A 72,089-nucleotide genomic window follows, 5' to 3' on the forward strand; every position below is an offset into this window, starting at 1 on the left:
CCTCAGCTTGCACAGAAGTGCTAATAAACACATGGTCTTGCCGACACCTTTAGGTCCAGTTATGCAGGTACGACCTCCCACCATAGAATCAAGCACTGACATATAACTCTGTGTCTTAAAAAAAGCACGTGGAACAAGATTCTTAACGGCTATGCTGAAATAATAATCGTTGACTAAATGGGACAAATCCAGAATTTCAATATCCTCTTCATTATCACCATCTCTTCTGTAATAGACACACAACACACAATTGTAAACAAATGCAGTGGTAAAGTCTGTGCCTGTAAATTTATTAACTTCAAGTGGAGTGTTTGTGGTAGCATGGATAATGGAATACAAAACACATTGATGTGCATCAATTAGAATACAATAAACCTCTGTATTGTCACTCTCTTACTTTGATTTCTTGGACGGTCTATGATCAGGAGAACCAGTATGTTCATCAACACACTTCCTTAACGACTAAAAAATGACGCCATATTTCACACAATTAGTATCTACTTCCTTAGTACTTTAGTGTACCTTTGTTGTGGACATCACCGAAACAGTTGTACACGAACACGACATTGACCAGGTGACACCGAACACGAACACGACATTGACCAGGTGACACGGAACACCCCAACGACCAACAGGTGACACATCACGTGATGACATAACTCATCAGGGCGTTGACAACGGATACGCTTGGAATTTAAATCAAAGCGACAATGGCCTCTAAGAAGAAGCTCGAAGAGGTGAGTTTTTTTCCCACTTGTTGCCATGTGTGCTTTTCCGATATGTTGGATTTTCCGACATGTTGTATTTTTCCCACATGTTGGAAATTTTCATGTGTTATGTTTTTTTTTGTTTTTTAGCTGACCAAGATAGTTAGGGTGAGTGATATCTCTAGGGTGACTGTTCAGTAAAATCCACTTTTTTTTCATTTAGGAACTTCAACAACGAATTCAAAACCTAGAGTAAGCGTCATTTAGAGATCAATGTATCATGTTGTCATCATATTCATTGGTTGTTGCAGAGAGCAGCAGAAGGAGAACACTTCTATCATCGCTGTGAGTTAGGCCCAATGTGGTTAGAATTCAGTTGTTGCTCAGACCCAATCGACCCAGTTTTGCACAAGAAAACAATCATGCTTTGCTGTTTCTTCAAAACTATACGTGTTTGTTACAGACTGGTTACTGCTATATTTTTACTTATTTGGGTGTGGTCGGAGAGGCGCTTATAAACGACAGCTATTCTGAGCAACAACTTTTCAAATTAGTATGGGCTCACTGTACTACATATCCTTGATGACAATATCGCTAGACACTAACTGCTCCAAAGTCTGAGCCTCCTAAGAAGGTAAATAAATTTATTTACTCTAGTTACCTAATATTAGCTCTTTCCCAAGACTGATTTGAAACACCTAAGGAGCCTTTATGATGCTCACAAAAACCGGCCAGCACTAACAGTGCAGTGCCCTAATTGTTTTATACAGGAGTGAAAAGAACAGCTGCAGGTAAATATTGCGATCATTCATGGATGCTTTATATCCATAAACAATTGCAATGCATGTCTGTAATTATATACTAACTGATTGGGCTTTTCCCCCTATAATAGATGCAGATCTCTCGTCAAGTTCATCAAGTAAGAATACAAGTGTACATTCCAACGCATTGGAGTATAACTAGTCATTTCTTAAACTGAGCTTTACTTCATTTCCAACTACATAAACTTTATTTATTGTGCTTTTTATTTGTTTCCGACCTGTTGGAATTATTGCAAACAATTCTTAACATTGTTAAGCATTAGAAAGGAGCTTTTAGGACTGTTTCCAACATGTTGGAGTATAACTATTCATTGTTAAAGTGATAAAGTACTGAGTAAACTTCATTTATTGAGCTTTACTTCATTTCCGACATGTTGGATGTTATTTAAAATTCTCTTTACTTCATTTCCGACATGTTGGATGTTCTTTAAAATTTTTTTACACTTATCCAACATGTTGGAGTTTAACTAATACTCACTAAGGAACGTATGACTTAGCATTACTTACAAAATACTCTATCACTTAACTATTGTGTTGAGTTGTTCAAAGAACTGTTTCCAACATGTTGGAGTATAACTGGTCATTGATGCTTATTTATTGTGCCGACCTGTTGCATAAACTGCAAAATCCTGTGTGAATGTATAGATGCATCATTGTACTATTGTACCATTGCTAACACTTGATCGAATATTATAGGTTCCAGAGGAGAAGGAAAAGGTAACACAGGAGAAGGAAAAAAAGGTATTGCAATCTTTATGCATTCTATTGTTAAGTAATCTTTGTGTGGAACGTTGATTGTAGAAATTTATGACTTGCTTTATTTAAATTCCGACCTGTTGGATAAACTGCAAAATCCTACATCATTGTACTATTGTATTGAATATTATAGATTCTGTACTTGCTTTAGAGAAAAAACAACGAAAAGCAGTATATGCAGATGACTTTAAGGAAGGCCAGCAAGGTATGGCAATCTTGTATTCTATTGCTGTGATTAGTTAATGATAGTGATCTTCAATTGGGATGAAATTAGTGGCGTAGGGATCGTGTGCCACGGCACTACGTTACACAACGCCAACTCAGTCCAGAAGAAATCAGATTGGAAGTCTTAGATGTGGATCCCATCGAGAACACTCACCCTATATATAACACTACAATTGAAGTGGGATCATTCACAGCAATGCCATATAACAAATTACATCCTTACTATGTGCTGCAAACTTTGTCAGAAATGAAATAAACCATAATATATGTAGGATTATAGTTTACTCCAACATGTTGGAAGATAGCAGTAGAAATGAGCTTTTAGGACTACCTGTCGGAATTAGTGCAAACTATTCTTAAAGCATTTACATTATGTTCAGCATTAGAAAAGAGCTTTTAGCACTGTTTCCAACATGTTGGAGTATAACTAGTCATTGATGAAGAGATGAACAGCTAAATAAACTTTATTTATTGTGCTTTTTTATTTGTTTCCGACATGTTGGAATTGTTGCAAACTATTCTAAAAACTTCCAGATCAACGGTCGGAATACATAATCTTGCTAAAAGCTCCTTTCTAATGCTTAACATAATTGCAACAATTCCAACATGTCGGAAACAAATAAAAAGCCCAATAAATAAAGTTTACTTAGTTGTTCATCTCTTCATCAATGACTAGTTATACTCCAACATGTTGGAAACAATCTTAAAAGTTCCTTTCTAATGCTGAACATAATGTAATTTTAAGAATACTTTGCAAAAATTCCAACAGGTTGGAAACAAATAAATAGCACAATAAGAAACTTCATTTTCATCACCTTGATTCTTTTGGGCCCAGTTAGTTGATAAACATGATATCGGTAGCTTAATTTCAATACAATATTTGTGCTTCGGATGCACACAGTCCTGGCTTATGTCCTTAATAAGAACATAGAGTTCTTCATCTGGCACAATTCTTGTTTCGGCATTATTGTGCCCTTTCCGGTTGTTCCACATGGTAGGTTGAAATTAACTATAACTAACTATTAACTATTATCTTCATCAATGACTAGTTATACTCCAACACGTTGGAAACAATGTTAAAAGCTCCTTTCTAATGCTCAACATAATGTACATGTTTTAAGAATAGTTTGCAATAATTCCAACATGTCGGGAAAATATAAAAAGGAAAATAAATAAAGTTTACGTAGTTGTTCATCACTTCATCAATGACTAGTTGTACTCCAACATGTTGGAAATATTTCTTTTAGTGATAGAGTATTATGCAGTTTATCCAACAGGATGGAATAAATAATCTGGAAGTTTTTAGAATAGTTTGCATCTAATGCTCAACATAATGTAAATGTTTTAAGAATAGTTTGCAATAATTCCAACATGTCGGAAACAAATGAAAAAGTACAATAAATAAAGTTTATGTAGTTGTTCATCACTTCATCAATGACTAGTTGTACTCCAACATGTTACAGCAGTAGCTTTAGCATTTCCAGCTGGTCGGAAATAATTATCCCTTTTGCCTCTATTAACATGGAGCACGTGTTGCCAACGAGGTGTTTATAAATAGACATGGTAAAGTATATTAAGCTCCATATAAGGACACGTCCCCGAGTAAGCAGTTGCAGTTCACCGGCAGTGTTGTTCACTTGCGGTCGTGTTGTCGTGTCGTGTCGTGTACCTGTGGTCCTGTCCTGTCTGCAGTCATGAAATGTCGGAAACAGTCATTTCAACAGCACAATACAACAATTGGTCCAAAAATTCATAACAATTAAAAGTGTGAACATTTCTAAAGTAATTCTAACATATACATATTAACGGTAATACAAATATTTATATAAATCTGAGGATTCTGATAATACACCATAGCTTATACTATGTTTAGTTGCATCCGTCTTGGAAACAAATAAAAAACATAATATATAAAGTTAATTTAGTTGTTCATCTCTTCATCAATGACTAGTTATACTCCAACATGTTGGAAACAACCTTAAAATCTCCTTTCTAATGATTAACATAATGTTAATGTTTTAAGAATAGTTTGCAATAATTCCAACAGGTCGGAAACAAATAAAAAGTACAATAAATAAAGTTTATGTAGTTATGTATTCTATTGCTGTGATTAGTTACTTATAGTGAAGTTTGCGTGGGATCAGTGGTGTCATTTTCCATGGCACCACTTGCCATAATAATGAGATCGGCAATGATGAAGTCAGAATACAAGTGACGGCAGTGACACCAACAGATAACCTCCACCCCAAATATAAAGTGTGTATTGAGGAAGGCTCGTTTACTGCATTTCCAGTGAACAAAATATTCAGTCACTAGTGTCATTGTTTTTATATCAAGAGTTAAGACACAATTTTTTAAATTTGTTAAAACAAAGCCACTTGCAGTACAAGACGCTTCTAAATGTATTACTTTCAATCAAGCAACCCTAACTGTTGATGTATTATATCGTCTAAGGGCGTATCACCCTGTTATCGATGTTGTTGGCTTGTTTTCGCAAGACGGATGCAACTAAACATAGTATAAGCTATGGTGTATTATCAGAATCCTCAGATTTATATAAATATTTGTATTACCGTTAATATGTATATGTTAGAATTACTTTAGAAATGTTCACACTTTTAATTGTTATGAATTTTTGGACCAATTGTTGTATTGTGCTGTTGAAATGACTGTTTCCGACATTTCATGACTGCAGACAGGACAGGACCACAGGTACACGACACGACACGACACGACACGACAACACGACCGCAAGTGAACAACACCACCGGTGAACTGCAACTGCTTACTCGGGGACGTGTCCTTATATGGAGCTTAATATACTTTACCATGCGCAAAAGGGATAATTATTTCCGACCAGCTGGAAATGCTAAAGCTACTGCTGTAACATGTTGGAGTACAACTAGTCATTGATGAAGTGATGAACAACTACATAAACTTTATTTATTGTGTTTTTATGTTTCCGACATGTTGGAATTATTGCAAACTATTCTTAAAACATTTACATTATGTTGAGCATTAGAAAGGAGCTTTTAACATTGTTTCCAACGTGTTGGAGTATAACTAGTCATTGATGAAGATATGAACAACTAAATAAACTTTATTTATTGTGCTTTTTCATTTGTTTCCGACCTGTTGGAATTGTTGCAAACTATTCTTAAAACTTTCAGATTATGTTAAGCATTAGAAAGGAGCTTTTAGGACTTTTTCCAACATGTTGGAGAAAGACCTTCCAAAACAATTTCCAATCTACTAAATTGTACACAAGGGTTACAGAGCTAACAGACGTAACAGCTGTAACAATAGCAAGAAATGTAACAGCAGTAGCACTTTGGATAACAAAAAGTACATATCTGTAACAAAAAAAGTAAAAGGGAGGAAGGATTCCCTTCTTTGTAGAGTTGCAGAGTTGCAGAGAGAAGATTGATGATGCAGTTTATTTATTTATTTTTGCAGGGTGGAGGAGATTATGACGCAATGAGTTGCAGAGTTGAATTTGATGTGATGCAATGGCAAGAAGTTACTGATGCAATGAGATGCTGCAGATGGATGGACTCATCCCAGGGCAAGAAGTATATGCTGAGATGCTGCAGATGGACCAGGAGTCTTGTCCAATTAATTCTACAGGGTTATAAATCATATATAAAACCTTGTTGTGAAGTGAAATAATTGGTAGTGGTATTGTGACCACTCAACAAAGAATTAATATCATGGGTCGGAAACAAATAAAAAGGTAAAAACTTTCAGATTATGTTAAGGCATTAGAAAGGAGCTTTTAGGACTGTTTCCAACATGTTGGAGTATAACTAGTCATTGTTAAAGTGATAAAGCACTGAATAAAGCTTTACTTCATTTCCGACATGTTGGATGTTGTTTAAAATTCTTTTAAAATGCTAGGAGATTGAAATATTATGTTAAACAATAGAAAGAAACTTGCTTAGCTACACTTTCAACCCCCACCTAAGCCAAACTTTTTTCCAGTTTCTGGACCTTTTTGAAGCACGTTTTAAAAAATTTTTTGACACTGAACTGTTCAGCTATATAGGGCATTGTTTGCATCACATCTGAGGAAAGCATGGCATGTACACAAGTGGCTAATGTACAGCATGCAAGTTCAAGCATATTATGTCCCTGGTCGGCACTTCCGCTCACCAGATCATATTTTTTATGTTGTAGTGTAGGCTTAGATATATGCGCTGATGTATCCTGTGTTCTTATGTTTCCTTATGACCATGAACTTATATAACACTGCTGTGCAATTTAGACTGATCTTTACACACGCGCATGCACACACGTACAACACATCACTGACGTAACAATTTATTACATAAAATATTTAATATAGATAGTTCACTTTTTCCATTCATCCGTTTTTCTTGCAAACCTTTCTATGAAAAGATCTATCAATTTGGCAGCTCTAAGTCTATTGTAGATATCAGGCTCTATTTTTGTTATAGCATGGTTGGAGGCATTGAATTCTATTTCCAGTTTGTAGCCAGCCAAACCTCCATTTCCACAACATAACATGCCGTAACTTGTTAGAGTTTTGACATCTATTAAGTCCTTTCTACTGAAGGTCTTTTCACAACAGGATTTCGCAAACTTTTCGACAATGAGAATAATCATATTTGCCCATAGCTGATGTTTCTTCTCGTCAAGATAAACATGTTCGTTTTTTAACTCTAAACAAAGCTGAGCTAGTTTTTGGGTTCCCCTTGTTGTTGGGGAGACATTTTCAGCAACTATCAAATTTCCATCGGCTCCAATATCACCCACATCACTTTGAAAAATTAAAGACTCTGTCGCACCATTTTCAATAAAAATGTCCCCCCCACCAGAAAATGGACAGTAGTGATGAACTGATGCAACTATCTGAACATGGTATGAATTGCTTTGTAGTGAAAGCATCAAAGCATTGACTCTCAAAACTTCTGCTGAAGAAGAATACTTGTCACCCTCATGAAGATCCTTGCCTTGTGCCAGTGTGAAAAACGGATAACTAATTTTACCTTTCGATATTGGAATTGGATTTTCCAAATCCAAATCTTTGGACCGTTTCAGACGCAAAAAAAGTTTGGCGTTGGCATCTGAGCAACGGGTGCGTTTTTTAAACTCCCACATGTACACTTGAAAGCCATCATCTAATTCCACCAGCTGAACTATTTGTCCATTATGAGGAATATCACAATGCTCTGCAATTTTAGTTTTCAGTTTGGTAAAGTCGTAAAGTCCTGTAGGTGTAATGTTTAAAAATATCTTCTTCGCCCAACAGGTTTCAAAGATGAATAGTACCGAATTTGATTCCTAAAGTTAAAAAAAAAAGACCAACACTAGTGATAAAGTTTGCATGCCACAGGACTACAATTGAAGGGCCTAGTGGAATGAGCCATTTTGGATTTTATTTTTTTCAAAAATGAAATAGCTTATTTATGACATGTGAATAATGCTGTTATTAAGTGAACAACAGAAATCATAAATTCGAAGCAACCTCAAGCAAATTATTACACATCTGAAAATTTCTATTTAATGTCCACCATGAGGTTACCTAATTTTTCAAATGGGGCTTATCCCCTTTTGCCACTGAGCCCTTCAATTGGAAACTGCTTTAGCATTAGCAACGGTGAACGACATAACGGAACTTTCAACTTACTTCTGCATTGCAGACAGTCACTGTATGCACTTCTTCATCATCTTCAACATCGCTATCTTCAACATCGCTTGGCTCTGAATCTCCTTCCCTATAACATATCCCACTAGGGACCTGTGAGAAGCATTGCCACACCCTCTTACCTTTGTCTTTTGTTGGATTGACGACCGCTGCGCCTCAACAGGAGCCTCAACTGCCAAAAATAACACTTTATATTACGCAACCCTGTACACCATAATTCTGCACCTCGTTACTCATGACAAAACACGACCGCGGCAGTTGCTACACGCCTCGCCACAAATCACACTTCAATTGGGCATTAAAAAGAATCGCTATTAGTGTTTTCGAAGGGTTGCGTCACTTTCAATTTCCCGTTACTGTGGTAACATAATCCTCTATGAATGTATCAGAGGAGGTACGACACACTCACAAGAGCGCATACTAATGTACAGGGTAATTAAAAACCTACCTTAGAAGGGTTTATCTACAAATGAGGTATGAATCGAAAGCAGTGCGTGATCCAATGGTGTGATTGAACCCCGCGAACCCCACTGAGTGAAGCAGCTGGGAACACTAAACAGATGGTACCAAGAGAAGCACTATGTACTTTGGTCAAACAAATGTTTGATGAGGTGCTACAAGAGAGATAACAATGTGTTACACTGTAAAAATGAAGTTGGAAGGTAATACTCTATCACTTAACTATTGTGTTGAGTTGTTCAACAGTTTGGAGTATTTATATATTGTGTTTTTTATTTGTTTCCGACCTGTTGGAATTGTTGCAAACTATTCTAAAAACTTCCAGATTATGTTAAGCATTGGAAAGGAGCTATTAGGACTGTTTCCAACATGTTGGAGTATAACTAGTCATTGTTAAAGTGATAAAGCATGAATAAACTTCCATTTATTGATCTTTACCTCATTTCCGACATGTTGGATGTTGTTTAAAATTGTTTTAAAATGCTACGAGTATGTTAAGCAATAGAAAGAAACTTATCCAACATGTTGGAGTTTAACTAATACTTACTAAGGAACGTATGACTTAGCGTTACTTGTATTCCGACCTGTTGGATAAACGGCAAAATACTCTATCACTTAACTATTGTGTTGCGTTGTTCAAAGAACATGTTGGAGTGCAACTAGTCATTGATGAAGTGATGAACAACTACATAAACTTTATTTATTGTGCTTTTTATTTCTGATGGAATTATTGCAAACTATTCTTAAAACATTAACATTATGTTAATCATAAGAAAGGAGATTTTAAGATTGTTTCCAACATGTTGGAGTATAACTAGTCATTGATAAAGTGACTAGTTACTGTACAACACACGTCATTGATGGACTGTTTCCATCATGTTAGAATAGTTCGAATTGTTGCAAACTATTCTAAAGACATTCAGACCTTCATTTATTTGTGTTAAGCATTAGAAAGGATCTTTTAGGACTGTTTCCAACATGTTGGAGTATAACTAGTCATTGATGAAGTGATGAACAACTACATAAACTTTATTTATTGTGTTTTTATATGTTTCCGACATGTTGGAATTATTGCAAACTATTCTTAAAACATTTACATTATGTTCAGCATTAGAAAGAAGCTTTTAAGATTGTTTCCAACATGTTGGAGTATAACTAGTCATTGATGAAGTGATGAACAACTACTTTTTATTTGTTTCCGACCTGTTGGAATTATTGCAAACTATTCTTAAAACATTAACATTATGTTAATCATTAGAAAGGAGATTTTAAGATTGTTTCCAACATGTTGGAGTATAACTAATCATTGATGAAGAGATGAACAACTAAATAAACTTTATATATTATGTTTTTTATTTGTTTCCAACCTGTTGGAATTGTTGCAAACTATTTTAAAAACTTCCAGATTATGTATTCCGACCTGTTGGATAAACTGCAAAATACTCTATCACATAACTATTGTGTTGAGTTGTTCAAAGAACTGTTTCCAACATGTTGGAGTATAACTAGTCATTGATGAAGTGATGAACAACTACTTTTTATTTGTTTCCGACCTGTTGGAATTATTGCAAACTATTCTTAAAACATTAACATTATGTTAATCATTAGAAAGGAGATTTTAAGATTGTTTCCAACATGTTGGAGTATAACTAGTCATTGATAAAGTGACTAGTTACTGTACAACACACGTCATTGATGGACTGTTTCCATCATGTTAGAATAGTTCGAATTGTTGCAAACTATTCTAAAGACATTCAGACCTTCATTTATTTGTGTTAAGCATTAGAAAGGATCTTTTAGGACTGTTTCCAACATGTTGGAGTATAACTAGTCATTGATGAAGTGATGAACAACTACATAAACTTTATTTATTGTGTTTTTATATGTTTCCGACATGTTGGAATTATTGCAAACTATTCTTAAAACATTTACATTATGTTCAGCATTAGAAAGGAGCTTTTAAGATTGTTTCCAACATGTTGGAGTATAACTAGTCATTGATGAAGTGATGAACAACTAGGGCCGATATGCTGCCTTGATTAAGCTATAAAATGCAATTTTGACCAATGTGCTGAAATGTATGGTTTTCCAAAATAGGGTCACATATTTCTTCTGTGCTTTCACCAATTATTGGTGCTCCTTCTACCCATGCCTCCACATGACTGTGTTGCAATCCTCTCCCTTGGTATTCACAGTTTGCACCAAGAGCACAAACAGGACCCAAAGGCTGGCTGTCACTTAGAATGAAATCATAAATTGCCTCGTGTTTATTGTCAATAAATCTACTACTGGATGCCGGGTCAGTGGTAATCATTTAAGAGCACAAACAGGACCCAAAGGCTGGCTGTCACTTAGAATGAAATCATAAATTGCCTTGTGTTTATTGTCAATAAATCTACTACTGGATGCCGGGTCAGTGGTAATCATCTTTCTAACATGTGCAAATATTGTTGTTAGGTTTCCTTCCAGCTCTTCAGATAACATTTCTAGACAGCGGGCAGCTGTTAGCCTTTCACTTGGCCTAATCACCTTTAGCTTATGGTAAATACCATTTGCTATTTGTCGCAGTATTGTTTGGTTATTCAAGAAAAAGATGAGCTGTTGGTTAATCCTGAATCATGGATCACGTGATTGCAAAATGCACTTCACGTACTCTGCTGCGCTTAATGGCACCTCTCATTGACACCTCTGTCCACCAATTCCGTGTGGGTATAAATATGGAAAACACAACATATCCAAGTTTTTCATACGACTATCAAGAGGGGCTTCATTTACTTTTAGCATTTGGTATAGTGCCGTGACCTTCTTGTTTTCCCTTGGGGCATGCAATGGATTAATGGTATATTGCTCATAGTAAGATTGCTCCTTATGTTCAGCAATTTCTTCTACCATAGACTCTCCAGATGTTGAAAGTGGTTCTCCATAAGAACCTTCATCAATTCAGTTACCAATATCTAGATCTTTTGGAGCTCCAGGAAGCTGAATTAAAGCATACAGGGGATTGATTTCCTTAAGCTTTAGTAGGGCATTGTAGACCTTATTGATATCTACAAGGTCCTTCCATATGACATTAGATTTACTAGGTAAACTTTGGATTAAAATAAAAGTTCACCATGATTTGGAAGAGCTTGCTGTGGGTCAGGCAATCTGTTCAAAGTTGCTTCAATTGGTAATGGAAAGTGGAACGTAGTGCCAATAACCTTCTGAATTTTGTGGCTGGCAGGCAATTGCCTTTTCGCAACTGTACCCATTCTACTGACAGTTTGAAAACATTTTGCCCTTTGTATTAATATTTTTTCAAAAGCATTTAGTTCTGATATCTCTTGTGGAATGTCTCCAAACTGCAGACCATTGAGTATGCACCTTGGTGGTAATTTTCCTTGTCTAAAGTAGTTTAGGCAATATTTGCATATTAATCCTTCAGGCAGTCCATCGTTGTACTCTGGTCTACGCGTATTGTAATCCATCAAGGCCTGCCACTCACAACTGTTGGGAAAATTGCATAGACTACCTAAGTGTCAACATTCGCGTCGGTAGCACAACTTGTCACATGATATGCAAGGGTACTTTGCAACATCTAAACACCTTTCATAAAACTTCTCATAAGCTGCCTTATGTTGTTCATAGATTTGAGTTTCACTCAATGGCTGGTTGTCTGTCTCAATCGATTGCTCTTAGCAATGTCGGTAATCTCAGACAGTTTTTCCAGCTATCCATGTTGCAAGGCATGCTCAATTTCCGTGATTTTTCTACCATGTCTGCGCACTTCATACAACAATTTCACCACACATTGTATGTCTGGAAAATGAGGTGCTAGCACACCAAATACAACAGTGGAGAATCACAGGGAGGAGATTCTGTATAGCAACATAATGGATGACCTTGAAGTAGCTCCTCTTTTGTTAACTGATTGGTGTAATCGTCTATATGCTGGATGTACCTGCGAGCAGCATTAGGTGCACATTCAGTTATCTTACAATAGATCATCTGAAGTTTACCCTCGATTATTTCTGATTCTTCCACTTTGCACCATGGTGGGTCATAACAACATTCCTATGTTGAAACATCCCTGCCTGCAATGGTGTACTTGCTTGAATAGCCTGGAAATTCTTCATACTTTATGCTGCCATCATCATTAAATGCCTCTTGGTTGTAGATGGCCTGAGGGAAAAATGTCTCAGTGTTTGACGTATGCAAACTAACACCACACAGTGAAATTGAATCATTCTCAGCTTGCTTTATACGTGATGCATCTAAGTTATTACGTAATTTTTCAAACACTTCACAAAGTTATGTTTGAAATAACTAAGCTGCTGTAGACAAGACTTAACCAAAAACCCTGTTTTTATTGTATTCGCAGATCTGTTTCTTATGCCCATTATGTGTGTGGCCAGAAACAAGAGGCGAATGTCAGCTAAGAGATATCAGGGTGTGGCTTTTGTTTGAAATTTAATCCAGACTCTCACTGGATTGGTGCATTATACAAGGGTTTAAATTCACTCCAGTATGTCGATGGCAGAGATTTATTGAATATCAATCGAGACGATGCCACTGGGTTTAGACTTGATACATTAACAACTTGCAAGCAGTACAAAACCCCAGTTGTTCAAGGACAAGAAGTGTTAACCACGAGAACTGACTTTGTCAACAAATACCCGTCACTTCTCCAGACAACATCGTACAATTTTACAGGAATTACTACGACGTCTGAAGTTTGTGTTGGGCTAGTAAAGGCCTCAAAAATTCATGAGAAAAATCCTGCACAGCATGCTGCAGATCTTGAATTATTAGAATCAGTGGAAAGGCTTCATCCTGTGTTCTTTAATCATTTAAGTGGTCTTCCCAAATCTGTTGAGTGTATTCGTGTCGATGGTGCAAGTGATGAGGGACCAAGTCATGAAGAAGTACAATTCTATTGGGCAGCACATCACTTGTCAAAAGGAAAAATTGTAAAACTCGTTACTAGCAGAAGTAGTGGTTCTTCATATTTAAACTGTGTGGAACTCCAAAATGGCTGTTTGAGTCTTGGCCATGCAAATACATTTATCCCTTCTACACTTAAAGGATCATGTGTAAGTGTGGAAACAGGGATGGTGGACAATGATAAGCTTAAAGAAAACTTGGATGTTGCCATTGATGCATATATTTCCCGAGTTGATGGAACTCCATGTGGCGACACAACCATACACCTGTACAAAGGTGCTAAAGACAGTGAGCAGGTTAAAAGTAGAACTAATTTACTGACATTTTTGAAGGGTTCGAGCAAGGCTAAGGTTGGATTGAAGCAAAAAGAACCAGAACAATATGCTTACTTCCAGAAAGTGTGGGATTTGCGTTCTCGCCACATGGTATCTGAACTACCAATACAGTATGTTTATATGCTCACCTGTTGTTATCAACCAGAATGTTGTCACCCGCAATGTAAAAAAGGCAAACCTCTTTCTCCCCTCAGGTGGTATGATGGAGGCCCTGCAATTAATATGCTTCCTCTCCTTGTAGTCGATGAGCAGAGGCCATGGGAAAGTTACTGTGAACAGTGCAGTAATTGCACAGGCCACTGTTCTAACTGATGTAAGTAATAGAACTGCTATGACCTCTGTTGCTCTGCCACCATCAACAATTTTGAAGCAAGAGTTTAACAAAGCAAGAAAACCAGTTGATGAAGCTTTTGTAGAGAGAGCTGTTAAAAAAACACTTCTGTCTACTTGTGATACAAAAATGTGGCTTGACCATTTACAAGTTGTATGTGATAATCGTAAACGAGTAGCAAGGAAGGCTGCATTAACTCAAGCGCGAAATCTAGATGTTAATAACTCCAGAGAGGATGCAGAATGTCATTGTGGAGTGTGTGGAAAACTTTATACTGAAGAAACAGATACACCTGAGTTATGGATTGCGTGCAATGTGTGGTACTGTGCTGTATGTGAACATTTATCTGTTATCCCACAAGAAGTTTACATATGTTGTAAGTGTCGTTTGTAAATTTTATTATTATATTGTTCATTAAAGAAATATATGGTCAACTACTTGTCCTTTACTATGCTTGATTACACTTTAAACAGTCGCAGTGTTAATGTATTCAGTCAGTGGCATCTGGATCCTGCTGAGCCCTTTCAATCTTCCATCAAGTTCAGTGTTTATTCCTGTAATGTTTAAACATCAAAATTAATGAGCTAATTTTGATGGCAAGAGCCCATAAAAATAAATGTATGACCTTGATGGTGTAGTAGTATTAAACAAGGGGGTGGCACTCCTGTACTCTGATCTTTGCTGTCCTCAGTGAACTTGAAAAATAAGGCTTGACTCTTGACTTTTTACTAAAAAGGCACTTGACTCTTGACTAAATTTTTGTGACTCGGAAATTACAATGTACTTGTACTTTGATCAACGCCAAATTTCCAGCTTGACTGTTGACTGTCACTTTGACCGAGGACGAAGATCGGAGTACAGGACTATATAATTATTGGAGTGCCGTCCGCTTGTATCAAACAATAATTTAACGCAGACTACAGTGCAAGGACAAATCCAGCCTGGAGGGAAAAAAACGAGCATCAAAACACTATCTTTGGCCCAATATCAAAAGGTGGGAGAAGGTTGGGGATTTGACTAGCTGTGATGCCCGACATGTCAGGTATTTGAACTTTCCATATTTCAAATCCCCACCTCAGTCCCCACCTTGCCCGGGAGGGGGGGTTGGGGCGTAATATTGATAGGTGCATTATAAACAATGACTTCTTTTGTTCTTTTTATAATTCAAAACGCAAATGCTATTTACCCAAAACTATGGTTGTATTAGTTTCTTCTAAGGTTATTTGTACTTCTTTGGCAAGGGAATATTTATATGGCAGCCATTTTTAGTACTGGTTAGGTCTCCAAGACTGGGAACCTCCACCATCGGATGATGAGAATGATGACGACAACAACATTGGACAGTTTCCACCACCCAAAGGTAGCCTCACTGAAGCGGATGATCAGGAGACTGTGGAAGCTACTGATGATGATGTATGTCACACTTTCTTCCATTGTCAGCTATTCACTGTAACTGTATTTAGGTGCAAGAAGAATTCTCGACTGGAAGTGGTCGAGTGTCGGAGAGTGGTGCTGGGAGAATACTGGCATGTCAATGAACAGTTTGTCTTGTTGATAATGTATTCCTTTTAGGCTGAAGATGTTTCTACATTGACCAAAAGTACTGGAGGGAATGAGATCGCAGGCGTGAGTGGAGGGGGTAGTAGCAACAGCAGTTCTAGTGAAAGTGGCTCCCTAGGAATCTCTATTAACATTTCTAATTTAAGCAGAGTACCAAATAGGTTAGGTGTTTCTATTGATTTATCAAATTTAACTCGTCCCATTCCTCCACCTTCTACTACTGCTAGTGCCTCTATTCCTCTCAGGGGGGGGGGGGGGGGGGGTCCATTTGTTGAGCCTGTGGGTCCCACAACACCCCTGTCACCAACAGCTACAGCAATGGATTTTTTTGGGCAGAATTTTGATGACGATCTTTTTAGGCACATTGTAGATGAAACCAACTTGTATGCCTCTCAAATGGGTTCTAAATGGAGGTGGCCTCTAACTGTAGATGAATTAAAGGCCTTCTTAAAGGTATGGACTGTGATGGGAATAGTTAAGCTACCCCGGGTTCGTGATTATTGGTCCCAAGAACGTATTTATGGGGAACATTCAGTGATTACTGGTGCCTTTGCTGGCTTTAGAGATTATAGGGAATTTCAGCTCAAGGGGAAGAAGGGAAGGCCTAGGTATAGTGCAGAAGTAGTACCTGCTGTGTTTGATCGACAGCATTATCCTATGGAGTTTCCGAGCGAGGGGCAGTGTGTTGTGTGTAAATATCGGGTCCCACATCGTAAGAGAACTAAGTTTGGCTGTGGTTTGTGTGGCGACAAACGGATGTGCCCTGTTCCCTGTTTTGAGATCCACCATACCCAATAACTAATCCATATTGTTTATCTGCATAATTTGAGTCTTTCAGGTAGCTACTGTATGAAGTGAAGACAAAACATATTTTATTGTATGTACGCATGTTGTTTTTTTATTGCACGAGTGTGTGGATAACAGAAACAGATCTCCAAAAGCAAAGGGTTTTTTCCTCTTTGTACAGAGGTTCTCCCCTGGAGATGGAGGGGCACCATCTCCTAAATCTAGGCTGAATATTTTCTCTCTGTCTGCCCCAGCTCTGATTTTAGTATTATTATTATTATATGCATGCATATTGAAATTCAACTGCATTATTTTTTAAATTATTACTTGATCAAATGAATTTTGCTGAGTCTGTAAACGTCACGATGCATCAGTCTAGTAATTTGAAGTGTTACTTCCGAATATGGCATTGGTAAGGTGGATTTATGGCCGCCACGACTGAACAAGGCACACATCTTCTAACAAAGACAGCAATAGTGTTACAATACCCCTTGCACTATCATTTCATATTCTGGAGCAGCTATTGGAGACTGTTCATGCTGATTTTCAGCCATGGAAGAGTTGTACTTCGAAAGGTAGATGGCTGAAATCACGCCATTATACAGATTTGTCTTTTTATTTTATGTAAGCTTGTAAACAATTGTGGTAGCATTTTTATAGAAATCATAACTTGATCAAACAATTTTTTATGTGTCTGTAAACGTCATTGTACGTCAATGTATCATTCCAGAGTATTTCTTACAAATTTGGCAGCGCTGACTGTTTCCATGATGAAGTTGTGGTCATCGCGAACAAAAGATGCACGCGTATTCTAAAAAAAAATAGCGATGACGTTACAATTATTATTTAAACAACACCTCACCTTGTAGAGCAGTTAATGGGTATTCAGGCCGATTTTCAGTCACGGAGGATCCTTAGTTAAAAGTTACAGTGGTGAGTTCACGCCTGTGTAATATACAAAATTTTGGTAAAAATAATTCAGGTAACGGGGTATGCTTGCCACTTTAATGGCTTTTAGGTAAGAAAGGGTTAAGCTCAACACAATACACCACACACATGCACACACACAAGTACGTAATAAGTAAGTATATAAGTTAAGTTGATTAAGTAATCATGTAATTTATTAAGTAACATACATACACATTTCTAGACATCATGCACATATATACACGCACACACACACACACACTCGCACACGCAAACACACACACACATATGTATACACACAAATACACACCCCACATAACACACCCCACATAACACACACGCAGACAGACACCCACACACAAAGAAATGGACATACATACACACACCACTGTAAGTAATAACTGTGAGTTAAGTAAGTAGCCGGAGCGCACACGTTCAAGACTTCACAGTTAAACTCAATATCATAGTAAAGTACAGAATGAATTGGTACAAACATACAGGGTTATTTATACAAGTTACGAGGTAAAGTACAAAACTAACAAAGAACATTTATTAACTACAACACTTTAACAATACTGAGACAGATGGTTAACCTATGGGAGACTAAGTGAGTTAATACATGAATAGGTGAATAGATACAACAGCCAAAATAAACAAGTCAATGCAATTATAGTATGAAATCACTACATTCCTCCCCCTTTAAGTACAAAAATCTTTTTTTTTTTTTAAATTGTAAGGATAACTTAAATAGAATAAATGAGTCTGTTTGGTGGGCGTGAAACTCTGGTGGACCTTTGCAATGTTGCTGGTAGTAACGCATTGTTAGGTGTTGTTGAAATGGGAATAACATCATCTAGAGTGTCGTCACAGTCTGTAGGTTGAATGTCTACATCAACTGAATGTGGTCGGATGTGGTCAACATGACGGCGGATAATTCTGTTGTCGGATAACTTGACATTGTAAGTTCGTGGGCCTTGATGATGATGCCGGGTAGCCATTTGTCCCCTTGACCAAAGTTTCAAGCAAATACAGCTTCATCTGGAAGAGTATGTTGATCATACCTGTCTTTCTGAAACTGTTGCTTGTCTTGGACATGAGATGTTAAATCCAGAAGCAGTTGGTCTAAATGGGAACGTAGACATCTACCCATCAGTAATTGTGCTGGTGTTTGTCCAGTAGTGGTGTGTGGAGTAATTCTGTATTGGAATAGGAAACGAGAAAGTTTTGTTTCTAAGCATCCATCAGTGAGCTTCTTCAGTCCTTCTTTTAGTGTCTGCACTGCTCTTTCAGCTAACCCGTTTGAAGCTGGGTGGTAAGGTGCAGTTCTGATATGGTGTATTCCATTCTTCTGTAAAAAGTCTTCGAACTCACTGCTGATAAAAACACTACCATTGTCAGAGACAACTGTCCTTGGTAGGCCATGGGTGGCAAACATACTTCTTAGTTTCTGTGTGGTTATACCAGTAGTGGCAGAATTAACTATGCTCACCTCCATCCATTTGGAGTGTGCATCCACAACCACAAGGAACATCTTGCCTTGATATGGACCAGCATAATCAACGTGCAATCTGGACCAGGGCTGAACTGGCCATTCCCAACTCTGCATTGGTACTGCTGGGGGGTTCTTGTGTGTCTCTTGGCACTGTCTACAGTTCTTTACTTTGGCTTCCAGTTGCTCATCCATGCCAGGCCACCAAACATAGCTGCGAGCAAGGCTCTTCATTCTTGATATACCAGGGTGAGCAGTATGTAATTCGTCAATTACCTTCTGGCGTCCCTATGGTGGTATCACAACACGTGTTCCCCACAAGATACAGCCATCTTGCACACTCAACTCATCTGTTCGTCGTTGAAATGGTTTTAAGGCTTCGTCAGTGGAGAATTGCCGTCCTTGTAATAGCATCTTCCTTACTTTTGAAAGTAGGGGATCTCGGTTAGTCCATGACTTGATCTGAGTAAAGTTGGTAGGTGAGGCCTGAAGGGACTCTGTTAACAGAACAGTGTCTGCAGGTATAGGTGTCTCTTTTGGAAACTCGAGTAGGGGAAGTCTACTGAGAAGATCAGCACTGGCTTGGTATTTGCCTAGTTTGTAATTTATGTCTCATAGTCATAAGCACTTAAAGTGAGAGCCCATCGTTGAATTCTTGCAGAAGCCATTGGGGGTATGGCTCTTGATCTGCCAAACAAGTGCTGTAGGGGTTTGTGGTCAGAGAATATAGTAAATTTTCTTCCCAACAAGTAGTGGTGAAATCTCTTTATACCAAAGATAATTGCTAGGCCCTCCTTATCCAACTGAGAATACTGTTTTTCAGCAGGGGACAGTGTCCTAGAAGCAAAAGCGACTGGATGCTCTGACCCATCACCTAGCTTGTGAGACAAAACAGCACCCACACCATAAGGTGAGGCATCACAAGAAAGCACAAGTGGTTTATGTGCATCAAAATGTACAAGTACCTGAGACGAGGTTAACAGTTTCTTTGCTTCTTTGAAAGCAGTTTGTTGTGGCATTCCCCACTGCCAAGTTGTGTTCTTGTGTAGAAGACTGTAAAGTGGAGCTAAAACTGAAGACAAATTGGGTAAAAATTTGCTGTAATAGTTTAACATTCCCAGGACAGGACTTCAGCTGGGAAACATTCTGCGGGGCAGGAGCTTCAACAATAGCTCTGACTTTTTCCTTTGTAGGATGTAGACCAATCTGGGAGATTTGGTGTCCCAAGTATTCCACCTGAGGAAGTAAAAACGCACACTTATCCTTCCTTAAATGCATACCTGCTTGCTCCAGGCGAGTCAAAACTTCGTGTAAATTGTTCAAATGTTCTGTTCTCTCTCATGGCATAGGGTACTGATCGTGGTCTGTAGAATTTGGGTCTAGCCTGTGGATCAACATGAAGTTTAGCAGTGACCCCTCTCACCATTCCCAATGTTGAACTGAACACAGTCTTGTGCTTATCCAGAAGGTCTTGTAAGGTAATGGTTGGTTGCTGAGTGTGGTACAATTCTGCCCAGTTCAAGCGGATCTTACTCAACCAATCACGGCCCTAAAGACTAGGGCCATCTCCTGCAACTACTAGTAGCTGCAGGTTATGATTCTGCTCCTGAAAAGATACATCAACATTAGCAACACCCAGTACCTCAATGTTTTCCCCAGTGTAAGTTCTAAGTTTGTTGTTGGTGGACTGAAGGGGTGGGGCTGCTTGAGCTTCCCATAATTTGTCGAAAGTTCTCTTGCATATTAGAGTTAATGAGGCTCCTGTGTCTACTTCCATCAGTAGCTCGGCCCCATTAATCTGCACTGTAACAACATACGGTTTAGAAGGAGAGCTAGAAACATTAAATAAAGTGTATGCGGAAGCGTCAGTGTCATTCTCCACTGTCTCTGTAGCTACCACTGAATGGGTTTTCTGGGAATAAGCTCTTTTAGTTTTCTTCCTTTGGTGTGGAGGTCTGCCTGTGTCTCCCTTCTTGCTGCTGCAAACGCGTGCTAAGTGTCCTTTCTTTTTACACAAATGGCACTCAGTATCTCTGAACTGGCACTCTGTTGCAAGATGTGGTCCTCCGCATCGGTAGCACTCTACCACTCGTGTGCGTGACACATTACCTGTAGATTGGGGTGGGGCTTTGGAGTGAGTTTTTACTGGTGGTCGAACAGCATTCACTGCAGGGAGCTGAGTCTTTTGCAAGTCCTTTGCATTGCGATCTGCCGACTCCATGGCAATTGAAATCTCCACCACTTTGTCCATGGTCAAGTTGGGCTCTGCAAGTAATCGTCGTTGTATGCGGCCATTCTCTATGCCACACACCAATCTGTCATGTAGCATGTCATTTAAAGCACCTCCAAACTCACAATATCTGGTTAGCTGTCGCAGTTCTGCTATGAAATTTGCAACTGACTCGCCCTGTTGGCGATTACGGGAGTTGAACCGGAAGCGTTCCACTATCACAGAAGGTGTCGGATTATGGTGATCCTGTATCGGTTTGACTAGCTGAGTATATGATTTGTCTGCAGGATTCTCTGGAGCTGAAAAATTTTTGATGAGACGGTAAGTAGCTACTCCACAAGCACTTAGAAGTACAGCCTTCTGTTTGCCTTCTGCTACATCATTTGCTGTGAAGTACTGCTGTAGTCTCTCAACATAAGAGGTCCAGTCCTCTTGAGTAGAATTGAATTCCCCAATAGTTCCATGAATCCCTGCTACTGTAGCTGCCATAGCCAGTTAATCCTCGTCGCCACTGTAATAACTGTGAGTTAAGTAAGTAGCCGGAGCGCACACGTTCAAGACTTCACAGTTAAACTCAATATCATAGTAAAGTACAGAATGAATTAATACAAACATACAGGGTTATTTGTACAAGTTACGAGGTAAAGTACAAAGTACAAAACTAACAAAGAACATTTATTAACTACAACACTTTAACAATACTGAGACAGATGGTTAACCTATGGGAGACTAAGTGAGTTAATACATGAATAGGTGAATAGATACAACAGCTAAAATAAACAAGTCAATGCAATTATAGTATGAAATCACTACAACCACCCACACACATAGAAACTCACATACATATACACACACATGCACAGACACACACCACCCTCACACACTCACTACAAACACACACACACACCACATACGCAGACACACTCGCATACATCACACTACACACACAGACGTACACACACATACCCACAAGTAGTATGTAACAAGTAAGTATATAAGTAGTAATTAAGGTAGAAACACACCCTAGAAATAAAATTAGCGAAATATCCTTAAACCACGCAATCTATAGTGTTGAACTAGTAACTATTTGAATTTAATCACGGTCAGTACGATGACTGCTTCATCAACAGCGATCGATGAGGGATCACGTGACACCTTTCGTTATGGCGTGAACGATTTATGTCGGCATATGCAACTGAACCAACTGTGCCAAGGTGGTAGGCTTGGCCCTTACCTGCCATTAGCTTATCTTGTTGTATAAGTTTATTCCAGTAGCTTATACCTTTAATTAGGCGCGCCCCCAAAAGGTCTTTTGCTTACACTGTGAATTACATTACATTGTGGTATTCTTTTTTTATCTCTGTAGGAGCAGCAAGCCCACAATGAACAATGTATTCTATGTACTGTAAGTACCATAGAGTTTTCATTTCATATAATGACTTTCAACCAAAAACACAAGTATAGGGTATGTCAAAGTACAAGTAATAAACATGTCAAAGTACAAATAGCAAAACATCTCAAAGTACAAACAGCAAAACGACTCAAAATACAATTAGCAAAACACACGCAGCAAAACACCTCAAAGTGCTAGTAGTAAGACATGTCAAAAGGGGTATACACAACAGTATGTGTAAGTGTACGCAACTAGACATTGTTACAACATTATAAGAGAAACAAAATCTTTACCACGTACGTACACAGACACAAAAAAACCTGGTTAACTAGAGAACTTGAAAAACACAAACCAAGTGATATGTAAAATTAGAATCACTCACATACATATGTAACTGCTGAGCAGTAGTCAACGATTTGAAATGTTTCTGGGATTTAGTGGGCAACTTTGCTGATGTGTACCTCCTCTCAATGAAGGACATGTACACAAACCAACTTCACGCTCATCACACTCTGTATCTGTAGCAGTAGTAGTAGTTTCACAGACAGGCACCCTAGTTTTCTTATTCAGAGGACACTTGCGGTGACTGATATATTTGTGCTGTGTAGATCCACACTTACACATACTAAGCTTGCTGCTACTAGCCTTTCCCTTACTACGTGTTGCTGAGGTTTCATCATCGTCATCTTCAGTAGAATCATTATCATCAGAAGATCCATACGCGTGCTGGATAACTTGCCTCCGACTCCAAAGTTTTCGCTCTTCTTGTTCTTGGACTCTAGCCTTTTTCCATTCTTTTCTTTTTTCCTTGGCCAGGTCAGTCTGTTTCTTTGCAAGGTTCCTATAACGAACTTCATTTGCTTTCCTTAGTGCCTCAGCCATACCATCAAACTGGGGAAGTTTCAAGCGAGCAAACAGGTCTAAAAGCCAATGGTAAGAAAGCCCATGTTTTTTCGTCATGTATGTCATATTTGCTTGCAGCAATCCTAGGTTTGTACTGTCCATGTAATGAATACTTTGCAAGTACTTGTCCTTAGACCTAAACCTTGCCAATACATTATGCGAAGCCTCAGGGTAGTTGGAATGTCCACGTCCCAACTCAGTGTGAATAATCTGCGATGCCTGAGCAGCTCTGTTGCTACACTTTATTTCATATGCAAGGGAATGTAATGGATTCTTTGCGTTATAATATAATCTTCACCCCAACACAACACATTGTCATGTGCAATTAGTTAGAGCATGAAAGTCACACTGACCCCCAGTCCATGTGTGAACATCACATGCATGGTATTTGCCTACTATCAGCAAACGGGAGGCAAAGGCACTAGGGTCTGTCCCAGCTTGTATAAGACAGTAGAAAAAGTTGGTATGGGCTCCACGCAAGAAACTGTTAGTTAAAAAGCCACACTGTTTGGAATGCCGTTTAGGACAATGACACTTCACCGTAACCACATCAGGAAACTTATCTTTGTACACGTCTTGCAATGCAGGAGAAAAACTCTTTTGCTTAGCTAGCTCACCCAAACGCTTTGTATGAGCTCTGGCCAGATGTCCTCCACAGAGCATTACTTGGGAGTCAGGATAATGCTGCGTAAAAGATTTAGCAGCTGAGGAGTCTGCATCTTGCCATTGCACTTCAATGTGCATACCTTCATCTTTGGCTTTGCCAAAAAACAATACTTGCAGCATGGCCCTCTGCTCCCTTGGCTGTACCATGATATAATTCACCACCACTTTTTCCTTGCATGCTGAGATGAATAAAATATAGTAAGGAGTTGTTCATATAATTTCTCACAGTGAATGAGCAATTCTGGCTAAACCTCCCCCTTGTCAACCAAACACCGTCGGATGAAGTGATAGCTCGTTTCCAGCTACCCACAACTGTTGGATCTTGAGCCTTCATCTCTGCCTTGGATTCATTGCACATATCTACAAGCATAGCATCTACAACAGGTTGGAGGAGTTTAACAGTATCATAAAATGTGGCAGGATTTACTGCTGAGAGGCCTAGATACTGTTTTAAAATCTTGCTGTACTGCGCATGTGCACAACCACCTGCTACAAAAGCAACCTGTAAAGCCAAACTACATACTGAACGTTTAGAGAACTCAATGTCTACTGAGCTAGTCAAGTTTAGCATATGCTCTGAACACATAGTACATGAAAACTGTATCACTACACTTCCTCCCAACCCAACATGTTTCATACCAACTGGCACAAGCTTACCAGTGCAGTCAGGTGTATAGCACAAACTAGTACCATTTATACTATCAATAAATGACTGTAACTGGGTGGTTTGGTATACAAACAGACTGTTTCCGAGGTCTACAGTACTAAGCCACTGCCTTTTCATTGGTGTTGGACAGTACTCTGAACTACTAGCATCTGACAGTTGATCGGTACTACTTAGAGACAGATCATCACAAGACGATCCAAACTGTATTAAACTACCTCCACTTTGCTCTATAAAAGTACTAGTGCCCACTTGGTTATTACTTTGTGTGCCAAACAGACATTCATCTACAATACTCACTGAGCCAAGCACCCTGTCTGTTCCTGGTCCATCCTCAATCGTACCAAGTGTATCCTCCATTTGTCTTTGTCCATTCTCAAGTGTGTCCTCCATTAGTGCTTGCTCATTCTCACTGATTTCAACACTGTCATCAACTGTTCCAGGAGTATTCTCAACTGTTGTAGGAGCGTTCTCAACTGTACCAGGAGCATTCTCAACTGTACCAGTTTCAACTGTACCAGGAGCAGCAGTCTCAACTGTTCCAGGAACATCCTCAATTGTTCCAGGAACATCCACAACTGTTCCAGGAACATCCACAACTGTAGCAGAAGCATCCTCAACTGTTCCAGAAGTGTTCTCAGTTGCTCTAGTTGCACTGTTGGTTGTTTCTTCTACTGTAGTGCTAACCTCATCCTGAGTACCATCAGTATTAGAGCTAGTTGTACTCGGCAAAATGACAGAAACACCGTCAGGAGGGCTATCATCTAATAAATAACGATAAATAAATGGTTTCTCGAAAGCTAGTAACAAACTCACCACTGCCACGTGGCCGTGCACCATCTGATAAGCTACGTTTCTCCCACCGAGATCTTGCTAAATTACTATACTTTAGTGACTTCTTCCCCGGATTATGCTTACGATCTTTTCTGACCTTCTTACTGTCCATTATCAACTCAATTATCACTTGTGCTAACAAGCCAAGCACGCCATGTTTTCCGGAAAACATCACGACACACAATATCAATAACGGAAACTTTTTAGCCATGTGGCGAGCAGAAAAATAGCTGTTTGGTATTTTTTGGTGGAGCTAATGGTAGTATTTAGAAACTTCTCGCATTGATTTGGAAATTGATTTTGTTTCAAGGTGAATTTTTGAAAGGGAAAAAGCAGCATGGCGTGGGCAGTAGTTGCTAGCATTTGATTCGCAACCAGCTCTGACTAACTTTGTTTCTTACAGTTATCATTCATTAGACTATCTGTCATTGATACAAGCGGCTGCAAAAAAATCCTTTAGTGATGCAATGTTACAAGGTTGTTGCTCTCGTATTTGCCACATGCAGCCACACCCACCCATTATACCCACGCGTTTCTACTCTACATAACAATGGTAATCAGATCATTGCATATATTTCTAAAAAAATGCATTATGTTGTGCAAGGTGCTTTCCTACCTTAAGTAGGTAAATAAGTAATAAGTGATTGAGTAAGTAACTAACTAAGCAGTAAGTAATTAAGGAAGTAACACACATACGCATTTCTACACAATACACACACACACATGCATACACCACACCACACCACACATAATACACACACCACGCACACGAGTACATAACAAGCAGGTATATAATTAAAGTAAGTTAACAAGTAAGTAATTAAGTAAATACGCAAATAAATGATTAAGTAAACTAATTAAGTAATTTATTGATTAAGTAATCATGCAATTAATTAAGTAAATAAGTAACATACATACACATTTCTAGACATCATGCACACATGTACGGACACAGACACCCACCACCCACACACAAAGAAACACACATACATACACAACCACACACACATACACGCGCACACACACATATGCACACACACACACACACACACATACATCACACCACACACGCCTACATCACACCACACACACACAACCACGCACACGCACACACACACAACACCAGACCACACACACATGTATACATATGCACACATGCACAGACACACACAACTCACACACACCTTCTCAATTTTTAAAACAACTACAAAAGTTGCAACTATAAAAGTAACAACATAAACTACAACACAAAGAATAATTATTCTCAATATCTGATACCTTAGTGGCCTGCTTGAACTAATGCTCAATGCTGTATTACTGTACTACGATGTAAGGCAATTAAGGTCCAGTACTCAAGTTTGAATATCAATGTTCCTACAAGACAACAAATTTATTTGTAAGTGTAGATTATTCACATTATATTATAACTGAAGACATACCATTTGGCACTTTTACATGTAAATATGTGTTGCTTACAAACTACGAGTATTAAGTGTAGTCTGTAAACACTTTGCAATGATTTTAAATTGCATTAAGTTTATGCAAGAGGCATTACTTATTAAGTGAAACCACTTCCATTAAATACACACCCCTACAAAAATGCATTTTTTGTTATTTTCACTGTCATTGGCAAGTATGAGTGGCTTGGACTCAGGCTTTGGATTTAGCTACACTAATTACTTGCAACACACACAAGCACCTCACCTAGTTTAAAACATTTCTACATTTAACCAACACTCTTACCACAGGAAAAAATTTTTAAAAACCAAATTTGGTAAATAGTGATTTTCCAATGGAAGATAAAACCAATGTTGAACTTTGCCACAAATTCCAAGATTGGATACTTGTTTTTGGTGAAACCAATATAGTTTTTCCCGTATTCAGTCTTGGTTAGTAATCTTCCAATATTGACTATTGATCTATCAATGTTGGTATTATTGTATTAATTTTAAACAATGTTGTAAATTAAAATTCCCACATTGAAAGGGGATTTTACCAATCTTGGTAAACTTGAAACACAGGTTGGTAAAATGGTCGATAGTAAACTACGATGTTGGAATATTGATCTGCCAATGTTGGTATTGTTGTATTAGTTTTAAGCAATGTTGTAAATTAAAATTCCCAAATTGGAAGGGGATTTTACCAACCTTGGTAAACTTGAAACACAGATTGGAGAAATGGTCAACAGTAAACTACAATGTTGAAATATTGATTTGTCAATGTTGGTATTATTGTATTGGTTTTAAACAATGATGTAAATTAAAATTCCCACATTGGAAGGGGATTTTACCAACCTTGGTAAACTTGAAACACAGATTGGTAAAATGGTCGACAGTCAACTCAGAGATGCCAACCTCTGAACAATTTTAGGAGTGAGACCTTAAACACTACCAGCAGTGTGGACCAGATTCAAGTGCAGCTCCAGGATTTTTGGTAGTGAAGACCAAAAAAAAAAAAAAAAAAAGGTCGTCACATGTTCTCAGTCCAAAAATAAGCACAGGTCTGCCCAATTTTAAGCACAGGGCTAATTACGAAGCAGATCAGGCGTGAGAACTAAGCTGAAAGAGTGAGAAACAGAGGGTTAGGCGTGAGAGCGTGAGATTACTAGCCAAAGAGTGAGACTCATGCCTAATGCGTGAGAGTTGGCATGTCTGGTCAACTACAATGTTGGAATAGTGATCTGTCAATATTGGTATTATTGTATTGGCTTTAAACAATGTTGTAAATTAAAAATTCCCACATTGGAAGGGGATTTTACCAACCTTGGTAAACTTGAAACACAGATTGGTACAATGGTAAACAGTAAACTACAATGTTGGAATATTGATCTGTCAATGTTGGTATTGTATGGTAGGCCATTTGTTTCAAAATGATTATTTGATATGTTCAATGAAATATTTGATATGTTCAATGAATTATTTGATATGTTCAATGAATTATTTGATATGTTCAATGAATTATTTGATATGTTCAATGAGCTATGCCATCATTACGCATAGCTACGTATATAGCTTTGTTATTACTCAGCACTTCATTGCTACTCAGAGTTGGGGGTAACTAGCTATTAACAAGGTTACATAACTAGTTACTTTAAAAAAGTAACTAGTAATTTAACTATAGTTACTTGCTTTGTAAATAGTAACCTGTAACTGGTTACGACTTCCTGAAAAGTAACTAACTTACAGTACAATATTAGCTTGCAACAGTTACATTGTAATTATAGGTAATTATGCTTTAAAAGCAAGAGCTACACTTTCTGTGTACTGTTCTTCATGATTCAGCTTGAGTATACAGGCGTAACAGTTGAAACTGAGCTGAAATGGCTGCAGAATCATTATTTTTATAAAGTGTGCAATTATTATATAAGATTATAGTTCTCTTCTCCCTTGCTCTGGGCAAAATAATCATATCACAAAAGTTAACAAACAAGCGTAACTTATATATGAAAGTAACTAGTAACTAGATATTTAGTTACATTTTAAAAATAACTACAACTGTAACTAAGTTACATGGGATAAACATAACTAGTAACAAGTTTTCTGAAGTAACTACCCCAACTCTGTTGCTACTACAGTAGTACTAGTGGTTTTGGGTGCACAAATTATTTTTCAGAAGTCTTGATCAAAACCATTGCAACCCCTGTATCAGCTACTGACTAGTTTTCAGAAGAATTGGGAAGTATAGTTTTAAATAACAGCATGTGTGTACTTAGATGGCTTCTAATTCTCACTACTCTGAGGTGTAGACATTATAGGCACTTTCTACTTGTAGTCAACAAACATGCTTGTTTAACAGTTGTTATGCAAATTATTGATCGGTATTGATATCAGTTCTTGCATGAAGTGTACTGATAGTATGTTCACGTTGAGCTGAACCCTGAAAAACAGCTAAAAATTAAAAGTGGATTTTTTCTCAAAAGATTTAACATTTCAACCAACCAGATGATTATTGGTAACAGCAAAGGTGTTAACAACAGACACGTACAGTTTGGATCCATTACAAGTTCGGGAAAGGGCTATAATGGACACTGTACTTATATGGCTTCCCCATAGGAAATGTATTGTGAAATTTTTGATTGGCCGTAAATATTATGTAAAACATTTGAACAACAAGATTTTAAAATATTTTTAGCGGGTCAAGCAGTACTACAAATGAGCCAAATTTCAAGATCGTGTATAACTGCATCTGTGAGTTATTAAATGTTTTTGAGGATTCAGCTCAACGTGAACATACTATATATTGTATATGTGGGATAGAAACTGCCATAGTATCCAGTCATGCACCAATCCAATTTTCAGTACATCTTTAAAGATACAGCATAAAATCTTATTTAGTTGTATACAGTCAGTTCTACTGTACCCTGTTTACAACATCATTGTATTTGCACAGATGACTGAGATGCTGAGGAAGATCGGTCTGTTGCACCTTGCAGGGAATTTTGAGCAGGAGAAAGTGAGAATTTATGCATTATAAAACATTATGCTCCTGTACATTCCTATAGGTGACACCAATGCTTGTACCGAGTTTAACAGATAAACAACTAACAGACTTGGGTGTCACTGCAATTGGTGACAAAGCCATGTTAAGAGCAGCTGGTTTTTGTCATCCTCAATATATTGAATGTAAGTATTATAGCTATATAATAAATCAAAAAAATAACATTTTATTGCATGCATTCTACCTTATATAGGGCATTTCAGAAAACTACTAGATCATCTTACCATGTCACATGATGATGCCAGTCAAAATCTAGAGGATATCGAGGCTGCTATTGATGTGTTGGATTTTATCACTGATCAATGTCCAAGGGAATTCCAAATTAGTCATCTGAATCGCCTACGATCCCGTTTTCTATCACTGCATCAACAGCTGGCAATGCAGTCAGGTACCTGTACCTCTCTGGCTGTTGGATTAGTAGATTCTTCAGCAGAATCACATTCAACAGGAAGACCTAAGCTTTGTGTGAACTTGGAATTGGTTGAAGTGTTACATTCAGCTGGATTTAAGATACAGGAAATAGCCAGTTCATTGCTAATCAGTAGGGTGACCTTATGGAGGAGACTAAAAGAAGAAGATATAACACTGTCGAGATATTCAGGGATGTCTGACCATGAGCTAGATGACATTGTTAGAGAAATCAAAAGCAGGCATCCTTTCAGTGGCTTTGGTTTAATATATGGTACTATTAAGAGTAGAGGGGTTACTATCCAGCGATACCGACTACGTGACAGCATAAGAAGGGTTGATCCAATTAGAACAAGTGCTAGATTGAACCAGGCTGTTCAAAGGAGAAAATACAGTGTGCCAGGGCCTAATGCACTCTGGCACATTGACGGTAATCACAGCCTAATCCGCTGGCGATTTGTTATTCATGGAGGGGTTGATGGCTTTTCACGTATGATAACCTATCTACATTGTTCGACAAACAACAGAAGTCACACTGTCTATGAATTGTTTGTTCATGCTGTTGAATGCAATGGATGCCCATCTCGTGTCAGGTCAGACAAAGGTGTTGAAAATGGAGAAGTATATGTATACATGGTAACCACACGTGGAACTGGTAGGCATAGTCACATAGCTGGTTCATCAACTCATAACCAGAGGATAGAGAGGATGTGGAGAGATGTTTTCAGGTGTGTATTGTCTACATTTTATGCACTGTTTTATCACTTGGAAGACCAAAGGATCCTTGATCCCTTGTCAGATATCGATTTGTTTGTTTCGCACATAGTATTTTTGTCACGAATAAACCATTGTCTTAAAGAATTCAGGGAAAGCTGGAATAATCACCCAATGAGAAATGAAAGAAATTGGTCACCCAGGAAGATTTGGCTTAATGGCATTATAAATCCAAACAATGCTGGACAAACTGCTGTGCAGGACTGTGAAGTAAACCCTGACATATTTGGTGTTGATGATGATGGCCCACTTGGTTTAGAGCTTGACCCAAATGAAGAAGCTGTAATTGTGCCAGAAACATTGTCTCCTATTAATGAAGATCAATTGACTGAATTTGTTGACCAAATAGATCCTTTAGGTGACTGCGATGACTTTGGTTTTGAGAAATATAGTGAAGCACGTCAGTTGTTACATAGAATTATTCAGTAAAATTTATAATGTTGCAGTGCACATGTTTATTTTGTATTGTGAAAGTTTAAAACAAAACATATCCTAATATTCCAATTTGCACAAAAAATACTAACAGAATTATGTTTACTGAGTACTACTGATTCATGTATTAAATCATAGTGTATGATCTTCTTGTATTTGGTATCAGTGCTTTTAGAGCACAACTAAATATCTGGTAATCATGTACTGATAATGGTATAGTGAGCTTCATAAAGCACGTAGATGCTGCAATATTAGATGAGCTGTCGAACTCCACCTGTATCCTCTTCCTGACAATCTGCCTTCCTCCAGTTATGTATTTGAGAAAATCTACTAATTCTGTATAATAAAGTAAAGTGAAATAACAATGACAACAACATACAGTATGTATATAATTATGCAGTAGTGCATATTGCAGTGCTTCAAGTATGGTATACCGCCGGTATTTCTATAAATATAAGCTGTGAGAAATTTTCACAAGTGAAATTTTTGTGTTAAAAATTTTCACCGGTGTCCTCAAGCAATGACAATTTTTTAACAATGAATTATGTAGTTTTAAAATTATCTGTCCTTTTTGTATAATAGCAGAATAACAAGCAGTGAAACTTAAGTGTGGCATCTCCATTCCATGGAGGCTGCACCCTGAGAGTTGTCCACCGGTCACAGTTGTATACCATTTGTACTACTCTGACCTGATGGAGAACATGACTCAATAAATTCAGAAAGCATTGAAATAACTCTGGATTCTTCATCGGTAGGGTTCCTTGGCAGAATCAATGCATCCCAAAACATTTCAGCAGTAAGCTCTTCAATTTCACTGTACACAAAATACTCTTCAAACAGGTTAGGAAAACACTTGATTATATCTAAGAGCCCAAGAGTAGAGAGACCACTGGAAAGTTGAAAAAACACTGCAGCTCTCTTAGAAATAGTGTCGTGTAAAATAATGTCTTGTATTAGGGCTGCCTTAGTATCAAACTATAAAGGTATTAGTATACTGCTGAGTACAATATATCAGACTCAGTAACAACACTTACTGTAATCATGCGCCTTGTTCCAATTTCACTAATCAGATGATCAAATTGAGAGGTTGAAGTGACCCTTTCAAATCCTTCCTCTGTGTTTTTCTTTTGCAGCTATATGCATAAAGACAAAACCACTATCTATAACACACGAAGTGGCCAGTTCTCGAGGCTCAAAAAAAGTTTTAAGTACCATCTATGACTAAGCGTATACCATTCATGGTTTTTGTCATTGATATAATGGTGCCTGCACACTGTTAATATAGAAGTGGTCATAACACACCAGCACAGGTGTAATATTACTGTCCAAACTGGCACATCTTTACAAGTGTAGTATGCACACCACATCAATCACACTAATAAGAGTGTGACCACAAGTTTACAAATGACAAAAAGCACTTAGGAGTGGGAGGCATGTCATGACAAGCTATTATCAAAGTCAACTACTAATTTCAGTACTATTTGTGAAATACTGCATCATCTACAGTTTTGCAATTGGTATTACAATCCTGGAATGTCAACAATCTACAAACAATGTGTCAGTCAGCAATTTACCTACTTTATAACATCTCTACTTAAACATTGTTTTCAAAATGTATTAAAAACCTATATCACCAAGCATGGAGTTTCATTGTGGGTTTTAAATTTCACTCAACCAAGGCTTACATGTTCTACAGTACGATATGTACTGGCCCCTCTGATCATTAGTCTACAGTATTGTTATCCCTTTACCGTTGTTTACATTCTGATGTCTGATGACATAATTGATGTATTTTATTTAGCAATGAGCCAATGGAAATTAATTTTGTTGATACAAACATATATACCAGCTTTGTGCATTGATCTGAACTGCCTGTGTGTAATGGCTTAGCACAAAATGAGTTTATTGTCACAATTATATTTTAAATACATAAATTCAATGAAATTGATACTTTGTGATCCTTCTTACAACCCCTCAATGATAAAGGATGCCACAAAATACCTCTTTTAAACACTGGAATCATCTATAATGGCAGAGAATAGCTTTTCATGTATAAATATTGGTGTCATACACACCAATGTACAGTTACACTGCTTGTCTTATGTGCTTTACACACCATATCCTGAAAGTGTGACTGCACCCCAAGGGTGTGCTGCTGTTTAAGTGTGCTATGACCACCTGAGTTTTAACAGTGCATGAAGTTCACTGAAGAACACAGCTCCTAATGGGCTATATGGGTATCACAAAATGGCAACTCGGGCCTTGCAGACTACTAGAAATTGCATATCCCTTCGTATCAAAAGGGGATGCAACCATAATGTGATAATTAATGAATTACAAAATAATTAATGAGTTACAAAATGCAATTGCTGTGTGCATTTAACACCAAAGCAAAATAAATTACCATAGAAGTTTGATTTGGTACTAACTGGGTGCCTGGTTTTTAGACGTAGCATAGCATCAACTTGCTTTTCTTTAATGTTTAAATACCAAATGTAGGAATCACTCCAAAAGTAGCAAGTACCACCTAAAATGCTGCCTTTGAAAATCAGATCTTATGCAATGAAAATCACCTTTACCGGATAACATTAGTCTATCTAACATCTAACATCAATACAGTGTTAAAACAAGAAAACACTTAAAGACAGCTGGATATTCAATTCTAAAAAAATCGCCAGAACCCAAAATTTCAGCTGCCTGCCAGATCAGTTACAAGGCTAGAGGCTAAATGAAGCAGTGCATGAATACCATTTTACATCATAACAATAAACTCAGTGCTTTTTGTGGTTCCGACATGTGTGTACCCTCTGCACCATATCTTCCTTTTATTTTCAATCAAGCTGTTCTTATTTTCTTAATGCATTTAAACCATATCAAGGTGCTAATTTTCTGCATCAACACTTTCTTTGAGCAAATTTAGATGCCACAATATTATTTAAAGCACTTGCGCTACTGTAGAGGTGCTGGACACCCGTAGATACCTGTAACTTCATGACAGATTGACGAATAGAGGTTGAGCACACATACACCATACCTCATAGCAATCTATTCACTCAAACATGATGACCATACCACTTATTGGTCTGGCTGTATTATAATGACCACACCTCTTGATAGAGGCTGACTCTAATACAGCAGTAACCCTAATAGAACAGTCACATGTGTATAGCTGTATACTATAACAAAAAGCTAGGATTAATCTAGGGGGAGGTGGGGCACAGGCCCCCCTGGGTTAGCTATTTCCCCCCCTAGGTTTATACCTAAACTTTGAGAAATGGAAAGGTTTAATTAATCCCAAAGTTGCATAATCAAATGGTCAATATTTAATGGCATCACAGTAAAATTTCACCAAATTGTGTAATTTATACCTAAATTTTCTTTTTTTTTCTTCCTGGGGGAGCATGCCCCCAGACCCCCCTAGAATCCGAAGTGGCTTACTTCGTTTGAAGTTATTAATACTGTGTAAAACAAACTTACCATTTCCACAATTGCTAAAGCATCAACAGACAAATCATCATTGGTAACATAAGAGAGTGCAAGCTCCTCTGACCCTGTTGCCAGATACCAGTATACATAAGGAGCAAGGTATGGGAAGCCAGGGCCTTCTTGTACTAGTGAATGTACAATTAGAACACCCAAAATTCTGAATAGTGGTAATAATTGAGGGCTGTAAGTAGGGCGCAGGCAGTGTTTATCACCCATGAACATTGAATGGGGATCCTTAAATGCAATTTCATCCAGCACATCTGTAAAAAACTGCCTTCTAATACCACCAGTATCAAGCCCAGGCTGATTTATATAGGAAACACGTAATGGTCGGGATGGATCAAAGGTAACAGCTTTATAAAACAACAGAGCGTCATTTAACAAATCATCTTCATCAACTCTTACTTTCATTGGAGGACCATTCATCTTCTGTTGTAACAATGAGAGGATCTTCTGAGAATCAATGTCCAGCAAAATGTTTATAGTTTTCTCATTGTTCATTGATGACAGCCCTTGGATCACATCAATTGCATGTTTGGAGAAAGTAGGAAACATCTCATAAATTGCTGAGAGATCAAAACCATTCTCATATGTGCTAACAGAATCAAGAACCGGAGTAGGTGATGCACGAGCAATACTTGGGCCTGGAAAACTCTCAAGACTGTTGCTCAGTGGTATCAGCAATGGTCTAGTTGTTGGCATTAATCCAGATCTTTGCACCAATTGTGGTGTTGACATTGATCCAGGTCTTTGTGTTGATACTGATTCTGGTCTGTGCACTGATTGTGTTGACATTGATCTGGGTCCTTGTACTGGCGTTGAAACTGATCTTGGTCTTTGTACTATTGATATTGGTGGTGTCGACACTGGTTTTCGTGTTGACATTGGCCCTGGCATTGATACTAGTCCTGGTGTTTCCAGTAACTCATCATCATCATCATTTCCTTGTCACTTTCATCAGGACGGTCATCATTGTCATCATTCACTACCGCATCCCGCTTCAGTCGAACATATAAATCTCCTTGACCACACAAATGCTTCACTGCAGTGCCTGACCAAGTAAAATCTGGTGCCGTCTGAGACACTCGACATATTCTCCCAACACATTTGATGAACTTGATATCTTGAGGTGAGCAATGAGAGAGATCAACTTCAGGAGAAGTGGAGGAGCTGGTGATGACATTGCATATGTTATCAAGAATTTCTGTTTCAGTAGAGTTCAAATCAAACTGTACCATCCCATTCAAAATAATGTACTTATCTAACCGTGAGAATTCTGATAAATTATCAGAGCCCATGTGCTTAAAAACAATCAAGTTTTTGCAAATGCTGTGACGGCGCTTGGCACTTGTAAAAGTCAGTACTGTTGACTTGTGCTTTCCTTTCTTGGTAGGAGGAACAACACCTAATTCAAATTTGGGTCTACAGCCCATCACCCCCCTGGCTTCTTGTATGGCAGTTAGTTGGCGGCTGGTGTTACCTATCAACAATCATAAAAGCACAATTTAACATTAAAACAGTTCAGCTAGCCTGAAGCTTAAAACCTCTTGAACTATATATACCTCTAGAAACTTGACAAGCTGCTCTCAACATGGCTTTGTCACCTATTGTGGTGACACCCAAGTCTGTTAATTGTGCATCAGTTAAATTTGGTACGAGCTTTGGTGTTACCTGCAGGAATGAAGAGGAACATCATTTTAAATACATAACAATTTACATTCTCACTTTTTCCCGCTCAAAGTTCCTAGCAAGTTGCATTAACCCAACTTCCCTCAGCACCTGAGCCATCTGCATAATATACAGTATATAATCATTACCGGCTATAATATTACTGGGTTAACTATGGGTAAGGTCAGTGCTAGCTACTATATGAATAAGTCTCTGTTGGACATGCGTTGCTTTTGCTAGAATTCTTCAGTGATATAGGAGTGTTTATCCACTGTGAAAAACATTAGTAACAATGCATGTTTGTTGCTATTTTAAAAATGCATGACCCCTCAGTAACTGGAATTTAGTTAGCACTGCAATCCACAAAGTTATGCAATTTGTTTTTAATGGCTTATGTATCTGAAAACCTTGTAAATATCAAATTATCTGATTGACATGGTATAATGTTATTGTTTTAGCTATAGCTTGCTAGCTACCTCAGAAATAATCTGGCCGCTGGGTTGCCGTGGTATTGCTGAGGCCGCGTGAGCTGGATGGCTGTGGCAGGCAGCGAATTTTACACCCGACATGCCAGTAGGTCATCCCAGCCATGTTATTCACCAATCCTAGACCATGAGACCGTACACCTGCATGCATGCACTCCGAGCGGATGCACTCGGCACTGAGCATGTGTGACAACGTGTTAATTCATCCGACTTAGCTAGCTGCCGTAAATCAGGTAGTATAGTGAACAGATTACGCTGCCAACTGAATATGTATGCACACATACAAAACCTCACCTCAGCTTGCTCACCATCCATCGTCTTAAATTTAAAGTACTGAGCAACTATAGCAGAACGCACTGCTGTGTTATTGTACTAGGCTTTCTCTCACTCTCACTACTCTTGATCAGCCTGTCCAATATCACTACCAACTAGATTGCTCTGATTGTGATAACGATACCAACCAAAAAAATATTTTATTATTGCTACGCAAAAATAAAATTTACAAAAATAAAACACTAAAATTGAATATATCAAATAATTCATTGAATATACCAAATAATTCATTGAACATATCAAATAATTCATTGAACATATCAAATAATTCATTGAACATATCAAATAATTCATTGAACATATCAAATAATTCATTGAACATATCAAATAATTCATTGAACATATCAAATAATTCATTGAACATATCAAATAATCATTTTGAAACAAATGGCCTACCATAGTATTGTTTTGCTACAGTAAGTGATATCGTAATTCAAACACAAACATGTAATAGTAATAACTGAACAGTAGATTTAATTTGTGCAATATGTAAGTAACTGTACTATAAAACTAAGAGGTTGATCTGTTTAACAAAAACTGGCTTCCATGATGTAACCATGTTCCTGATGCTATACCAAAAACAGCATTCCAGTGAACTTGATCAAGCCTGTTGCTTTCCTTACGATATAGCTAGTTATTATGCCTGTCTTGCATGTAAAAGTACACTTGGCACAGCTTAGATGAACCATTTGTATGCTGGATATGAGCCAACCAGGTTTCATCACTATCACCCTTCACTGCAACCATGTCACCTGGCTCAGGGTACTGGGGTATTAAGACATCTTCTGATGTCAGTGGAATGTCTTCTCTTCTCTAGTCAATCACTGAAAAGCTGTTGTCCTCATTAGGATATAGCATCACTTTTCTAATGACATCCCTACCTCTAGCCATGATCATTCTGTCGGTGGCAATAACAGTGGGATTTCCACTATGTAAGTGGAAGCCTATTTGGTTGTATTTAAATCCTTGAACAAAAATGTGATGATCACCATTAACAGGGAACAAAAATTTCTTTGATGAGATTTTGATAACAACTGGTTCACTGGAGGTGTAATGGTTGATATATGCATCTTCATTAACTCTGTACAAGACTCCACTAAAATCATGGCAGGGAATGTACAGACTCCGCACTGAATATCCATCAGCATTTGTGTGAGGTAATGGAGGTGGTATGCTAAGCAGTGTATAGGCTGAGTCCACTTCATCTTCAGGTACTGCAAAAAATGTTTAGCACCAACTGTGATCTCTTTGAATGAAGGGGTTGTCTTTGACAAATCACATGCCACTGGAAAACTGGGAGCGTGTGCCTATACATAAATAAATAATATATAACAACATGCACAGTAAGGAAAAACCCTGCAGCATAATAATAAATATGTATTATTTTTCCTAAATTTTCTAGTCTATTCTGCGATTGCCAATATAAATATATCATTAGCTATATGTGAAAGTTATACATTGAAATAACCATTTTCCTTACAAGGTAAACATTTTCATTCCAAATAAGCGGGCGTGAATTGTTCTCCATGAATTTTAAGAACTCCCTTCGACATTCACTCCTAGCAAACGTGTGCTCAAGGTTCTTGGCATTTGAGGATCTTTGAGTGTAACCTTTCACTGCTCTTTCAAAAGAATAGCACCAATAATTGTCCAGAGGCCCAAAACGTTTGATGTCTTTTGAGAGATGGATTAGATTATGCAAGGTCACAACACAACTTTTCATACCTTCTGCCTCTTCTGTCAAAATGTTGTGTCTTGCTACCAACTTCTCTAAAAGATCAATATGTACACTAGTTCTGTAAGCCTAACTAGTACCATCCAAGCAGAATAGTGCTCATCTGGGAGATCTTCCAAAACAAATTCAGAAGCTGGAAACACAAATTTCTGCAAATCTTCTGCTTTTCAGTGTCCAAACTTCTGTGTGACTTCTTGTGGCACTCTTCCTCTCTTAAGCTCTACCATAAACAAAGGTGATTACATTTACACAATATGTGCGTAAGTATGTGTCTATCTGTATATATGTATTTTGTTACAATAGGAGATTGATAGATTACCTGTTGTCCATGGAATTTTTTTCAACTTCTTGTCCACTGCTTGCTTCGTGAGAATGCCCTCATTAAAATAATAATGCAAGTGATGACTTAGAATGTTGTGCATGGCATCAAACACTAAGTCCAGTGTTATGTTAAAGCCATAGAGTGCATTCAAATCATGTAAAATAGATAATCCAGTGAAACCTGATTGTTTAGATTTATTAGCTCAGACAGTTGGTAATTCTTCTGCCGTCATCAAATCTAATGATGATTCAAACACTCTTTCTGACCAAGGATGGCAGAAATGATAACAAAAATACCAAAATAATAGTTGGTGGCAGATGGATTTCTTTCACCTGCAAGAAACCACAATCTTTGCACCTCAGCTGAGAAATGCATTTGTAGCTATAATAATTTATTGCATGTACACCACCATAGGCTTGCATAGTTTTGCAGCTAATATTATGGGGTTAGATTCTAAATGTTTTGATTTACTCCTCATAACTGAATCAGTAGTACCTTGCAATTCACATCTACGACATGGATGAATGCTACCATTAACAAATTTCCCAACTTCTGACTGAGCTGGATAGTCACCTGTCCACAACAAAAGTAGACATCTCAACAAGGCATCACCAGATTGAGCTCCCAGGACCTCAGCTGAATAAGATACATTAATACCTGGAGAATAAAGTAAGTATATATGTGACCAGATTTTACAGAACCGAACCAAATCGCACATCAGGCAAAATCAAACTAACACCACCAGTGGATAGCTACACTATCTTACTACAAGTTTTGAACCTCAGCACTGCTCAAACTACACGAGGCTGGTTTTAATAGACGTCTTTTCTGGGTGGTGTGGAGTGCCCAAATGGCAGTTTCATGCCTTGTGAAGGACCTGGCTTGGCAAGAATCAGTGGTTTACTGGTGGACAGCCTTATGATGTTGGCCAGACGTGTTCTCTGTAGATTTTGCTACATATCAGCCACTAAGGAGCCAGCACAGCCCTGTAATCTCGTGTCTGGACTCCAATCGTGGTCTGCCTCCATTTTGAGGCCCATCTTTTGCCCTCCCCGCCACCCCCCAGCCTCCACCCCTTTGTGAGCACTCGTGATACTACTTCGCTCGTCCAACTGCTCAGATTTTCTATCTTATTTGGCGGGAAACTGTACAAGCAGCTACAAGTACTGGAAGTGGCTTGAAAGGTAACAGATTGATGCATCTTTTGTGTAAATTTCGTACGCGTGCTTGCTATCCTTGGAGAGTTATGCTGGCTTCAATTCTTTAAAACCGTTTATCTCGAAACTTCTAATCTGAGATTTGGATCGTTTTTCCAAAATCCAGTCACATATGCTTATTAAACTTTATAGATATGCATTTGTAACATAAATATGACTTCATTTACCGTCAGTGAATAATTCTTTCACTTCTTCTATCAATGGATGCAAGAAAGCATCAATAGCATTAGGCCTCTTGTTTGGCAATAAATGGCTTGGAACAAATCCACAAACATAAACTTCTCCGTCTTTAGATCTGTCCTCTTTTGACATAGTTGAAACCACCTCTATGTATTATTGTTGCCGTTACCTCTATTGAAGACTGATTATAGACTGATAACATTGTACAACAGTACAGACTTTATAGCCATACAATTATAGGATACGTTCTAACACTTACTTACAATCACTATTACATCACGCATGATTACAACATCACAGCCTATTAATAGTTACAGTTATACTACATCTCCTTCCAAGCTGTAACACTAGTTTTTGTAATGTTGTGGAGGTCGAATCTCTGTGCCAGTTTTGGAACGAGTTTGTATCTGCCTCGGCACACTGGTACTGTTACTGACTGTTACAGCTTCAGAGTTTCCTGAGGTCCTGGTTCTCAAGTGAGAGCGATTTCGACGAACTTCTCCAGATGGCACTGTCACTATGTAAGATCTTGGTTCTGGTGCTGATGACACAATAGTTCCTTGAACTTGGCCATTCTGCATGTCTACCCAAACTGGAGTGCTCTCAGGAAGGTCAGGTAAGGATCTTGTTCTGTAACGCTTGTTGTAGTTCCGTTTCTGATCATCTCTATACTTCCTCTCCCTTTCTCTGAATTCTTTCAGGTAGGGCCAATCTGGCTGAAAAGCTCTAGTGTGTTGAGGGACATCTGTCCTGATAACTCGTCCCATTAAAAGCTCTGCAGGGCCGAGTCCACACCATGGCAATGGGGTTGCTCTATAATTGAGTAAAGCTAAATAAGGATCAGGGGAATTTGACAAAAGAGACTTAACAGTCCTTACTGCTCTTTCAGCTTGTCCATTTGACTGGTGATAATGAGGAGAACTGGTCACATGTTGAAATCCATAAGTTAAGGAAAACTTGTTCATTTCCTCTGAGGAATATTGTGGTCCATTGTCTGTAATGAGAGTAGCAGGAATACCATGCCTTGAAAATATGGCTTTGAGGTGAGTGATTACACTTGAAGAAGTGGTAGAGGTTATTTTTTCTATTTCAACAAATCTTGAAAAGTAGTCAACCATTAGCAAATAAGTTGATTTCTTGTGTTCAAACAAATCTGATGCCACTCTTTCCCATGGATGACTGGGAAGGGGAGATTGAAGCAATGGCTCTCTCGGTAGTATTGCTGACTGCTGGCACTCTGGACAGGATCTCACAAATTCTTCCCATGTCACGGGATACCCCAGGCCACCAAATGGAAGTGTTAACTCGAAGTCGGCATCTCTGGATACCTTGATGTCCCTGGTGTATCTTTTGTAGTGTCTCGTGTTTCATCTTATCTGGTACAACTATTCTAGTGCCATACAACAACAGATTATCACACAATGATAGCTCACCACGGAACTGCCAGTATTTGCTCAAAACTCCTTTTGGCTTGTGGGTTGGCCAATCTGATTTACAATACTCAATCAACTTGGCACAAACATCGTCACTAGCTTTAGCTTGTCGGTAAACTTGTAGTCTATCTTTGCTAGCTGGCAATAGGTCTGTAAGAGTGTGAATAAACAGTTCAATGTCTCTGGCTGACAGTTTGGTAAGAGAATCTAGTTGATTATTCACCGGAGCTCTGGAAAGTATATCAGGACTGTACAATTCTTTCCCTGGAACGTGCTTGATGGTATACTCAAATCTCATCAGACGAAGACGAAAACGTAACACTCTGGGTGGTAAAGAGTCTAAACTTTTCTTTCCCAGTATAGGGACCAAAGGTTTGTGGTATGTTTCCAGTAGAATCTGCTTCCCAAGGACATACTCTGAGAATTTCTCACAAGCCCAAGTAATGGCGAGTGCCTCCTTTTCGATCTGTGCGTATCTTTGCTCTGTGTCAGTCAATGAGCAAGAGGCAAAAGCCATGGGCTTCCATTCACCATTGTGCCTCTGTAGTAGCACAGCTCCTAATCCATAAGATGAGGCATCTGCACTGATCTTAGTATCAGCTGTCACATCGTAGTGAGCAAGTACTTTGGGAGTAGCAATTTCAGCTTTCAACTTCTCAAAGGATTCAGCTTGTGGTTGCCCCCAAATCCATGTTCTCTTAGGACTAAGAAGCTCTCGAAGTGGTTGAGACAGTTCAGCTAGGTTTGATGAAAATTTGCTCATTTGATTAATCATTCCTAGAAATCGTCGAAGTAGTGTGACATTTGTTGGTGGACTCATGTGAGTAATAGCTCTTGTCTTCTGAGGATCCTGAGAAATTCCATCGCTGTTGATGATGTGACCTAAAAAAGATATACATGTTTGGTTAATCACACATTTATCACTGTTCAAAGTTAGTCCAGCTTGTTGAATTGCTTGGAGAGCTGCTCTGAGTCTACTGCCATGTTCTCTCTGGTTGCAGCCAAAAATTAAGACATCATCAATGTGGCAAACAATTCCAGGTAGACCAGCAAGGATGTTACACATACGTCTCTGGAAATGTTCTGGTGCGCTGCAGATCCCAAAAGGTAATTTATTAAAGCAAAATCTCCCTAATGGTGTAAGGAATGTAGTCAGGAGTCGGGAGTCTGGGTCTAAAGGAATTTGCCAAAAGCCACTGTTTGCGTCTAATTTTGAGAAAACTTTTGCTCCTGATAACTGAGCTAGGGTGGTTTCAACTTTTGGAAGAGGGTGAACTTCTCTTAAAACGCTTTCATTTCAAGTCTACACATATCCTCACACCACCATGCCTGCACACCAGGGTGTTGGTGTCTCCACTTTTGAAATAACTCCCAACCTCTCCATTCGGTCCAGTTCATTTCGAACTTTAGATCTCAAAGGAATAGGTATGTGTCTGGGTGTAAACAGGGCATAGGATTTTGCATCTGGTTTCAGTCTGATAGTGTAGCATTCCTTCATGTTGCCTAAACCTGTGAATAGGTCAGGAAATTGATCTGGAATAGTCTTCTCTATGACATCAATTTGAGGTAACATCTGCAGTTGTCTGATAGCAGGTAAGCCTAGTAGGTTACTTCTCAAGTTGCGAATGATGTAAATCTGCTGAGTACAGGATTTCCCATTGAGTGTCAATGTCAGACTGACTGTCCCTAGGACATCTAGTGGTTTACGATCTGGTCCACAAAGCCTTTGTTTTGCTTTTCTCAGTTTGCCTGGATGACTCAGTGAATTCCATGCTGATTCAGACATTGCAGTAACTTGTGCACCAGTGTCAATTTTAAACAACACCTTGTTTTTCACCATGACTTGCACATTCCAGCTTTCTGGCACATTTTTGGTATGTGCTTGCTCATCGCATACTGTGTTCAGGTAAACAACATCTGTGTAGAGATCATCACTGTTAAGGTCAAGGTCTTGATCACTGTCACTCTCCTGGTCTCTTGTAGATAGTTCCTTCATGTCTGAGGTCACACTGGCCATTGTCTTGGACAGACACTGTTTGCTGTAGTGACCCTGACGTCTGCATTGGTGGCATGTAGCATCTCTAGCTGGGCACTGTTGTTTGGGGTGAGAGTCTTTTCCACATCTTCTGCACTTTGGAGGTAGACTTTGTGTCTTTGAAGGCAACTGTCTAGCTGCAGGTTGTTTCCATTTTGGAGGCTTCATTTGTTTGTGGGTGGAGGTGTGGCCTTTCCTCACTGCATCCATCTGTAATTTAGTGTTCCCTGGATGTTTCAGAGCATACTGCTGTTCTTGCACTGCTGCTCTTTGTCTAACCCTTGTCTCTGCCTGTTGCAAGGACAGCTAGAGACTGACAAGGGAAGTGCTGGGGACAGACAATTGAAGTCAGAGGAGGAAAGTGTCAACCACAGACAACTAGAGTCTGACAGAGGAAATGCTGGGGACGGACAGCTGGAGCCAAACAAGGAGAGTGTTGGGAATGGACAGTTGGAGTGGGAGTCTGAGAGAAGAAGTGAGGGGGACCAGATAGATCTAGAGTCAAAGAAGGGGAAGTGCCAGCCACGGGCAGCTAAAGTCAGACAAGGAATGTGCCGGGAATGCACACTTGGAGTTGGACAAGCAGGGAAGTTCTGGGCATGGGCAGCTGAAGTCAGATAAGGAAAGAGCTGGGAATGGGCAACAGGAGTTGAATAAGGGAAGTGCTAAGCCAGAAGAAGCAAGAAAGCAAAAAACGTGAGGTACAGATATGCATGCATATGGATGCTCATTAGCTTCATAAGAGTACGTTTTGTAAGAAACAGCAGATAAGCAATGGTATATACCCAGAATTTATTGTATTAAAACTGCATTGATGTTCATATGTACATAGTTATTTAACATCTGCAGACTTACGGATGGGGTTAATTGATATTACGGACTCCTTACAATCCTTAAATTTTCACAGAAAATAATGTGCCGATAGATGTTTCGAAACTTTGCCATTTTTATTTTCTGTGCATGGCCGCTTCTTTTATGCACTGTAACTTCATAACGGTGTAATATTATATTGCAGGAAAAGAAAATTCCATCAACTTACCGAGGTGTGTTAGATATAGTTCTTTAACTTACGGTACGCATGCCACTTCATCTGTACAGACAGTTCTAGTGATGACAAGGACGAGGATGATCTTAAAGGTACGTATACACATATTGTTGCATCTACTTAGATATAAATTTGTGTTATAGTGCTTAAGCCATTGTATTGGTGGCATTTGGAGCGCACTTTTTAAAAGAGATTTCGAGGGGACAGCAAAAACATTAAGGATTGAAACATTACAAAAAGGGTGATAAGTTGGAAAACTTGATTCCACTTGCAAAGGGTTCCTCAACAAAGGGTTCATAATCCTGTCAAGAGAAGCGGACCTTACAGGTAATATAACTCAAGTTACTTTACTTACAAATGTAACGCGTTACCTAAGTAATATAGTTACTGTAACGAATCTAATATTACGTACTAATATTACGTAATATTATTACTAAAAGTAACGAAGTTACTAATCTCGTTAGTAACCCACTGAGTAACGCCTTGCCACAACGAAGTAATGAAGCCTACTAAGTGAGGCTTATTCACCAGCTACTTACTTATATCAAGACTTGCACATTGTCCAACAACGCAATCGTGTCACGTGATAAGGTGGTAGTTTCACACGTGACAGCTTAAGGCTATGGACACAAAGTAATATAATATGTAATATTATTACAGTTACTTTATTTTATGGGTAATATGTAACTGTAACTAAATAGTTCAACTGCAAGTAATATGTAATATGAAACTAGTTACTTTTATAAAGTAACTTGCCCAACACTGTGAACTAGTTATATGCATAGTTATTGATTATGTCAAGTAATTACATAGATTATTTATTTTCACATACTAAATTTACAGCATTGCATTGTGATTGCATCGTTTATAATGATATTGGATTATGACTCCCACATCATATTTTGTATAAATACCAACATCGGATTAGAACTCTCACATTGTAAACTGTATAAATACCAGCATTGGTTTGGAATTCTAAAATCGTAAACTGTATAAATACCAACATTGGATTAGAATTCTCGCATTGTAAACTGCATAAATACCAACATTGGATTAGAATTCTCATACCGTAAATTGTATAAATACCAACATTTAATTAGAATTCCCGCATCATAATTTGTATAAATGCCAACATTGGATTAGAATTCTCACTTTGTAAACTGTATAAATACCAGCATTGGATTAGAATCACCACTAGGCATGAGGCTATTATGCTCCAAAAATTGAGCATTATACTTTTGAGCAGTGCTAAAAAAAATCACCTATTATGGTTTGGAGAATTGCCCATTATTCCCAAAATTATGCCACCATAATTGGGTAATAATGACAGTTTATTGCTGTATCAGACCATTTTCATTGATGTTTAAGCTTTAAATAGTCTTGAATTCTTTAGCTGGTTGCTGTATTAGAGTATTTCATGTCAACGTGACTGCTTTATTAGAGTAAATAATATTCAATGATTGTTCTATTAGAGTTTCTGACTGCTCAATACTAAATCACTAACAGAGACGTTCACATGCTACTGCTAGTTGACCTCTTTGAAAGTAGCAGTGCTGCAATGTTTGTATGGACTTAAGTAGGGCACTTAGGTGAAAATTAGGGCACTTTAGTAGGGCACTTAGGTGAAAATTTAAACGCCAAAAAAGTATATTATGAGACAGCATGGTGCGCTTATTTATTTTAGTTTTATGGTGTAGCCATCACTGACCAATGAGATCTAGCTACTTATAATGAGATTGTGTTGGATGGATGAACTCAGAATGAAGTCTATTAAAGTACGAGAAACATGCATATATATGCTGCAATGGTAGTCTTGCATAATCATCCCGGCGACCAAATCAATTCAGGACAGTTTTATGATCAGGTTTGATGTGAAGACAATGCTCCCTCGCCGCTTAACTCACCCAAAACTTCTCAGTCTGGCCTGGCACCCACGTCAGGCTAGCAAGTCGTAGCAGGTAAACCTAGGGTCGTGTATATAGTGTGTGTTCTATTTCATCATGGATAGCTCTGGGCTCGAAAAACGTGGAGAGTTTCCCATAGAAATGCTTTAATTATCTAATTAATAACTACAGTTCATCAGAGAAAGACTTGTGCACCACTGTGGTGTGCCTGTGTTGTCAAAGGAGACCACCAGTAATTGATTTTGTAACAAAAAATGTGGCTGTGCCATCGAAGGACACCACTGATAACTCATCATGTAATTTACAGTCAGTATGTTATGTTGTTGTGTTGTCAAAGGAGATCACCAGTAATTCATTTTGTAGCGAAAAATGTGGTTGTGCCATCAAAAGACACCACTGATAACTCATCATGTAATTTACTGTCAGTATATTATGTTGTTGTGTTGTCAAAGGAGACCACCAGTAATTAATTTTGTAACAAAAAATATGGCTGTGCCATCAAAGGACACCATTGATAACTCATCATGTAATTTATAGTCATCAGTGTTATGTTGTTGTGTTGCCAAGGGAGACCACCAGTAATTTATTTTGTAATGGTAACACCGGTGGTCTGCTAGCTAGCCAAAGGAGACCATGCACTGCTATTTCATTTTGTAATTTAGAATAGTATCATGTCATTTTTATCGTGTATGGCTGTGTCATCAGGGCCGGAGGAGGGAAAATTGAGTTGGTCAGGCCATTGACTATAATATTGAAATTGTACTATATACATGCCAATGAGAGAAGAGCTGTTGCATAGTGTGCGAAGCATGAGCATTCTAGGGGGTCTGAGGGCATGCCCCCACAGAAAATTTTTGAAAATTAGACACTCAGATATGCAATTTTAGTGATATTTCACTGCTAGCTAAGATTTAGAATCAAAGAAGGCACCTGCCTTACACATGGTAAACGCCAACTGTCAGCACACGTGATACAGTACGTAGAACCCACAATCATTTCTGTACAAAACGATACGAATGCTATGCTGTACTGTAAGGTAATTGGAGGTACTGTACATGTAGTTCTGTGCTTTAGTTAGGCTGAGAAACTAGGTAACTACTCGTGTCATGCATTTTCAATAACATCTGTAAAATGTACGTAGCTACATGTAGATGTGATCATCCAAAGGTTGTATGAGAATAATGTAGTTCGAGCTGGTCAGCTAATTGGTTCAACTCCAGATTATTGGTCCGGCTCAGGCCTCCGTCACCTCCGGCCTTGGTCATCAAAGGACTCCACTCGTGACCACTGATGGTGGCACTATCAGTGACAATAAAGCTTATGGATGTTGTTGATTGTTGATAGGATAGAAACTACGCCAATTTTTGAAGTCGCATATCTCGGGAACGCTTGAAGCAATTTCGTTCAAATTTGGAATGTGGTGTACTGAAGTTGGAGGGCGTGTCCACAGCAAAAATCAGCTCCTATGATGTACTTTCAATAAAAATTGTAGAAATTTCCCAAAATGGAAATTGTGAGCACCTCAAAAGTTGCCAAAAGTGGCAATGGCAATTATATTAACTGCCAATTTTGGCATTTTTGGGTATAAAAATTGCCATTTTTTGGCAAAAACTAAATCCCACAATCAATTAGTCATCGTTCTATTAGAGGTGTACCGATATTGGTTTTTGGCATGTATCGATATCCGATATTGGTGCCACTAAAAGAGGCCAATTACCGATAGTCGATCCGATATTTGCATTATAGTTAAAAGTGTACATTTACCTACCCTACAACAACATGTGCATGTATTCATTGCTATACTCTGCCTGTGGTGGTACACAGCTTGGGTTTCTATTGTGCAATCCAGACAATTAAGCACCCACAAACATTTTTATGTATACTCCCATGAAGCCTTAGACGGATATTTCTGCATTCTAATGGTTTGTGAGAAAGCTGGTACTGTGACAGCAAGTTTCCTTGGTTATCCTGTGACCCTTCTTTTTATTACAAGGTAATTACTCTATAACTGCTTCATTTATAAAGACTGTGTCTGTGATAAGCTTTCCAGCAACAGACAGTAGAATCGCGTGTATTTATACGGCTCCTCGTAGCGTAGCGCTTGTTTCAGAGTGAACAATAAGCCACTGGCACTAAAGAGCCACATGAATAATGTAGAAAACCAATGCACAATCCGTTTATGTACAAACTATTGCTACTGTATAAATATCGGTAGCGATATCGGTCCTCCTGCTGTTCTGTACCGATACCGATATTGGTAAAAATTGCCATATTGGTGGCCGATATTATAGCTGATCTGATTATCGGTACACCTCTACGTCCTATATAAAAGTAGTACACTTATTCACCACCTTGTGGTTGTTCAAAGCAAAAAACAGAAGTTGCCAATTTGGAAACAGTAAACAGTTTCCAGTTTAGTCACTTTTGGCCTGCTCAGAAATTGCCAAATATGGCAATTATGAACAGTTAAAAAGTTGCGCAACTTTTTGCTGCTAAAAAAATTGTGAGCAGTTCAAGTTTCCAAACTTGGCAACTTTTGGTCACCAAGTTTCCAAACTTGGCAACTTTTGGTCACCACAAATTGCCATTTTTGGTAATTTCTGAGTAGGTCTAAAGTTGCCATAATTGGTTTGTAACATACCTCGAGGAGATGCCTTCTTACTCGTGTCCAGACTTTGCTAAGCGTCATTTACCGTGTAAACATTTTTTGCAGTATTTCAGCTCCATGATTGGTGGGGCTGGGAATCACTGCCAACCTTGCACTTACTTGTCAACAGACTGGCCAGCAATCCACTACTACTTCGCAGGAAAGCACTGTGAAAATTCGAGGTTACTTGTCAACAGACTGGCCAGCAATCCACTACTACTTCGCAGGAAAGCACTGTGAAAATTCAAAATGACCAAGACCAACTGGGTGAGTTGCATCAACCAAGAGTATGGTTAGATAGAAGGGGAAGTCTTGGAAAGAGGTGAAGAGCTGCATATACAGGAAGGAGAATGGTCAGATGGACAAGTTGAATTGTTGGATATACTTGAAGGGAAGTGTAGGATAATTCTGAAGCAATTAAACACTTTAAGTTATGCCTGTACTCACCAGAAATTATTAGATGAAATAGAATAAAACTATTTGAAGAACAAAGTTTGAGGCGCCACTCAGATGTAAAGAAGGAGTGCTACTTCTGCCTAACAGGAGAATGACAGTAAACGTTCAAGAAACTCTGTAAGAAAAGCATGAAAAATATTGGATGGCAAACCATAATTTAGTTCATTGAGTATGCTAAGGCAGAAAAAGAAGGGGCATGAAAGATATGGTCAGAATGAGCTAAAAACATAAACTTAGACTTGCAAGAGCTTGTGAACTATGAAAATGTTAGCTACAAGTTTGTTGAATAATTGAATATCACCCATGTCTATGATGTGCCTTTCAATACGTATCACTATGGGTGACTGTGTATATGGAAGAAAACAAAATACTATTTTGTCAAAGTTTTATAATTTTTATGCTACCATTACTCAGTGTATATATACTTAGGTAATGCACTAAAACCAGTTGCAAAGTGTCCACGACGTGTGGAAACCAGTGAAGAATTTGATGTGTTAATTTTGTTGTATTACAGAAGGTACTTGACTGTTCTACTACTTATACCATAGATATTCTACTACCAGGGATTGTGTACCGAGTTCGTTAACACTAATCAACACCAACACTCCACGTTGTACTTCATTATCCTGTGTTCCGTAATATTTCCATGAATGCTTCTCTTAAAACGGCGTCATTTAGTCACTGCAGCCACCTTGTTGGTTACGAACTTGGTGATTCCACTTGTAAGTTTCTATAAAAGAGCGTTTATGACGAGTATGCAAGTCATTTTGAGGGATTTGTGCACTGCTTAATACTGTAGGTAGCCATAACAAGAATGAGCTTGTACAAGTGTTGGAGAAGGTACTATCTGATGACTCTTTTAAAGTAAAGACCCCATCAACGATTGAAGCAAGAAAATGTGCAGAAGAGTTGCTCACTTGGTGCTTGGACTGCAAAAACAGCACTCTGCTGAATGTATTCAACAAAACCCTGGCAGATTCACAGAAAAAAGTCATCGGTGCAAATCATTTGCATACAACAATGAGAAATTATGGCAAAAATTTTTTCTTTTACGATTCAGTCAAGGTTTCGTGGATCAATGGAAGCAATTTTTAAATACTGCTAATGTTCCAGTCAAACCTGTGTTATTTCAGCACTTGACTGATGTCCTGTTTAGAAAGCATTTAAATGACCACGTTCAAGTGCACTATGTAGATGTAGTAACTGATACAGAACTAACTAATAATGAAAAGGGCGTTCTTCGTTATGTTGCGGGGTATATTTGTAGACACCTACAGAAAAGATTGGAAAGGGATGGTCACAAATTCAAGGAGAAGATGATTCTTTGCTTATCAGATTTAGTCAAAGGAGATGTCACCGACCAGCTTGGCACTGATGAAGAGTGGACTGATTTACTAGATAGGGGTGGACTCTGGCATGTAAAAGAGAACACTTACCAGTTTTTTTGTGCTGTTGAGGATGTGGTTAGAGGCATACTACCAAAGCTGGTGCTTCCTAATGCACCATTAAAACCCGAGATGATTAAAGAAGTAACTAGTGACAACGATGTTCACATCTATTAGCTCATTGCTACAGCGGACTTTAAGGTGGATGACTATGAAATTCATGATATTCTGCTATTAAAAATAATTGAACTGTATGTTACAGTCCGTGGATTTTCTCTTGCTAATGGTTGGCTTGAGAAGTACAAACAACTAACTAAAAAATCTATGCAGCGGACAAAAAGTCTTCGCAGAGAAATTCACGATAGTACCACAGCATAGTACAATTCACATCACACATGATTATTATTTACTGTATACTTGTGTAACATCATTAGTATTTCATTATTAACATAGCATCAAGCATAAGAATGGATAAATTATAACAATGTATTGTGTAACAGCTCATTTACAATTTTATTTCTGCTTGTGGGAATGTCTCTTTGAGAAAAATTTAATACCAATCCCTCTGCTAGGCATCGAGCATACAAGCAAACAAACACACCACAGTCATAAGAAGTAGACTGTCTTGGAACACTCTCCTCCTCCTTGATAAAATACGAATGGCCACTTGCCTGGTCCAAAAACTGCTTCACAGCCTTCAAACATGTGTGATTTTGCTTTGATTGTGATTTCACAGAGCAATCAACATTTACCGGATGTGCTGGAGAAGAAACGACAGCTAATGGCCGTACTAGAGAACAATCAACATCTAATGGACGTGCTGGAGAAGAATCAACAACTAATGGCTGGACCGGAGCACAATCAACATTTATTGGATGTGGTAGAAGAGAATCATCAGGTGCCGATTGTGCCAGTGGAGTATCTACAGTTTCAGGATGTAGTAAAGAAGAACCTTTATAATCATTTTCCTTAGCAAGTGTTTTCTTTCTGTTTCTGCGACGCTTTGGTAATGGTTTGGTATCTTGCATATCAATTTGCTGCTTCCTGCCACGGCAATTTCCCTTAGATATGTTTCCACACACTGAGTTGATGATTCGTAATGCTTGCGTATTTTTACAAAACTGAAAAGCATTGGGATTTTCTCCAGCTCTTCCTCTCTGCCTTTGACATCCAAAAAAGTTCTCGAGCGGATCCTGTGAGATCCGCTCACTCAGAAAGAACTTAACTCCAGGTATCTGTAAGATGTACTTCACCAACTCGACAAATGATTTAACTGAGTGGACAAATGCATGCATTGTTACTTTATGAATTTATTTGAAAAAAATTACCTGTCACATCTATTCCATCACGAGTTTCTTTGGCCAATAGCATCGTTCCCTTAGCTTGTGGAGTATAACCTATCCTTTTTTGCACACTTTCTTCCCAACTCTTCAAGTATGGCATGAACTCATCAGTGAGCCACTACATATAACATAAACCAGAATGGACAGTTAGCAGTACACACACACACACACACAAGCATGCGCACACACAAAGCAAAGCAAAAAAACCAATATCTCTAGCTACCATCACAGACAGTCACACCCATCCAGGGTGCCTGGGCACTAATCAAGCGCTATGAGCCAGTGCTGGCAATCCACCTGGGAAGGGCTGGTACCCCACAGGTGGGGCTGTACACACATATACACACAAAGTAGTATGTAGGTAGGAAAGTGGGTCAAGTTCAACCTTATACTTTATGATAAGGTTTTCACTAAATAACTGAAATTCATTCACGATACCAAGTAATGCACCTAAGTTGAAAATCATCAGTTTTCTCATAGGGCTTTTGGAAACGCTTCCTCTTTTTCCTTCCACAGTTTAAATTTGTCACATTTACACAATCAAAAAATTTATCGATCATCTCAATAAATTTTGCTGTCTCTTCAACATTTTCATCCTTGGTATCAATTAAGGCCTTAGAAACTCTTTCACTCATTACCTACATAGTGAACAATATAGCAACAGAATCAACTACGTATTATCTATGACTTGTATACCTGTGCAGCAAGGTCCACACGCATTTTTGAGTATGAAGTAAGCACCATGTGTTCGTATTTCAACTTCGGAACCTGCCTAAGGTTTATTGGCTTTGATGTATCTTGATAGTAGAGATCCACCACATGCTGCCAAGAAATTTCCTTGCCATTGCACTAAAAATTAATACATACAAATAATTATACATTTCATAGGGAGCCACTGTGTTGGTCGTACACCAAATCGTGCTTGATGTGCATTTCATCCATAACAAGAATGACGTACTTGTTCAATTTATTGCTAAGAAATGCAGTGTCGACAAGATTTTGGTCAACTTCAGTTGAAAATCCAACTTTTGCAGGGATGTAGTGAGTATAGTCTCTTAACGTTGACTGTGATGGTAATTTAATGCAGCCAGATTTGCGCAAAAGCTCGTATGACTTTCCAGATAAGTGCCAAAGGTATAAGCTCCACTTAATAAACAGAGGATGCCACTTCACACTTCACATGAAATATCGATGGAACTCCAGTTTTGGTATTTTCAACAATGCTAGTCCCTAGATTAATAACAAAGGTAAACAAATACCCACTGTAGTTACAGCCACATGCATGCCAAATATACTTATTCATGTTTATGCCATACAATAAACATACGGGTAGCATCTTTCATGGTATTCTCATGAATGTTTGGAAGTGCTAGAAACCTTTCATCATAGTTTCCCTCACACACAACAGCATTGGAAATTGTCGTCAACACATCCTTGGCTTTTGACACTGTAAGAAGTGGATACATTTTTACGTATATCCAAACTATTCCAACTTCAAAGCTTTACCTGTATTCACTTCTGATGGTGCACTTCTCAAAATACTACAATTTTCCTGACGAATATCATTGGCTTGTTCCAGTTCATTTCTTTGAGAGGTTGTCAATTAGTACCAATTTCGTGACAAGTGGCGCCCAACGAGGGGCAAGAAACTCACTGAAGCCCCCTACACGCAGAATCCTTTGTGCCGGGGCATTTAAACGGCACCAGTAGAGGTGAAGTACTGATAAGACTGAACTGTGTATTCTCGTAGTTTTATTTTTAGATTCATTCACGCCGTAGAGATCGAGAGCAAGCATGAGTGAAAACTTGGATCGATTGAAGACCGTTAGAGGATCACACCGTGGAGTCGTAACGAAGCTAACTAAAGAAACCGACACTCTAGCGGCCACAGAACCACTAACCACTGAACAGATCGACCGTTTAACCGTGATACGACAACAGTTAAATGCTAAGGAACAGACATTACAGACTCTTAATCGTGATATCTTGAACCTGTGTTCATTGGAAGAAATTGAAACAGAGGTAAATGACGCTGAAACTGTGGTAGCCAAGATAATGGACTATAAGTGTCGAATTGACGTAGCCTTACAACCGCCGTCTCCCGCACCCCAGCTGTTGTTGTTGCATCACCACCTGGAGCTGTTGCAAAAACGCGTCTACCCAAATTGAGTTTGGCCAAGTTCAAAGGTGATGTCACTGCGTGGGTATCCTTTTGGGATTCATTTAAGTCTGCAGTTCACGAAAACAACGAAATATCAAAAATTGACAAGTTCATTTACCTGCATTCTTTGCTTGAGGGTGCTGCTGCCTTAACCATTCAAGGGCTCAGTCTAACAGAAGCCAACTATGACTCAGCTATAGAATTATTGAAGAGATTTGGCAACACTAAACAGATTATTGCTACCCATATGGAAGAAATCTTCAGACTTCCTGCTTGTATTGGAGATCGTGCCCAGCCTTTGAGACGGTTATATGACAAGATGATGGTTCACATACGTGGGTTGAAATCCCTGGGCATTGAGACTACCCAGTATGGCAGTGTGCTCATTCCTGTCCTCATGTCCAAACTACCAGATGGAGTACGTCTAAGAGTGGCTAGAGAGAATCGAGAGGAAACCTGGGAGATTAATCACCTGATGAGCACTATTCTTATAGAAGTTGAAGCCAGGGAAATTAGTGAAGGGGCCAGAATCTTATCACAGAAGAGTGTTGTTCACTCTAAGACACATGTTGGTGGCTTTAATCCTACTGCTAACTCTTTAGTAACTAATAACTACACTGTCAAATGTGTGTATTGTGGTGAGGCACATTACTCAGCTTCATGTAAGAAGGTAGTCAGTGTGAAAGATCGTAAGGAAGTCTTAATAAGAATGGGGAGATGCTTTGTTTGTTTGAAGTCTAATCATAGGGCTCATGACTGTGAATCTCACAGAAATTGTCGTTATTGTCATCGTAGACACCACCAGTCCTTGTGTGAACCACAAACAACAAACCAACGTGACCATAATGTGGAACAGGTTACACCAGTTGAAGACACCACTGCTAATACTATTAACACTGTGAAGAGCGGGCAATTGGTTTTACTACAGACCGCACGGGCTGAAGCTACTAATGGAAGTGAAACCAGCATTGAGAATGTGAGGATACTCTTTGATAATGGTAGCCAACGCTCCTACATCACAGACTCATTGAAGACAAGACTTGGACTGTCACCCATCAGAAAGGAGAAGCTCAACCTCAACACCTTCGGTGATAGTAAGTTTAAAACACAGAATTGTGATGTTGTTACAGTGTATTTGCAGAAACCTGGGAGTGAGAACTTGTATTGTATTAATGCATTAAGCTTTCCAACTAAATGCGCTGCACTACCCAGTCCTGTTGACCTTAGTGCTTACCCCGTGTTGAATGAGCTCGGATTGGCTGATTGCCAGGTCTCACCAGATCAGAACCACATTGACATTCTCGTAGGCTCAGACTTCTATTGGTCCCTTGTGACAGGGGAGATTATTCGTACTGAAAGAGGACTTATAGCTGTTTGTAGTACATTGGGCTGGCTTATATCAGGACCTGCTGAGACTGCTGTTACTGAGGAATTGGCCCATACTCATTCCAATCTTGCTATTAGTTATTTTAATGAATCGAGTTCTTCTGAATCCCATGATGACCAACTTGTTACTGCTCTTAAGAAATTTTGGGAAGTTGAGACTCTTGGTATTGAATGTATTGAGAATGCCCCTTCAGATGACATTTTTCTACAAGGGTTGAAATTTAAGGGCAATCGCTATGAGGTAGGCTTACCTTGGATAGGGGACCATGTTAAGCTTTCTGATAATCGTGATCCTTGTTTTAGTCGTTTGAAATTACTTCATAAAAGATTGCTTAAGAATCCTGACATTCTTCGTGAATATGATTGTGTTATACAAGATCAGTTAGAAAGGGGTATAATTGAGAGTATTCCCATGCAACAAACTAACAAGGAGAAGGGTTCTATTCATTACATGCCCCACCATCCTGTTATACGGAAGGGGCGGAGCACTACTAAGGTCAGAATAGTATATGATGGGTCTGCCAAATCAAAAGAGTCTGGATTATCTTTGAATGATTGCTTACAAACAGGGCCTAACCTTATTCCCAGATTATTTGACGTTATGGTACGATTTTGTAGTCATTTGATAGCATTAACTGCAGATATAGAGAAGGCCTTGCTCATGATTGGCACTAGTGAGTCTGACAGAGACATGTTGCGTTTTCTTTGGTTCAAGGACCCTCACCGTGAAGATAGTGAAGTTGTTCAATTTAGATTTACCCGTTTAGTTTTTGGGCTGCGACCATCACCAGCCATTCTAGGAGCTGTAATTGCTCACCACACTCATTAGTACCATGACAGTCAGCCTGAACTGTGCCAGTGTATAGAGCGGTCTTTGTATGTTGATGATCTCATTGCTGGGGCTGATACTATTGGTAATGCTTTTAAGTTATACAAGACAGCTAAATCAGTGATGTCAGATGGTGGCTTTAACTTGCGCAAATGGAATTCCAATTCTCCTTCTTTGTTAACGATGATTAAATCAGAACAGAATAATCAGAAACCCAAATAGGAGTTTGATAGGGTGAAGGAATTAGAACCTGATTCAGACAAGCTACTTGGAATTCAATGGTTTCATGAGACTGATGAATTTAGATTCTGCTTTGGGGAGTTACAGGCTCATGTAAGAGGCTTGCCATCCAACAAACGAACGGTACTGCGTGTGACTGCTGCCATTTTTGATCCAATGGGTTTTCTTAGTCCGTTTGTTATTCTTCTGAAGGTAATGTTTCAAATGTTGTAATTATTGTGTGTGAGACTTTAATAAGAATAGAGTTATCACGTGCACACAATCATGGTAGCTTCGTATTCGATGCTGAATCTGTATCCTTGTGTTTGATGATAATCGCTCGCGAAACAATCGATTCGTGCCTACCCTGAGGTTGGGCATAAGCTACCTTTGACGATAGTTCTGATATCTGGCGCCCAACGTGGGGCTCGACTGATTGGATATCGATGCACGTGTCACCTTCATCCTTGTAACCCAAAGCGAGTCGCCTGGTACCGTGGAGCGATAATACTCTACTTCTCTATCGCAAACGGTACTAGAGAAGGTGACGTTCTTTACCGTGTTACTTTTATTTCGTAACGATTTCTTGTGTAGGTATACACGCTCGCAATGAGCGAAGACGAAGATAGAAGGAAATTAGAGAGGCTGAGAGCCGTAAGAGGAGGACATCGAGGTGTTGTCACTAAACTCTGTCGAGAAGTGGAGGTTATACTAGCTGAAGAATCATTCGCTACTGATCCAGTAAAGGTATCACGCTTAACCATAATCAATGAGCAGCTTGACACGAAGCAGAAGGCCCTTGGCAATTTGGATGGAGAAATTGTATCTGTATGCCCACTTACAGAGATTGAAACTGAGTTAACGGAGTCAGAACCACTAGAAGCTAAATTGTTAGAGACGAGACCCAAGGTAAGTGCTGCTATTATCAAGAGTACAAGTGCTGTAAGGGAGGGGACAGCATTAACTAGCCATGTTTCCCCTGAAGGTCCTGTTAACAAGCCACGTTTGCCAAAGCTCACTCTACCCAGATTTAGGGGTGATATTACTCAATGGAGCACATTCTGGGACTCTTATAAGTCAGCAGTACATGATAGCACGGATCTTCCCACAATCGACAAATTTAATTATTTGAATTCATTACTTGAGGGAGCAGCAGCCAGGACTATTCAGGGTCTTACCCTCAATGAAGCAAATTATACCGCTGCTGTACAATTGTTGGAGGAGCGATATGGGAAACCTCAGCACATTATTAGTGCACATATGGAGGAATTGGTGTAGCTGCAAGTATGTACTGGAGACAAAGCTTCTGCTTTGAGGTATGTGTATGATAAGATTAATGTGAATCTTAGGGGCTTGTCGTCCTTGGGTATTTGTGAGAAGGGTACTACTACCCTTGGGCCTCGCACAGTTGATCGTACCTCTAACAATTCACAATCGGGTAGACAAGTAGAGCAGTCACCCACTAGGGATGGTCCTAATAGTAATCCAAGCAACTCTACCGTTCAAGCCACAACTAGTGCAAGGAACCATAAAACAGTATTGCTCCAGACTGCACATGCAATTGCCTTGGCTGACCCTAGTGGCCCACCTGTGCCTGTACGTATTTTGTTCGATAGTGGGAGCCAGCTATCTTATGTCACTGAAAGGCTTCAGCAGCAACTACACCTCAAACCCATGAAATTTGAAAGGCTTCACCTGAATACCTTTGGTCATGTTGGTTATAAGACACAAGAGTGTGCTGTTGTCTCTTTGTATTTACAAGGGCGTCAATGTACAGAGGCAACAAAGATCTCAGCTTTGACTTCTCCTTCAATTTGTTCCTCACTCCCTTCTACTGTTAGAATAAGTAGTTATCCACACCTGCAAGATTTGCTATTGGCTGATGTGTGTGACAAGCCTAAGGGGGAGATAGATGTGTTGATTGGCTCCAACTATTATTGGAATTTTGTAACAGGTGATATAGTGAAATCAAGTGAGGGACCAGTAGCTGTAGATAGCAAACTTGGATAGCTTCTGTCTGGACCAATCGATTCTCGTGGAACGAATCTCAGTTCCACCTGCCTGGCGATCAATGGAGTACCAAATAATCCAAGGTATGATGAACACGATGATGTTTTAGTTGGTATACTTAAAGAAATTTGGGAGGTCGAATCCCTTGGAATTGTTCCATTAGATGAAGGCTCAACCTCCAATCAATTTCCTCCAAGAATTTCATTCGAGGACAATCAATATTCAGTTAGTCTGCCATGGAGGTTAGATCATCCAGTAGTTCCTAGTCATTTATCTCTATGTGAAGGTCGATTGAAGAGTTTGTTACATAGACTTCAGTGGAATCCGGAAGTTTTGTTGGAATATGATAAAATTTTGAAAGATCAATTGAAAGCCAGTATTATCGAGACTGTAGACCCGGAATCAGTACAGGGAGCTGCTAGAGCCAGTGATAATCTTCCAGTTCATTATCTGCCGCATCATGGTGTAGTGCGTCAGAGTAGTCAGACCACAAAACTAAGAATTGTATACGATGGATCTGCTTGTGGCTTGGGAGATCAATACTCCCTTAATGATTGTTTAGAAACTGGTCCTAACAGTATTCCAAAGTTGTTCAGCATTTTGATACAGTTTAGATGGCACAGAGTAGCAATCAGTGCCGATATAGAAAAGGCGTTCCTGATGGCAGGTGTTGATCCTCCTGATCGAGAATGCCTTCGTTTTTTATGGGCCAAGGATCCATTTAAGCAGCCATATGAGTTAGTTCATTTTCAATTTACCCGGTTAGCCTTTGGCTTGCGCCCCTCACCTGCCATTTGAGGCTCAGTATTGGCTCATCATATAAATAGATATTGTTCTCAGTACCCTGAAGCTGTGAAGAAGTTGAGAGACTGCTTCTATGTTGATGATTTAATTACTGGAGTGCCTGACGTTAACACTGCATTGGAATTTTGTGTACAATCGAAGCTGATCATCAAGGAAGCAGGAATGAACCTGCGCAAATGGAATTCCAATTCACCCGACTTGCTGGTGAAGCTCCAGTTGGCAATGGAATCGGAACAGAGTGCTAGTGGTTCTTGTAAGACTCTAGTTGAAGAAGATGAGACTTATGCCAAGTTTATGACTGGCCATAATGTTTCACAACCATCGGGAGACCCTGCCAAAATTCTTGGAGTAGCTTGGGACTCAAGGAATGATGCCTTTACCTTTGATTTTACTGAGATAGCGGAACTTGCTGACTCCACTGAAATAACAAAGAGATCCATTTTAAGGCTTACTGCCAAACTCTTTGATCCTCTTGGATTTGTTAGCCCACTTGTGATTCAGTTGAAGATCCTCTTTCAAGACCTGTGCATTGGTGAAGCAGACTGGGATGCCCCGTTGTCTGGCGAAATGTCGCTGAAATGGAAGAAGCTTACTGGCAGTGTTGGTCTTCTGAATAGAGTAGCTGTTCCGAGGTGTTATTTTGAATTTAAGTCAAATAGACAAACTTCCCAACTGCATGGTTTTTGTGATGCATCTGAGAGAGCCTTTGCGGCAGTGGTGTATTTAAGATCTGTATGTGAGGATGGAAGCGTTGAAGTCAGCTTGGTGGCATCCAAAACTCGTGTCTCTCCTAAGAAACAACAGAGTATCCCACGATTGGAGTTGCTTGGAGCTCTTGTATTAAGTCGCCTTGCAAACAGTATAATTGATTCATTGCCAATGGCTATGTCTGTTTTTTATTGGACTGATTCAATGGCTGCTCTTCACTGGATAAGAGTGGTTAAGCCTTGGAAGCAGTACATCAGCCACCGAGTAGCTGAAATGTCGTCTTACTGTACGTGATCAGTGGCAGCATTGTCCAGGAGACATTAACCCAGCTGATATTCCATCAAGAGGGCTGAGTAGTGAGAAATTAGCAGACAACAAGATGTGGTGGAAGGGTCCTGAATTTTTACAATTGTCAGATGAACAATGGCCAAGAAGTGAAGTTTTCCCCTCAAGTGAGATTACTGAAGAAGAAGTGATCAAGAATCCAAAGGGCCTTATACATGTTCTTTTAAGTGCAAGTGAATTCAAGTGTAGCAGTGTGGATGAGGTAATTGATTGCACAAGGTATAGTCGTCTCAATGTATTACTTAGGGTGACAGGCTTTGTACTTAAGTTCATTAATTTGTTGTCCAGGAACCGTCATACAGAAACCTCACTTCGCTCTTGTGGTAACTGTTTGAATGCGGAGGATTTAAATGCTGCAGAGGCACATTGGGTACGGTCTATTCAAGCCAAATCATTCACAGATGAATTGTGCTACCTCAACTCAAGTTGCAAGGTGACTCGTACACCCCCTGTTAGAGTATCTCAATTTGGTTTGTTTCTCGATGAGTTGGGACAGATCCGATGTCAAGGAAGAATAAGTAATTCCTCGGTTAGCTTAGGCAGTAAGAATCCTATTTTGTTGCCGTCATCTCATCCCTGGGTAACGCTGTTGATTCGGTATGTACATCAACTCATCAAGCATAGCGGAACTGCTGATACCTTATCAACAATTCGAGAAAGGTACTGGATTCTTAAGGGTAGGCAGGTTGTGAAGAAGATTTTAAGAGGCTGTGTGGTCTGTAACAAGCTGGAGGGTGTTCCAGTTCCTCCTCCTGATCTCCCCAGTGAACGAACATCAGAGGATCCTCCCTTTAGCCATACAGGCATAGATTTTGCAGGACCACTTTATGTGAAGGGTGATGATGAATCAGACAAGGCTTATGTCTGCCTGTTTACTTGTACATCCACCAGGGCTGTTCACCTTGAACTAACACCAGATCTGTCAGTTAGTTCATTTTTGTTACTATTTCGTCGATTTGTTGGTCGAAGAGGCCTACCTGTAACTCTCATCTCTGATAATGCTAAGACCTTTAAAAGATCATCTAAACACATTTTGAAGATAGCTAGATCCAATGAAGTGATCCGTTTTTTGGGTGAGAAAAGAGTAACATGGAAATTTATTGTGGAAAGAGCCCCTTGGTGGGGGGGGCTTTTGGGAACGCCTCATACAGACTGTTAAGAGAAGTCTTAGGAAGAGCATTGGACGAAGTAATTTAACCTATCAACAGCTCTCCACTTTGATTGCGGAAGTGGAATGTGTCATTAACTCTCGTCCCCTGACCTACATTTCAGACGATTCAGATGGAATTGTTGGCTGTTTGACACCTTCCCACTTACTTAATGGTAGAAGAATTGCTGCTATGTCTAACAGTGCTCATTTTGAGGTAGTCATCACTTACCAATCTTTAACCTTTAAACTTAAACATCACAGACACTTGCTCGACCAATTTCTGAAGCAGTGGAGGCGTGACTATTTACTGAATCTTCGTGAAAGTCATTCTCTTAAGGCCAAGAGTGGTGGACATGAGTTAATTCAGGTGGGTGATGTTGTTGTGTTGAAGAATGATACAAGTAAACACATCTTTTGGAGGCTGGCAGTTGTTAATGAACTATTGAAAGGTAGTGATGGCAAGGTTAGGGCTGCAGTGGTGAAATTGGGGAACCCCCGTGGAGGTCACAAGCTGCTTAGAAGAAGTGTCAAGCATCTTTTTCCAATTGAAGTTCACCACAGTGAAGTTATACAACAGCAGCAGCTAAATCAAGATAGCGATTCAAGTGACAATTCATCGAATTCTCGACCTGATAGTGAAGTTACACAACAGCAGCAGCTAAATCAAGATAGCGATTCAAGTGACACTTCATCGAATTCTCAACCTGATGTTTCCAGTATTTCTCAACCTGATGCTTCAAATGTCCGATGTTTCCAGTGTTTCTCAATCTGACGAATTAGATACAACAAATGATGCAACAGGAAGACCACGTCGTCGTGCTGCAATAATTGGAGAACAGATCCGTAGAAACTTTTATTACAAATAGGACTATTTGATTTTTCTTGTAGCTAAGGTTAGGCCATTTTTTCTGTTAGCCATGTAATTTTAGTTGGTCTCCCCAAGGTCGCCAACCGCGGGGAGTGTTGTAATTATTGTGTGTGAGACTTTAATAAGAATAGAGTTATCACGTGCACGCAATCATGGTAGCTTCGTATTCGATGCTGAATCTGTATCCTTGTGTTTGATGATAATTGCTCGCGAAACGATCGATTCGTGCCTACCCTGAGGTTGGACATAAGCTACCTTTGACGATAGTTCTGATACAAACACTTTGTGTTAACAAGTCCCACTGGGATGATCCTCTCCCGCCAGACCTGGCTCATAGGTGGAATCAATTATTAGAGAGCTTGAATACCTTGAATATGGTTGTGGTACCCAGATGTTATTTTGTATTAGGGAAGCGCCCAGAAAGAGTTGAGCTCCATGGGTTCAGTGACGCTTCAGAACATGCCTATGCAGCTGTATTGTACTTAAGAACTCGCTACTCTGATGGAAGTGTATCAGTGAGATTAGTAGCATCCAAGACCAAGGTTGCTCCCCTTAAGAAACAAACAATTCCATGACTTGAGCTATTGGGAGCATTGATTCTTGCGAGGCTTACTAAGGTTGTCCAAGGCTTGATTTCCAATCTCAATGGTCAATTTTTTTGGGTGGATTCCATGACTGCACTTTGTTGGATCCGTAATGACAAGGTATGGAAACAGTATGTGCAACACAGAGTTGATGAGATCCGTCAGCTTAGTGATCGAGAGTTGTGGAGACATTGTCCTGGAAGATTAAATCCGGCTGATTTGCCTTCAAGGGGCACCATGGCTTCAGAGTTGATTGACCAAGTATTGTGGTGGCAAGGACCAAACTTCCTGAGGGAATCAATTACAAACTGGCCAACCATTGAAGTGTATGACCTCAATCATGAAGCACAGATGGAGATGGTAAAGAACATAACTCCAATTACTCTTTCCTTGGTCTCCACAAGTTCAACCTTTGTGTGTCAGTCTATTAAGGAGTTGATTGATTGCAAGAAATATGGAGGCTTAAATCGATTATTGCGTGTAACCTCTTATGAGATTCGGTTCATTAAGAAGTGCAGGAAACAAACCGACTCATTTGAACCTTTCATATCTCGTAGTGAAATGAATCAATCAGAGCTATTATGGATTAAGTCTATACAACGTAGTTTTTTTGCTCGTGAAATCCAATATTTCCGTTCTTGCTCAGGTCCGTGTCCTCTACTAGTCAAGCAATTTGGGCTGTTTTTAGATAACCAGGAAGTTTTACGTTGTAAAGGCCGACTCAACAATTCGTCTCTGTGTCTACTGAGCAAGAACCCAGCCATATTACCACATGATGATTATTTTGTAAAACTGTTGGTCTTGTGGGCTCATCAGAATGTAAAGCATAGTGGTGTTGCAGACACGCTACCTTATTTACGAGAACGTTTTTGGATCCTGAAGGGACGCCAAGTCGTCAGAAGAGTTGTAAAGTCTTGCACTGTTTGCCGTAAGCTTGAAGGACCATCATACTCTTCAGTTACAGCACCAGACTTACCAAATGAACAAGTTTCAGACCAGCCACCATTTACTCACACAGGTGTTGACTTTGCTGGACCCCTTTTTATTTCAGAGAAGAATGTCAGTGAGAAAGTATACATATGTCTGTTTACTTGTGCGTCGACAAGGGCTATTCATTTTGAGCTCACCCCAAATATGGGAGTAGATTCTTTTTTATTGGCTATAAGAAGATTTGCCAGTCGACGAGGGCTGCCAGCAACGTTGATGTCTGATAATGCTAAGACCTTTCAGTCATCAGCTAAAGAACTGATTAAGATTTCTAGGTCAAAGAAGATAAGTCAATACTTGACCAATAATCGAATTACATGGAGGTTTATTGTTGAGAAGGCACCATGGTGGGGAGGATTTTGGGAGAGGATGGTACAAAGAGTGAAGAGATGTCTTAGAAAGACTGTGGGTCGTACCAGTTTAACTTATGATCAGTTACAAACCCTCCTTATTGAAGTTGAGGCAGTCATCAATGCTCGCCCCCTCACTTATGTACAGGATGATGTTGATGGAATCAGCTATACTTTTTCTCCATCCCACCTGTACCCAGTTGAAGTGAAGAACCCAACAGTGTCTGGTGAATGAACTTTTAAGTTTTGTAATTATAATTATGTAGTTAGATGTTTGATCAACTGTGTTGCCTCAAACACGGGGAGTGTAATATTTATTTTATCTTTGGTTTTGTAATTAGGTTAGGCTAGGTTTATTCAATGATGTAATGAATTGTGTAATGCTGTCACGTGTGTGTTTAAGTTATCAGTTGAAGCGATTAACACGTTTGAGTGGTTTGAAGTGCTAAGTGGCGTGAATATCGTTGGCTTGTTCCAGTTCATTTCTTTGAGAGGTTGTCAATTAGTACCAATTTCGTGACAGGTCTCCTGCAGCAGAGAACAGTCGCTCGGATGGCACTGAAGTGGCAGGTGCAGACAGGAATTGTCGGGCTAGTTTTGAAAGAATTGGAAATTCTTGACAATGCTGTGACCACCACATAAAAGGGTCACCTGTATTGAAATCTATTAAAGGCACACTTAAGTACCTATCTACTTCACTAATAGATGTGGGCAGGTCTTCACTGCTATCAGCAACAATTTCAGAAAATACATCTAACAGAATGCTACTTTTTAGTGGGCAAACTCTCTTAGGCCTTGTTGGTCCCTCCATTTCAGTGTTACCTTGCAAACCAGTGTCAAGCTTGGACAATTCTTCCAATAAAATTTCTTTAATTGTCACTTTAACAATATTGCTTGAAAAGAATTTGTCCTTAAACCTAGGGTCAAGGAAAGTAGCAAAAGATAACTGCTTGTTTTCTTCAATTCTGTTAAAACGTAGTTTAAGCGAATGAAGCAGTTCTCTTTTCATAGTGCAAATACCACTGTCTTCAGTGTTTTTTCAAGTGCTCTGGTAAGTATACGTATGTACGGTATGACGATGGAAATAACTGCAAGGTCTGCAGATATAGACCTAGTGATCTCTTCCACAGGAGATAAAATTTCAATAACTCTTTTCATTACATCCAACTGGTGAGATGAAAGCTGTTGAACACCGCTATTTTCAGCAGCATATGCTGCTAACACCATCTTTTGCTATAGGACTGATGTCAACATGTAAAATGTGGAATTCCATCTTGTTTGGACATTCTGCTTCAATTTATGTTGTGGAATATTGAGGCTTTCTTGAATTCTTTTCAAATTGTGAGAAGCAACAGACGAGCGGTGAAAATGCCCAACTATACTCTTGCATATTGCAATGATATCTTTCACTATTTTCTGAGATAGTAAGCCATCATTGATTGCTAACTGAAGAGATTGGGCAAAACACCCAAAATGTGGTAGAGAAGCATCACGCATGGCCTTAGCCATATTACTGGAGTTGTCAGTGATCACTAAATGCACCCTCTGCAATGCTATTTCCCATTTTTCCAGCATGCTGAGTACCTGAGCAGCGATGTACTCTCCAGTGTGGGCTTCAGTAAGGCATTGGGCATTCAAAACAGCAGAAACTCGCTTGAACTGGCTATCATCCAATGAGCTGTAAGGCTAAGCAATGCCGTATCATTCACACTTGAACTCCACGCATCCATCGTAAAGCTCAAGTAACTTTCATCATCACAACTGCCTCACAACTTCCTCTTTCATTCCATAGTATATTTTTGGAATAATTGTTTCAGTAAAATCAAGACACACGATAGTGTGTCGTGCAGCCCAAGAAGCCGGCGCGCCACACCGTGAGTATATTAACAGGAAGAAAGAAAACGCAATTTTCACACCTATGTAGCTCTGTGATCCCTTATCCGATTGGAACCAAATTTGCTAGAGACGTGCCGCCCAGTTAGGGGAGTCTACATACCAAATTTGAAGGAAATCCCTCCAGCCATTTCCGAGATACGAGCGAACAAAATTTCGTTTTAATTTCTTCGTTCTTTTCTTCTTCTTCATTTCGCACACTTCGCAAAATTCGCCATAAAACACGAATGCGTGTTCGGATTGGGCTGAAATTTGGCACACTTAAAGGGCTCATTAAGGCGGATCTCCATACCAACTTTGGTAGGAATCCGATGAACATTCATGGAGTTATTACCGATTATTTGCGTAAAATAAGGTCGAAGGTCTGTCACGCCTACAGGGTAAACCCCTTGGAGGAATCAGTTGAAAATTGATATGTAGATGGAGCAACCATCGTAGGAGTGCCTTTTTGTGGTTTGAAAGGAATCGGGATAAAGACCATGGAGATATGACACAAAACCCAACCTGTGTCAAAATTACGCGATCGATTTTTATGAATAAAAAAACTATTAGTTTTCGTGTCTACCAGGCAAACCGCTTAGAGCAACGAGCTGAAAATCAGTATGTAGCTGGAATAATCATCATAGAAAGTTCTTGCAGTAGTACAGAAGAATCGGATTACAAATCACTGAGTTATGATTCGAAAGGCAACTACGTGCGGCAAATGCGAGATCGAGATACTCTAATAGAACAGTCACCCTAATAAAGCATTCAGCTGCATGTATAATTTACACAGTTATATTACATTGCAAGTTATTCTGTAGGGAATTCAGCTACAAACAAGTCATCCTGTAGTCAGATCAGCTAGAAGAAGGTACCTAATAGAGAGTTCAGCTACAAAGAAGCCATCATGTAGAGAGTTCAGCTCAAATAAATCACCCTGTAGAGAATTCAGCTACAAACAAATTGCCCTGTACAGAGATCAGCTAGAAACAAGTCACCCTGTAGAGAGTTCAGCTAGAAGAAGTTACATTGTAGAGAGTTCAGCTATAAAGAAACTACCATGTAGAGAGTTCAGCTGCAAACAAATTGTCCTGTAGAGACAAACAAATCACCCTGTAGAAAGATCAGCTAGAAGAAGTTACCTTGTAGAGAGTTCAGCTACAAAAAAAATCACCCTGTAGAAAGATCAGCTAGAAGAAGTTACCTTGTAGAGAGTTCAGCTACAAAAAAAATCACCCTGTAGAGAGTTCAGCTAGAAACAAGTCACCATGTAGAGAGATCAGCTAGAAACAAGTCACCCGTAGAGAGTTCAGCTAGAAGAAGTTACATTGTAGAGAGTTCAGCTACAAAGAAACTACCATGTAGAGAGTTCAGCTGCAAACAAATTCCCTGTAGAGACAAACAAATCACCGTGTAGAAAGATCAGCTAGAAGAAGTTACCTTGTAGAGAGTTCAGCTACAAACAAATCACCCTGTAGAGAGTTCAGCTAGAAACAAGTCACCCTGTAGAGAGATCAGCTAGAAACAAGTCACCCGTAGAGAGTTCAGCTAGAAGAAGTTACATTGTAGAGAGTTCAGCTACAAAGAAACTACCATGTACAGAGTTCAGCAGCAAACAAATCGCCCTGTAGAGAATTCAGCTACAAACAAATCACCCTGTAGAAAGATCAGCTAGAAGAAGTTACCTTGTAGAGAGTTCAGCTACAAACAAATCACCCTGTAGAGAGTTCAGCTAGAAACAAGTCACCCTGTAGAGAGATCAGCTAGAAGAAGTTACATTGTAGAGAGTTCAGCTACAAACAAATCACCCTGTAGAAAGATCATCTAGAAGAAATTACCTTGTAGAGAGTTCAGCTACAAAAAAAATCACCCTGTAGAGAGTTCAGCTAGAAACAAGTCACCCTGTAGAGAGTTCAGCTAGAAGAAGTTACATTGTAGAGAGTTCAGCTACAAATTAAAGAAACTACCATGTAGAGAGTTCAGCTGCAAACAAATTGCCCTGTAGAGACAAACAAATCACCCTGTAGAAAGATCAGCTAGAAGAAGTTACCTTGTAGAGAGTTCAGCTACAAAAAAAATCACCCTGTAGAGAGTTCAGCTAGAAACAAGTCACCATGTAGAGAGATCAGCTAGAAACAAGTCACCCGTAGAGAGTTCAGCTAGAAGAAGTTACATTGTAGAGAGTTCAGCTACAAAGAAACTACCATGTAGAGAGTTCAGCAGCAAACAAATCGCCCTGTAGAGAATTCAGCTACAAACAAATCACCCTGTAGAGAGTTCAGCTAGAAACAAGTCACCCTGTAGAGAGATCAGCTAGAAACAAGTCACCTTGTAGAGAGTTCATCTAGAAGAAGTCACATTGTAGAGAGTTCAGCTACAAAGAAACTACCATGTAGAGAGTTCAGCTGCAAACAAATCACCCTGTAGAAAGTTCAGCTATGAACAGATCACCCTGTAGAGAGATCAGCTAGAAACAAGTCACCCTGTAGAGAGTTCAGCTAGAAGAAATTACCTTGTAGAGAGTTCAGCTACAAAGAAACTACCATGTAGAGAGTTCAGCTGCAAACAAATTCCCTGTAGAGACAAACAAATCACCCTGTTGAAAGATCAGCTAGAAGAAGTTACCTTGTAGAGAGTTCAGCTACAAACAAATCACCCTGTAGAGAGTTCAGCTAGAAACAAGTCACTCTGTAGAGAGATCAGCTAGAAACAAGTCACCCGTAGAGAGTTCAGCTAGAAGAAGTTACATTGTAGAGAGTTCAGCTACAAAGAAACTACCATGTAGAGAGTTCAGCAGCAAACAAATCGCCCTGTAGAGAATTCAGCTACAAACAAATCACCCTGTAGAAAGATCAGCTAGAAGAAGTTACCTTGTAGAGAGTTCAGTTACAAACAAATCACCCTGTAGAGAGTTCAGCTAGAAACAAGTCACCCTGTAGAGAGATCAGCTAGAAACAAGTCACCCAGTAGAGAGTTCAGCTAGAAGAAGTTACCTTGTAGAGAGTTCAGCTACAAACAAATCACCCTGTAGAAAGATCAGCTAGAAGAAGTTACCTTGTAGAGAGTTCAGCTACAAACAAGTCATCCTGTAGAGAATTCAGCTAGAAGAAGTTACATTGTAGAGAATTCAGCTACAAAGAAACTACCATGTAGAGAGTTCAGCAGCAAACAAATTGCCCTGTAAAGAATTCAGCTACAGACAAATCACCTTGTATAAAGATCAGCTAGAAGAAGTTACCTTGTAGAGAGTTCAGCTACAAACAAATCACCCTGTAGAGAGTTCAGCTAGAAACAAGTCACCCTGTAGAGAGTTCAGCTAGAAGAAGTTACATTGTAGAGAGTTCAGCTACAAAGAAACTACCATGTAGAAAGTTCAGCTGCAAACAAATTTCCCTGTAGAGACAAACAAATCATCCTGTAGAAAGATCAGCTAGAAGAAGTTACCATGTAGAGAGTTCAGCTACAAACAAATCACCCTGTAGAGAGTTCAGCTAGAAACAAGTCACCCTGTAGAGAGTTCAGCTAGAAGAAGTCACATTGTAGAGAGTTTAGCTACAAAGAAACTACCATGTAGAGAGTTCAGCTGCAAACAAATTGCCCTGTAGAGAATTCAGCTACAAACAAATCACCCTGTAGAAAGATCAGCTAGAAGAAGTTACCTTGTAGAGAGTTCAGCTAGAAACAAATCACCCTGTAGAGAGTTCAGCTAGAAACAAGCCACCCGTAGAGAGTTCAGCTAGAAGAAGTTACATTGTAGAGAGTTCAGCAGTTTAGCTGCAAACAAATTGCCCTGTAGAGAATTCAGCTACAAACAAATCACCCTGTAGAGAGTTCAGCTACAAACAAGTCATCCGGTAGAGAGATCAGCTAGAAGGATCACCTTGCAGAGAGGTCAGCTACAAAGAAATCACCCTGCTTCATCTTTTCTTCTTCCTGTAGTAAAGAAAAAATGACAGGTTAAAAAGCCCTAAAGCCGGCCATAGACCGGCTTTGGGGTATACAAATACAAGAAGAAGTGAAATCTAATCCAAAACAGCCAAGCTGTAAAAAAAGAGTGCGGCCCTGAGAAAGGCTATGGTGAAAAAAGATGTGAAATCCAAGGTGGCGGCCAAGAAATGGCTGTGATGGTAGGTTAATGGTAAAAATTTTAATAACAACAATTCAGGTGAATTTGGTGCCGCTTGGTCTTGGCACAAAATTCACTTGAATTGTCGTTATTAAAATTTTTACCATTAACCTACCATCACAGCCATTTCTTGGCCGTCACCTTGGATTTCACATCTTTTTTCACCATAGCCTTTCTCAGGGCCGCACTCTTTTTTTACAGCTTGGCTGTTTTGGATTAGATATT

The 72,089-nt window shown here is 39.1% G+C and overlaps 6 protein-coding genes and 2 long non-coding RNA genes across 9 annotated transcripts in view; 5 read left to right on the top strand and 3 right to left on the bottom strand.

Annotated features, from left to right (window-relative positions):
• Positions 1 to 507: 507 nt before the first annotated feature.
• LOC136244318 (uncharacterized) lies at positions 508 to 1,132 on the top strand. The gene is made up of 4 exons (XR_010695150.1): positions 508 to 737; positions 858 to 875; positions 931 to 959; positions 1,019 to 1,132. It is a non-coding gene; the product is annotated as an uncharacterized lncRNA (long non-coding RNA).
• Positions 1,133 to 14,730: 13,598 nt separating this feature from the next.
• On the bottom strand, positions 14,731 to 22,032 carry LOC136244756 (uncharacterized). 2 transcript variants are annotated; one of them, XM_066036315.1, is made up of 4 exons: positions 17,885 to 22,032; positions 17,434 to 17,516; positions 17,314 to 17,382; positions 14,731 to 14,779 (listed from the first exon to the last, which is right to left on the bottom strand). In XM_066036315.1, the coding sequence occupies exon 1, from the start codon at positions 21,704 to 21,706 to the stop codon at positions 20,537 to 20,539; it is 1,170 nt and encodes a 389-aa protein (XP_065892387.1). In that variant the 5' UTR covers positions 21,707 to 22,032; the 3' UTR covers positions 14,731 to 14,779; positions 17,314 to 17,382; positions 17,434 to 17,516; positions 17,885 to 20,536. The 2 variants fall into 2 exon arrangements, with proteins under 2 accessions (XP_065892387.1, XP_065892386.1); XM_066036314.1 differs by lacking the exon at positions 14,731 to 14,779 and having other exon boundaries at positions 17,189 to 17,382.
• An 8,034-nt stretch (positions 22,033 to 30,066) lies between these two features.
• On the top strand, positions 30,067 to 31,785 carry LOC136244108 (uncharacterized). The gene is made up of 3 exons (XM_066035626.1): positions 30,067 to 30,129; positions 30,179 to 30,299; positions 30,368 to 31,785. Exons 1-3 carry the CDS (start codon positions 30,067 to 30,069, stop codon positions 31,783 to 31,785), a joined length of 1,602 nt encoding a protein of 533 aa, XP_065891698.1.
• A 21,074-nt stretch (positions 31,786 to 52,859) lies between these two features.
• Positions 52,860 to 54,306, bottom strand: LOC136244394 (uncharacterized). The gene is made up of 3 exons (XR_010695216.1): positions 54,159 to 54,306; positions 53,448 to 54,100; positions 52,860 to 53,392 (listed from the first exon to the last, which is right to left on the bottom strand). It is a non-coding gene; the product is annotated as an uncharacterized lncRNA (long non-coding RNA).
• Positions 54,307 to 55,256: 950 nt separating this feature from the next.
• LOC136244110 (uncharacterized) lies at positions 55,257 to 57,838 on the top strand. Its single transcript, XM_066035628.1, has 2 exons — positions 55,257 to 55,530; positions 55,575 to 57,838. Exons 1-2 carry the CDS (start codon positions 55,257 to 55,259, stop codon positions 57,836 to 57,838), a joined length of 2,538 nt encoding a protein of 845 aa, XP_065891700.1.
• Positions 57,839 to 60,128: 2,290 nt separating this feature from the next.
• LOC136244111 (uncharacterized) lies at positions 60,129 to 63,846 on the top strand. Its single transcript, XM_066035629.1, has 6 exons — positions 60,129 to 60,150; positions 60,192 to 60,828; positions 60,895 to 61,730; positions 61,894 to 62,143; positions 62,213 to 62,997; positions 63,197 to 63,846. Exons 1-6 carry the CDS (start codon positions 60,129 to 60,131, stop codon positions 63,844 to 63,846), a joined length of 3,180 nt encoding a protein of 1,059 aa, XP_065891701.1.
• A 767-nt stretch (positions 63,847 to 64,613) lies between these two features.
• LOC136244112 (uncharacterized) lies at positions 64,614 to 66,098 on the top strand. The gene has a single exon (XM_066035630.1). The coding sequence runs from the start codon at positions 64,614 to 64,616 to the stop codon at positions 66,096 to 66,098; it is 1,485 nt and encodes a 494-aa protein (XP_065891702.1).
• Positions 66,099 to 67,096: 998 nt separating this feature from the next.
• The window catches only part of LOC136244113 (zinc finger BED domain-containing protein 4-like), a 5,489-nt gene continuing 496 nt past the window's right edge, over positions 67,097 to 72,089 (bottom strand). The window contains exon 2 of the mRNA XM_066035631.1: positions 67,097 to 67,541. Coding sequence (XP_065891703.1) covers positions 67,097 to 67,541 — 445 coding nt within the window. The remainder of the gene's footprint in view (positions 67,542 to 72,089) is intronic.

This window comes from Dysidea avara, chromosome 14, assembly GCF_963678975.1.
Source record: "Dysidea avara chromosome 14, odDysAvar1.4, whole genome shotgun sequence".
NCBI lineage: Eukaryota > Metazoa > Porifera > Demospongiae > Dictyoceratida > Dysideidae > Dysidea > Dysidea avara.

Excerpts from the sequence above, each read along its gene's own strand:
- LOC136244756 (XM_066036315.1), bottom strand. The coding sequence starts at position 21,706 with ATGGCAGCTACAGTAGCAGGGATTCATGGAACTATTGGGGAATTCAAT.
- LOC136244108 (XM_066035626.1), top strand. The coding sequence starts at position 30,067 with ATGACTGAGATGCTGAGGAAGATCGGTCTGTTGCACCTTGCAGGGAAT. Across the intron at positions 30,130-30,178 it reads GGAATTTTGAGCAGGAGAAA|GTGACACCAATGCTTGTACC; the intron begins GTGAGAATTTAT and ends ACATTCCTATAG. Across the intron at positions 30,300-30,367 it reads TCATCCTCAATATATTGAAT|GGCATTTCAGAAAACTACTA; the intron begins GTAAGTATTATA and ends TACCTTATATAG.
- LOC136244110 (XM_066035628.1), top strand. The coding sequence starts at position 55,257 with ATGAGTGAAAACTTGGATCGATTGAAGACCGTTAGAGGATCACACCGT. Across the intron at positions 55,531-55,574 it reads CAAGATAATGGACTATAAGT|CTGTTGTTGTTGCATCACCA; the intron begins GTCGAATTGACG and ends CCCGCACCCCAG.
- LOC136244111 (XM_066035629.1), top strand. The coding sequence starts at position 60,129 with ATGGAGTACCAAATAATCCAAG. Across the intron at positions 60,151-60,191 it reads GGAGTACCAAATAATCCAAG|AAATTTGGGAGGTCGAATCC; the intron begins GTATGATGAACA and ends GTATACTTAAAG. Across the intron at positions 60,829-60,894 it reads GTTCATTTTCAATTTACCCG|ATATTGTTCTCAGTACCCTG; the intron begins GTTAGCCTTTGG and ends TCATATAAATAG.
- LOC136244112 (XM_066035630.1), top strand. The coding sequence starts at position 64,614 with ATGACTGCACTTTGTTGGATCCGTAATGACAAGGTATGGAAACAGTAT.